Genomic DNA, 71247 nt, shown 5'->3' with positions numbered 1-71247 from the left:
TGAAAAACATAGCCTCAGGGTTTCAAAACCTAGCAAGTTAAACTTTAGCATTGTTGCTAAACTAGCTTAACCTGTATACAGACTTAAATACTTGCCTCAACATGGACACTTTCTAACGTTCCCACCCTAGTGCCTGTGGAGGCACTTTTCTCCCTTTTAGCATCCTGTCTCGTTTTTTTTTCACTTCTACCTTCCCATTTTTGTGTCCATTGAATATGAAATAGTCCCAGCATAAAATCTAATAAAGCTTTTTGCATATATAAATCAAGTGGAGCACTATGGCAAAAGCAGTAACGCTCCACTTGTGAAGGTAAAATCTGTTGGGACCTCTTTGGCATTAAGACAACAATTGTTGATGCTACACTGCCACACAGGATCGTTAAAAAAAAGGAAACTTTCTAAAGCACAAGTCCTACAATGGTCTTTAAATTTGGTATATTGGTATATCTGACTGATATATTATTTCATAATATAACCTATATAAACATATCAGCCTCACCGTTCTTTCTCCACCATAATGCTAATGTTTGACCATAGCCTTTCAGTTAAATTCGATTTAAGGTTTAGGTGGTTTAGCTACCCAAATGAAGAAGCAAGTGTTGTTAGAATCATGAGTGAACTTTACACTTACAAACAAATTATAGGTAATTAAAATTTAAATAGTCTTGATGACTAAAGCAGAAAACCCTCTAAAGTCTAAGTGAAAGTCTCCAAAGCGTTATAGTGTAGCAGACCTACTAAGAGGAAAAAGTTCTGTTTTTATATAGTTGTTTAAAGTGGTTGTTAAAAATGAAAGGACTTGAAAAGAACTTTTGTCTTTAAAGTACAATGTGACACTAATGACAGCCATTTCTCCCCTGCTGGGCCTAAAAATAACCTAATTGTAGAAACAGCCATGTTAGATCGAATGCCGGAACACTGTCATAAAATGCAAATAACATTACCGACTATCCAGCTGAGGTCCCGCCTTAGGCTGTTCACTAAGTGTCTGCAGTGACATTTAACTCTGTATGTATGGGTAAAAAGGAACCGTTTCATTCTACATACCTGTGTGCACAAGAAGTATGTCTTGAAAATGGGAGTTGGAATTAGCAGGAAACATTTATGGTGTTTGTTCCAATGAGTTAAATTGCTTTTTTTTTTCAAGACAAGAGGTGGAAAACAAGTTTGAAGATGAAAAACATGCTTACCATCTGACTTGTTTTTAATGTCTTTAAAATGGTTCATAATTATAGTCCCCCTTTTTGTTTATTTGTTATGTGTACTCCTTTCTTTAAGCAACAAACAAGACCTGTTTAAAAGAAATACGTTTTTTTCAAGTCCCCGCTGCAGGAATGGTTCTGAAACTTAATTTTAAATCAAGCGTTATGGTGCTTTTGTGCCAACAGTTATGATCACTTGTAGAACAATTATCCCCTTCCACGGAGAGATATGCACTTTATGGCTCAGTATAATCTAATTTTCTACTTCATTATTAATCTGTTCCTTGGCAGCTGTTATCAGGAGGGGAAATATATTCAAAACGAACAGCTTTGTCCTGTTTGTTGCATTCCCCGTTCCCATATTCATGTGTCCTCATAAGTACCTAACACAGTAAAGATTTATGAAACTTGAAATCCGTGCTAAGCGGGAACACTAAAATACTGACAGCTGAAATATGACTACTTATCTTTAAAAAGTAGTACCCGTCAACAGGATATATCAGGTAGCAGGGAAACAATTTGTTCTTTGTGGAAACTCTGGCTTACGGGTCACATAAAGATGTGAACATAGACTCCCCAGCATCTCAAAAACAAAATAAATATCTAAATATGTGATGGTGTCAGATATTTAGAATTAATATTTCACAGTGTGACAGCTGATAAGACCTACGTCTAATAATCAGAGCCCTTATGATATGGGAGGCTCCGTTCTCAACGGTACTGTCCTGCAAATGAAGGTGAAAAAAAAAAGGAAATTTTGGGTTTCTGAATAATAATCAGTAAATTTGGGCCTGAAGAGTAGAGCATGTGGCTGAACAGCTGATCTATGTTAAATACAGCTGGTGCTGTAGATGGAGGGCATACTCTGATGTTGCGCACGCTTATGGAGTTGCTTATTGTCGTATGTCGTAAGCAATTTAGAGGTAAACGGTGATCATACAATGTGCACACATCAAACTTGATGTTATTAAAGATTAATACGTCCACATCGGACAGTGGGTCATGGAATTGTCTTCTAACATTGCACAGTGTAAGAAGGCCATAAGGCAGATGCCAGGTTTTTCTTACATGCTTTAACGTTCCTTTGCTTTCTTTGTGCGTTCTCCTTCCAGGAAGAAGCTGTTCTCCAGTCCACACTTCCCCCTCTGGTCTCCCTTTTGTCTCCTCGCTCCCTGAAGCTTCTGGTGAACTTACCTCTGGATACCTTCTGAAGAATCTCCTTGGACCTCTCTATATCATCCATTATTCACCTGGCTGTCCACACTCCATCGGCTCACCGCTCCTCCATAATTTTCTGATTCCTCCTGTAACAAGAAAACAAACATTTAAACTGGCTCCACGCACCCAAAACCTGTCAAGCCCCCGTGGATACATTCACCGCTCGCCCTGGATCCTCACCATCTCTGACAACGGTGAGCCCCCCATCTTCTTTTAATCCACATCACAATATACCAAACTTGCTATGACCACCTACCTCTCGTCCTCAGTGCCGTCCTGGAACCCACTCCTGAGCTTAAAAGAAACATTGAATTTATTGTGTCAATAAATCATTTAAAAGCTACCAGGGTTTTGAGGTATTAAAGACCCAAAGACAACCCAACTGTGATGACAAACTTGTGTTTAAAACTAGAGGATTTGACAAGAAGAATGAATGCAAATGTTGTATCGAACTTTTCAAGAAGAGGTTTGACTGTAACTTTATCTAAACCAATGTTTCAGCCTGACTTCGGCTAAGCGACTGAAGTCTGGGCCTGTAACATGACCAATTGCTGAAAAGTTTAAGGCGTGTGGATACTTTTACAAGGGACTGTATAGATGGAGCACACAGGGTTGGGCAGAACGCACCTCTCAGGAATGCTCCTGTCAAAATTTAAACTAGGAATAAATATCTGTGAGGCAACAGTATTTTATATGCTGCCTGCAGATTACCTAACCAATTCTTAACCACGAGACATGAAAACATTTGAGCTTCAGCATACACACCATGTTTCAGGTATCACACAGACACACAAAGAAAAACAAAGATGATTTTTTACAACAGAAAAAACAACAGGAAAACCTCACTGGAGGAGGTGTAATGGGGGAGAGCTTTGCAGCGATCTCATCTGCTGGGCCTTAATGTTGAAATGCTTACTCCAGCAACAGCGTCCTCAAGAGAACCCAATCAGGGGGTGATCTCTTCATTTCGCCGACAGAATGTTTAATATCCTGGGCGTTTCTGTGGGTTAGTGGCTCCAGCAGGTCGGTGTCTCCAGCTACTCCCAGTGATGCTGGCAGACACCGGAGACAGTTCTAATCCTGTTCTGGGTATCCTGAAGCCCCAATTAGCCTGAAGTATAGATATGAAATGCAGCATACACGTCCAAGTGATGCATTACACTATACTTTCAAGTCTGCCAAAACTATGGCCATAATTTTAATGAGTAGACTACAAGAACCGATCAGCATGAAGCACTGCAGTAATAAACAAGATACTGTGTGTAGAAATTTACATCAGGATACTATCTTAGCTGTACTGCTACACATTATATTATGATGAGCTCGGGAAAACATTGAGCTCAACAGCAACTGGCAAGTTGCTCGCATCTCTGTGAGGTACCCTGTGCATCTGCCTAAACATCATTTATGTAAATACACTGTTGCGTTGCAAGAACCTTACAAGAAGTAGTCTGCCAGTAGTTGTCGATACTTAAATTTTCTATATATTACCCAGTAACCTTGGATGGGCTTAGGGTAATGGTTTTGTTTGTCCTCAATGTGTGATGCTATGACACAGAAAAGATGAGACACACATGTTGTGCTTCCGTTAGAGATCAGCAAGCTTATTTTTTTGTGAACACTCTCCATATTCAATACTTCAATCATTACTTCAGGTATCACTGAATAACTACAACAGATAGCCCTTAGACTCAATACATCACAAATGGCTTTAAGACCCCTTTAAACTGAACAAGAACTCTTTTAACATGCTCCATTTAACAAGATGAGTTTTTATCAAATAAAATCTGTTTACAGATGGCTTTTAATTCTCATCATTTTACAGTCTAGTTGGTGCTTTAACTCAAACCCATCGTCCCTTTTTCTTAGACCTTTTGTAGTTTTAACTATCAAAATAAAATACATGAATCTGCTGTAAACTGTTTGTATTCAAATACTTAAGTATTCAAGCATTTTAGCTTTTAACTGTTTCCATTATTCAAACAGAAAACTGTATTTTCTCTTAACACAAAAAAACTTTACTTAACCTGAAAAAGGTGTAATACTCCTTTAAAGCTGTGTCTCTTTACTGAACTTCACACATAAACAGCCATTGCTTCCTTACTGAATGACAATATAGTTTCTCTGTTCTTTTCCATAACCCATAAAGAAACATCCCATTTTACAAGTAAAGACTAAAACAATGTCCTGGGGGTGATAACTGCTTCGAAAAGTGCAAAATGCAACAAGTTCTAAGTGAATTCAGCAGTCCTTCAGCTGTTTCTCAGCTCAACATGTGCACAAAGCCTGCTAGCATTAGCATTTATTAGCATCCAGAAAAATGTACCTTTTTCCATACAATACTAACCAGAAACTACATAACAAGACTCACTAACTGACTCCTTGGATCGAATGGCTGGTAGAAAAATTATTGGACTTTTTTACAGTCGCTGCCTCCAAGACTTGCCTAGAGTCAATATCAGCGACATACACCAATTTACCAATATGAAGTAAAACAAAGACTAGTATGTACCCTGAAGGTAAAGCTAAAGCTAATGTAAACATTGCACTGTTTCCCGTACTTCAGTCCCAGTTTTCTGTGCATTAATCCTCAACAACACACCTTGTAACTACATTTCAAAAATGCACTTTATAGTTTTATATTTGACTGACAGTGATTAGTGAAATCTTTACTACTGAACAGAAAGACACCAAACGCTAGACCTTCTTACTGCAAGTGCTACCGACTGCCCCAGCAAGCAGCCCCCAACCACTAGTGCCCTGGCTAATTGCAAAAACTCTTTTCATCAAATACATTTTTTGAGCAGATTTTTTAATCGTTTTACTGTACAAATCGTAGATGGATCAGATACTAGAAGACTCAATCAATTAAAGACGCTGTAACTGGGCATAGTCAAATTAATTAAACCAACTGTGTTTAAACTAGCCCCTTTGCCTGGATTGTATAGCGTTTTAGTGTCATCAAGAGAAATCTATTTTGTAATAGGTAGGTTATGTTCTCTGATAAAATATCATTAAAATAGAATATTAACACACTTTAAGCTGTATTTCATTGAACTGGATGGCCAACGTGTTCCTAATGTTTATGACAGAATCCCACGGCAGTAAATCTTCCAGAATATTATGAACATTAAAAAAGTATTCTAATTTAAAATGATTTAAATATCTAACTTTGGAACATTCTGTCAAAGGACAATGTAAAAAATATATATATATATGTTGATAAATACCGCTAGAAGAGAAGCAGTATGGAATCTGCTGAAGCATTAGCTGCAGATTTTATTTATCTAAATTTATATTTGTATTAAAGCAAGTTTCTAACCCATCTCCAGACCAGCACACAAACAGGAAAAGGGTCATTGCTCTGTTTTCCTCTGTGTTCTTAACTCTGGGATGCAGAGCTTTGCCAAACTATTTACAGCCCTTTAACCTACGACCACAAACGTCAATGTGTTTTTGGATTTTACCCGATAGAACAAGAGGGTCGTGTAACTATGAAGTAAAATGAAATAAACCAAAAACAAAACATAATTTCCAAATTTATTTTGGGGTGTATCTCTAGCAGTTTTTCACAGCTACAGTAAAGGTTGAAGCATTTGTCCAAAATGTCTTTCCTAAATGTCTCAAGCTCAGTCAGATTGAATGGAGTGTGTCTGAACATCAATTTTCAGGTCTTGCCATGATTTCTCGATTGGATTTGGACATGGTGGACTTTAACTTGGGCATTCTAACACATGACATTGTTTGATATGTACCATTTCATTGCAGCTCTGGTTGTATGTTTTAGGTTCACTAGCTTGCTGACTGAGCGTAAACCTCCATCCTAGTCTCTAGTATTTTTGCAGCATCCAACAGTTTTTCTTTCTGAATTGATCTGTAGGGAGCGGCATCCCTCCTTACACCGTCTTCTGACCAGATACAATTTCTCAGCTCCAGAATAGCATCCTCCTCCACCTGTGTTATGTTGCGGATGGTGCGTTCAGGGAGATATGAAGCATCGTGTCTTGTTCCTCCGTGGTTGCACCGTCCTGTTTTTACTTGTTTTTGAGCTCTGGTTTTGTACCCTGTTTTGGTTCTTTTTTTGTGTAGTCAGAGATTTGGCTCCATTAAAATATTATTATTAGCAGTATGCGCCTGCCGTCATCTGGTTGCCACTTTGGTCCTTCTTCGCAAAACATGACACATCAGTTTTACTCCACAAGCATATTTCTTGTGGGACAAATAGTTGGTGGCAGATAATTTTACACAAACAGTCAAAACAAGCAGCCCTTCTTGAGCAGACGTCTCCCACCTGAACTGTGGAGCTGTGCGGCTCCTCCAAAAGTTTTCCATGAACCTCTAATTGCTTTTGTGATTAATACTTTCCCCGCCTGGCCTGTTAGTTTAGACACACAGTTGTGTTTTAATAGCCTTACCAAATATATAAAGCTTGCAATGTGGCTTTATAATCTAAGCCCAGTTTAAAGTTCTCCACAAGCTTTCCCTGACGTCTTCTGTGTTTTTTGATCTTCATGGTCCTCTTTATTCCCTAATGTTCTTTAATGATCCCCTGAGGCCTTCACAGAACATCTGCATTCATACTGAGATTAAATTGCACACATCTGTTTATTTTATTTGGGGGCATCAGAGCAAAGGGGGCTGAATTCAAATTTATGTCAACCATTTTCAGGTTTTTAATAGTAAAAGGATTTTGAAAACATAATGGTGTAAAAAAAATTAAAAAATATCAAAGGTTTTCCAGTTAATGTGACATGCATAATGAAAAGCAAAGCATCGGCTTAGAAAACAAAGACAATGAGCAAGACTAGCTGCAGTCAGAGACCCTCAAACTTTATTAGTTGAACTTTCTTCTTCAGACTCTCCTTTCAGTGCAAGAATGGAATTCATCTGTAGTAAAGTGATAGTTGACTCTGCATGCCTATTGTTGGCTATTTAAGCCTCCAGCTTCACTCCTCAGTTATGTTCTTGGTGGAGAGGAAGGATATACCCCACTTCCTTAAGCTCCACCCCAGACCAAGCGCTGAAGAGGAAAAAGTTGAGCATAAAATAAAGGACTAAGGAACTGTTAGACCAAGGGGTGGGAACAAAACATGGTCGGCAAACAATAAATCAAAGCTGTTTATATGGAATGTGTGATATTTAGTGTAGAAAAATTAAATTCTCAGATGAATTTTACACTTTTTATCAAGTGAATTTGATTGGAGACCAATTAAAATTTTTTTGAAATATATAATTTATTTGTATGCCAAAAAGGATCAGAAATGCAACCGAAGGAACCAGCTCAATTGACTTTATTAGAGTTGAAATAAAGAATAAGAAGAATTTGTTCCCTTGAACTGATGGGTATTGACACATTATAGGAAACAGGCAATGCTACTTTTTGGAGTCAAATTTTATGTTTCTTTTGTGTATGCAGCAACGTTGCAATCATTCTGAGCTGCTTAGTTTTAAAACACCTTATCGTTTCACCACCAACCCCCTTCCTGAGAGTGATGATATGTCAGAAGTACTCAGGAAGACATGCACAGACAGGGGCAAACAGGAAAAATACCCACTGTTACAACCTTATGCTCAGTTTACTGTAAGGGGAATGACAAGGGGGTCTCAATTCCAGAAACAGGAAATGCCATCAACCCTAGTCTCTACGTCTTTCATAAAATAAAAGTTTAGAGGAAATTTGATTAATTTGTTTGTATGGTCAGCTGTGGTGGTATTTAGCTTTTTAAGCTCATAGGTGTGGCTATAGCTGGCAATTCAAGACCTTAGAAGATTAGTGACGTAGAACTAGCAGGATAAATATGTGAGAAAACAGGAAATGGCAAGAATAAGCAGGAATAAACATGTCTGAAATAGAAAGACCACAGAGACAAGAATCATAGAGATATAAAAAGGATGTGATTGATTAAGAATAATACACATCTACATATTTCAGTACAATGAGGAAATCTCTCTCATTGCTTTTCTTGTGACAGTCAATGACATTGGAATTTTGAAATGAAATGTGGATGAATCGGATCATGACCATGTGGAGAAAACTGAAGGTCAAGTGGTGACAAGCAAAGCCTCTAAAAGTGGAGATGTCCAATAGCAAGGAATACCTTTAGCTGTAATCATGTTCCCTATAACTGTTTTGGCCAATCCGCGTTGTGGCTTGAATCTGATTCAGTCCGCTGTGCAATCAAGTAAATTCAGCCAACTTTCCACAAGAGGGATATCTCACTTTTCTCCTTTTGTAGGACAAAGCTAACCTGCAGTTAAGGCAAGGGCAAAAAGACTCACCATTCTTTGACTGAGCTCTCAGGCAAAAAAGACCAAAGAAACAAATACAAGAAGAGCAATAGAGTGAGTAAAATGCCATGCTATGAAGTACTGCAGTCAAGCTTTAAAGTGCAATCCTTTTGGTACCAATAGTGAGCAATGTACCTCTAACCAATGATCAGCTGGTCAAAATTTGAAAAATCTGATTAAATATGTGTCGACATGGTCTATAAATGGATCAACAAATAGTACATTCTTTGATGTCATATCCTCAGTGCTTTTTGCAGGTTGTGTGTGTGTGCCATACCTTTCTGAATGCTGGGTGTGACTGGGCATGTGCATTATTCCCACAGCTCAAGCTCGTCATGGTCCAGCCAGGAGGAGTTAAGAGAGAAGTGAGATCCCTGTGGCAGATGCCAGGATGTTCTTGTTGGTCAAGTGCTAATAAGGCCTCTTTGTGAGCTTATGGATTCTATTTTATTAATAATTCTCTGTAAATTACCTTTTCCTTGTCCTCCTTCCAGAAAATGTCCTTGCTCAGTTCTTGCCTCGTCAGGGACTCCCATCCTTTGCCCCCTAGTTTTCAAAGTCCTTGAGGGCATTTATCCCAGGATCCTCACCACTCCTCTAGACGCTCCTCTGGATCAGCAGTTTGAACACTTCTAAGCCACAACCCATCACTCAGTGCCGCCTCCATCTACTTTCTGGAAGTAGAGACAGGAACCATTACCATCCAGATCACACACCACAACCTGTCACCCTCAGCCTCTGAAGATTGACTCACATCTTTCCTGGAAACTTCAGCTCTACGACAATCGTAAGACTCCTATTTTTCCTGAATATTTACCAACAAGTTTCAGAGATGATTTCTTGCAATAACTTACCTGTCCTCCTCAGCATCGTCCAGGAATCTTCCCCTGCTTCTGGAAGAATTGATTTTTCTTGTTAGTCAATAAACCTGTTAAACCTCTTCCTGTCATCCAGAGGTGTTGCCTGACAAGGGCCTCAAAAACAAACATTATTAAATCGGATCCATATGGTTTTGAGTTTTATCAAGCTTGGAATTGGCAGTCCAGACATTGAAGAACAACAGAAACTGGTATTTGCTGCGTGTGCATGTCTGAGTATAAAATACATCCATAACTGTTGATCACAACTAAAAAATGGAGTCAAATCTAAAACATACACGCCCACAACTTTAGAGTAGAAAGTGATAAATGCTCATCTTTAAGTCATGTGAAGTTAGCAAAAAATAAATAAATACTAAATTCACCATAAACAAAACCTGACTTGAAAAGTTGGAGGTCATCAAGCAGCCCACTGCTCGGTGTCCGACATACCTCCCCCCCCCAACTTTTTTCTGATCAGAAAATCTAAAAAAAAAAATCCAACAATGAGAACAAATAGAACACACACTTAAGCTCTCAACTGCGGTAAATGTCTACGACTGACAGATGATATAGCAAGATACTAAAACAACAGACTGCTGAAAACATGATGATGATAGACGAGGAACACATCCCGATATTCACCAACAACATCACAGTGCACAGCCCTATCAACAATCAAAACACTGCTAATACCTTCTCAGTGCAAACATGATTATTTGGAAAAGGGCTCGGAAAAACTAATCGGAATTCCCCCAAAGCCATTTCAACAGGAAACACACAAATCACATCTCTAATAATCTTTAATGAGCTGCACACGATTATCAGGTGCAATTCCCACTCTAGCACCAAGGAATTAGCTGGGGGAATAATTTAGATTATTTATATTACCCTCAGCCCAATACATGTAAGAACCGTGTAAAGATGAAAAATAAGTCACATGTGACAAATAGCAGGCCAACATTGTTTTCTTAAGAGTATATATAGAGAGTTTAATTATGTTGTGAGCAGCCCGGTGATAAATCACTGGAGTCTTAATCAAAGCACCACCACAGTGAGTCATCAATCACTTAGTACAGCACAACACAACATGGGCCCATTGCTTCTCCCTGTCTTCTGGTCGTCAGTGCTTGGTCTGCGCCAAACTCGAGCTGCATCGCTGTGACACATTATCATTAGTCCAATCAGCGCCACTTTAAAGTCCTGACAGAAAGCCATCAAAAGGCAAATGGATAGCGAGACATATGACGCTGACAAACCCCTGATTCTGCATTTCAATGAATGAAAAGACTTTGCTTTATGTCTGTTTTCTTTAAAATAAAATAGAGCAACAGCAGCTTATGACCTCTGATGTCATTGCTCCACTTTACAACAAGACTTTCTTTTGATAGCTTGCTATGATCCTGTAATGGTCACTTCAAGTTAGGACTCTTCAATCTTTGCGTTCAGGTTAACAGGAATTGGCGGTGATGGATGGCAGGGAGGTGGGTCACCACAAAGGCACTGTGGTGACATTCAGAATGTCTGGGTTTAGCATTGGGAATGTCATATGGAGGATTGGGGAATGACATATGGTATTTAAACTGAATCTATAAAAACGTTGTCAGTGCAGAGAAAACGACATCTTGTGCCCTTCTTTGCCCTATTTTGCAAACAGCATGTCTTCAAAGGCAGCTATGAGTCTGAAAATATGTTTTAAGGAAAAACATATTCAGATGCGTTTTTAATTGACACATTTTGTATATCTTTATCCTATCCATCCATTGGCTACACCCACTTAGGTTGCCAGGGTGATGACCGTTTCCAGCACTGAGCTATATAATACACTGGAGTGCTAATCACCGTCTGTTTGAATGAGTCGCTTTAAAGCCACCGGCCGCCATATTGGTACTCCCTATTTCAGCTCAGTAACTAGGGAATATGTGCGCTACAGCATCGAATAACGAGGACATGTTCAGGGGGGGGCTTAAAACTTTTAAAATGTCAAATGCCTTATACTTTTATGTCATGTTCTAAAAATATCAAGTACTGAGAAAGTCATGTGCTGAAATATTTTGCATTTTATTCATTTATAACATTTATAACTTTATAAATAACAATATACAAAAACATATATTTACATATGTGTATACATATATATACATATATACATATACACATACTTATATATACATATATATATATTTAATATGAATAACATGTAAAATATTTCAGCACCTAATTTCCTAGTAGTTGATAGTGTTAGTACATCCACTGACTGTAGAATTACCTGTGAAACGTTTTCACTCAGCCAGAAAACTGCTTGTTGTTGCAACCAAATCCTATGGGATTCTGTGAGAGTAGGGGGTAGCAAGATGGCGGCCAGTGACTTCAGTTTTTCGGCAAAATCAGCACTCCAGTGTATAATATAGCTCAGTGGTTTCCAGTCAGTGGGCAGGCGGCAGGGTACATCCTGGACTAGTCACCAGTCCATCACGGGACAACAAAGAGACACAGGAATAACAACAGTATAGCAATTACTATATAACTTTTAGCTATATGAAGTTATATTTAAAACTGGTGATGGTGGCAAACGAGACAGGCAGACAGGACTGGGCAGGAGACCAGATGATGGAGGTGGAGACTGACTTGACCACGTAATGCAGGCAGATGTTGCAGGCTGAAACAGAATTGATAAGGACTTGCAGGTGTTGCAGACAGAACCAGACTGGACAAGAAGCCGCTGACGTGTTCTCAGAGTCAGCAGAGCGAGACACAGAAATCCCAGGAGAAACCTTTTCCAGGAGGTGTACACAAGCATTAGCTAAACAAACAGGTCAAGAACAGGGTGAGAACTGGTCCAAGGGATGGAGAGGCAGAGGGAGACAAGACGAGACATTCTGGTAGGGAGTAGTTCAATGAGGCAGGTATATATAGAGAGAGGATCAGGTGGACTGACTTGGGGTAATTAGTGGCAGCAGCAGGTGGAGCTGATTATAGTGCTGAGTGGTGGCTGGAAGATGACTGAGAACAGTGGATGGTGACGGGGAAGGGTAGGAGCATGGAGTAAATGGAGAAAATCGGTCCCAAAACAGGTCCAAAACAAAAACCTAAATCATGACACATCATCGTGTAGACCTTCCTTTGACTTCCATTCATTTTCTATTGCTTTCTATGCCCTAACCCTACACCCAACCCTAAAACAGGTACCTTACCTAACCTTAACCCACCCTAAACTCACTTCACACCTTAGCCCTAAACCTAAGCATTACCCCAATTGGCATTGTGTGGACTTTTGAAAATGTCCTCACAATGCCAATTGTCCACACAACGTTGGTCTACTGTCAATTTTGGTCCTCACGATAGACGCACACATACACACACACACATGTGCACAAACACACACCTGAGGGTGACTTAGAGAGACAAATTAACATATTTCTGGACTGTGGGAGGAAGGTAGAGTACCTGGAGAGAACCCACGCATGTACAGGGAGATCTGCACGCTCCATGCAGACCTCAGGTGAAGACTCAAATTCGCTACCTTCTTACTGCACCTACTTCCTTATAATAGCAATAATAATAAAAAATAAATATAATAATACTAATTATAATAATAACTATTATTATAATTGTTATTTATTAAATTCGATCACTTTGATGTGTTTTGCCAGACAGTGCAGCTGGGGTAAAAGGAAGAGGACCGAGGCCCATTCAGAGGGCTGATACAGCAGGCAGTCATCTATGAAGGACGTGGACACAGCAGTTATTTTTAGTGATCAGTTTTCAGACGCTGTCACTTGGAACATCTCATTAATAATCAGAAGGAGGGAAAAAAATCAAATCATAGTAACCATGAAGAAGAAAAAAGCCCCTCTTGATTCTGCTGCGGTACTCCAGTGTCAAATAATCTATCAGCTATCAGTGCATACATTAGCACATTTCCAGTGACCTCTGCTGAAAGGTACCAGCTCCACATTTCCTTTAATAATAGAGGGGGTGTGGTAAGACAGATTAATTATGTCCGTGTGCCCAGAAGCACCTCCTTTAAATGCACTGAGGCCTTTTTCTGGGCTTTTATTAATCATGCTATAATGAAAGATTAAACACACAGATTCATTAACAAAATGTGGACGCATTAAACCAGATAGCTACTTAAGGGAGGCATCCTCACCGTTAAATCTGTAAACATAGAAACAAGTTCCCAGTAAGTGACCCGAGACTTAACTCAGAGGGAAGACTGGAACAACAAGAATTTGGTAATAGCTGGATAATCAATCTAACAGAGCATCCGCTCAAGGTAAACGGCAATATAAACTAAGATAATTCTTCACGGTTTATAAAACATATGTTTTATTGCACAATGCACAGTTCAACCCTGTTTGATCATGTTTTGACTACAATGATATTGTGTGATATATTTTTTTTAGTATGTGTAACAAAAACAATTGTGAACTGATGTTTATGTGCACCTACATCTTGATAGGTAGCAATTAATGTTTTATTTTATTTTAAAACAAATAAATATAAACTGTGAGTTATGACATGTTTGCTATTAATTCAATTAGAAACATGGAGGTGGCAGCATTATGCTGTGGGGAAGTTGGTCTACAGATGGGGGAAAAAAATGAAGGTCTTGGTTACTTGGTAGACTGATACAGAGAAATCCTGGAAGAAAACATGTTAGATGCTGCAAAAGACTTGGGACAGTGAGGATGAGGTTAAAAAACATCCATGTTAAAAAACATGATTTTCCTTTGTGTTGGTCCATTTCACAAAGTCTTAATAAAGTACACAGTTTTTTTTGTGGTTGTGAAGTGACAAAAATAAAGAGAGGGAATCAACACTTTTGTGCTCTATTTTTTTAACCATTTTTCTAACTACCAATCCTAATTGCTTCTACACATGTGCAGTTGAATAAAAACGCACAAGAGGCTGCTTGGAAACAGTTTGGGATTACATTTTTTGTGATGTCCTTGGCTAAATGTTTTTAGTTACAGCACCTTGTAAAAGTATTCACCCCCTTGGCGTTTTGCCCATTTTTACCTTCCTGCATTCCAACCTATAATTAATAGGCTTTTTATTCTTATTTTATGTGATGGATCTGCACTAAGTTGGTAAAGTGAAATAAGAAATATATATAAATAAAATAAAAATAATAAAAAATAGCTATGAAGCCCCTAAAAAGTTCTGGTGCAACAATTACATTCAAAAATCACACAATTGGTGATATAAACTCCACCTGTGCGTGATCTAAGTGTCACATGATCTGGCAGTATAAGCACACCTTCTCTGAAAGACACCAGAGACTGCAGCACCACTAAGCAAGAGGCATCACACCATGAAGACCAATGAGCTCTCCAAACAAGTCAGGGACAAAGTTGTTGAGAAGTACAAGTCAGGGCGGGGTTATAACAAAGAATAAAAAAAATGTATATTCCCCCCAAGCACCAGCAAATTTTCCCATCTTTAAAGGGAAAGCACACAGTACTATGACAAACCTGCCGAGAGAGGCCACCAACCAAAACTCACACTCCAGGGCAAGGAGGGCATTAATCAGAGAGGCAGCACAGAGACCAAAGATAACCCTGAAGGAGCTGGAGAGCTCACAGCAGAGACTGGAGAACCTGTCCATAGGACCACAATAAGCTCTACGCTCCATATATATATATATATATATATATATATATATATATATATATATATATATATATATATATATATATATATATATATATATAGCTGGCTTTATAGGAGAGTAGCCAGACAAAAAGCCTTTACTTTATGTTAAATAAGACTCCCTAAATGAATGGAGAAAGGTGCTCTGGTCATCTGAGACTAAAATCAAACCTTTCAGCCACAAAGTGAAATGCTAAGTCTGGCACAAACCCAACACATCCCATTGCCCCAAGAACACCATCACCACAGTGAAACCTGGTGGTGGCGGCACCATGCTGTGGGATGTTTTTCACCTGCAAGGACTGAGTACCTGGTTGGAGTTTAGGGAAAGATGGATGGTGTTAAATGAAGGGATATCCTTGAGCAAAATCTATCAGTCTGACTGTGATTTGAGACCGGGACGGAGGTTCACCCTCCAGCGGGACAATGATACTACGAAAGATACTGTTAAAGCGACACTCAAGGGGTTCAAGGGGAAACATTTAAATGTGTTGGAATGGCCTAGTCAAAGTCCAGACCTCAATGCAATTAAGAATCATTGGTTAGACGTGAAAATGGCTGTTCACCAGTGAAAACCGTCCAACATGAAGGAGCTAGTGCCGTTTACCCTGAGGAATGAGCAAAAATCCCAGAGGCGAGATGTGGCGAGCTCATAGGGACTGATTGCACCTGTAAATGCTGCAAAATATGGCTCTACAAACTGACTTTAGGGGTCTGGGTTGGGTGAACAGTTATGCGCGGTGAAGTTTTCTGTCATTTTGTCCTATTTGTTGTTTGCTGCACAATAAGACAAATAATACATCCTCACTGTTGTAAGCCTATTATGTAAATAAAATGATGCAAACTGTCAGACAATTAAATTTAATTCCAGGTGGTGAGGCAACAAAACATTAAAAAGTACGAAGAGAGTGAATACTTTTGCAGGTGTTCTCCAGAATACTTTGATGTTTTGGATTTCTTTCCATGTCACCATGGAGCTACATGTCAAGCCTCTGATGGCTGTTAACAAGCACTTGGAGCCCTGACAGGCACTGAAGCTTACATATAGGCTCCAACAGACGCATGATTACAGTAAACAAAAACATTAGAAAGCGCATGAGAGTCCACTGATGACGTGAGAACCACACTCAGCAGTACTGAAAATGACTAGTGCTGACTTGACTGTCTACCTCTCTCAGGATTATGTTGCAGGCAGCAGATGTTCAGAAAACTGAACATACCCTGCAGTGTTTTTGATCACCGTTTTTTCTGTAGATGTAAACATTATTCGTTTTTAATCATTTAAACTTACCATTAGTATGTTATAATGGGGGAAATATCTATGAAGATTATAAAGGGTATAAAGATTATAAAGTTGACAATGCTTGATTACCGTGTTTTCCCATTGTCTCTGCATCAAACCTATTTTGTCTTTACTAGGGGCTTGTGAAGCCCCACCGGTGGCGGGTTTCCGCAGTTGTTTCAAAATCCAATGCTAAATTTGAATTTGTTAGTATTTTAAGGCACAGCGTCTCAAGAAAAGATCCTGATTTTAATGATGATTACAATTTTGAGCTACAGAAAGAAAGAAAAGTCGGTCCTTTTACGACTTGACGCTTCCCGCACCTTGCAATAAATCTTCACTTCTCAACTGCACAAAAATAAATAAATTAGGGCTGGGCAACGATTAAAATATTTAATCGCGATTAATCGCACTGATTAATCGCGATTAATCGCGATTAATCGCATTGTATTTACAAACTCCAAGAATGAATTCAAAAGTAGTGTAAAGAGCACTTTTATTTTAATGTTCTGCTGCCATATGAACAAAAGTGTTGTAACATTTGTAGCACTTATCAGTAACACATATTTAGTGTAAAGCTCAACTTAAACATGTAAAACAAAAAGTAACAATAATAATAAATTAAAGCTTATTGCCACTGACAGGGAATTCTCTTTATGGGGAAAAAATCTACCAAAAACAGGCAATTTCTGAGGTAACAGCAGGGAGCAGCATTACCATTTTATGTTCAATACCAAAGTTTAACTTGGCAGTGGTTCCAACTAACTTGTTTCTGTCATATTCCATGCTGGAAGAACTTTAAACTGAAATGCTTGCTAACTCGATATGCTTGCGTTTATTTGACGTTGACACGCGGTTTTTTGTTGTTGCTTTCTTACGTGCATATAGTGAATGGCAGGGAAAAACAGGCAAAAACACATGGATGCTTTGAAACGAGAAGCGACTTCACCGACGGCGTCTAAGCAGACCCCCCCACTCCGCTCCGCACAAAACTTGTTCCGGCCGCCAACTCACCGCCTCGCCTCGCCTAAGCTCGCTCGCGGTACCTGCGGGAAACACCGCCTTCCGCATGTCGGCTTTGTTTTTTTCCGGCCAGCACCTTTCTTCCTCTTTGAATCTGAGGCTTGGCTGACAGCGAGGTTATTGGCGCATTATCGCCACCTACTGTTCTGATTCAAACCCCTACACCGCAGCAACAGACCTTCACAAAATAAAAGCATGTGAGCAACATGCGTTAACGCGCGTTAAAGAAAATATCGCCGTTAATAGTCTAATGAGTTAACGCGAAATTAACGCGTTAACTTGCCCAGCCCTAAAATAAATACATAAAAAACCCGCAAAAATGCAACTTTCAGCTTTTTGTATGTTTGGGTATTTTACTGCTACTGTATTTTTTGGAAATATCGACCAGGACAACTGAGAAAAGCGCTTTTATTTTCAGGTAAATACAAGATTAACAGAGTTCGGCTCTAAAAGGGTGACGTTTTAGGCTTCTTTTGACCAAATTTCTTTTTGGTCCACAGCTGCTGCCAAAAAGTTCATATTGCCATCTGTTGGACATTATTTGTAATTACAGGATTGGGGTGGCCTTATGATGCGTTCAAGACAACTGGAATTCTTATATTCACTCGTTGAATACAGAGACGGCTGACTGGTCTTTTAAATACCTACACGCATTTTTAGCCTAAAGCTATAGCCTAGCATACAAACAGTTTAAACACTATACAAAAACATACGTTAATTCCGATATATATCTGTATTTACCAGTTTGGAGGCGCGTTCGCCGCTACCTGTTTTGACACCTGAAGTCACCAAAACATGGCGGAGACGGACGAGCCGTAAGTAGCCGCCGAGGAACCGAGACAGAAACCCCGAAAAGATGCTGTCTCTGAACACATTAACCTATGAAAGAACAGCGTGAATCAACCTTCTTTCATTCCCTCTTTTTAGGGAGAAGAAAAGAAGGAGAGTAGTGGAGCTGACTGAGAAGTTAGTGGAGGTTTCCAGGGCTCCGGGTTTAGACAGGAAGAAGGCGAACGTTGAGAGAGAGAGAGAGAGAGAGAGAGCGAGAGAGAGTGGCTGTAAACAAAGTAGCCACTACAGGGACATTTACCGTGGCTCGTTGGAAATAACTAGCTTGTCTGAACAGTGAATTCTTTTCGACTCTGGGGCTTATCTGGAGGAATAATGTATGTTCGCTGTTGACGTATGGGCTGTTTATTCTGGAAGATCGATCAGCGATTTTATCCACCCTGGAGCTGTTTACGGAGGAGAGAGAGGGTCAGAAACGGCCGCCTGGAAATGTTTACACCTCAGTGAAAGCTTCAGTCAGTCAGAGTTGAGCACAGCAACATCAGGGGAGTGCGAAGGTGTCCATGCCGGTTGAACTTTTCCCCACATCTGTCCCATTACAGCGACGCATTTCAAACACCCTCCTGTCCTTTAATGCTGTGACAGGCCGACACAAAGGCGCCCGTCACTGTGAAGTGAAGTGAAAGGAAAGAGAAAACATAAAGGATTAATTTTTTTAGCTAAAATCTGTACGGGAGTGAGGAAAAAGCCTTCCCTTAGCATGAAGCTGCAGGGATAGTGTTTTCAGAGTATAGTCTTGATTTTTCCCCCCCCCCTAAAGTTATTTTGATCTAGGCCAAAAAAGTTTGTGTGTTCTTGTGTGACCAAAGCACCTTCTTCCACGAGTTCCACGTGCCTGCGGGGCTCTCTAAAGCTTACTTTAAGCTTAAATGGCAGGTTCACAGTTAATAGTGGTCCCATCAGGGTATACCACCTGATCTGGTTTTATTACCTAGCTCTGCTTAAAGTATTCCACCGTGTTATCCCCGACGCCTGTGGTGTTTCCTTCAGGCTTCATGGCGCACCACGCTTTTCGTTCAAGATGTTCTCTGACAAACGTCTGAGACCGTCACAGAACGGCCGTTTGTCTACAGAGAACGAATTACACACACCACTGGACCTGACCTACTAGTTAGGTGACTTCTGACAACGTGTGGTGGAACGTGATCTTGTCATTGGATCCCGAGGTGCCTCACGTTACAGATGTAGTTCATTATAAAATTTGAACGTTCATGTCCGCCTTTCCTGTTCGCATTCACGCACTGCTTTACGTCGACCTTTCGCGTTAGAATACTTGGAGGCGTGTGTTTGTAATCTGGCAGAATGTGAAAAGGTTCTCTTCTCTAATCTCTAAATGTGCGCATGCTCTCCAGGATGGTGGTGGACGGAGTCTGTGGAGGCAGCTGTGAGTGGGAAGGCCGATGGAACCACATCAAAAAGTTCCTGGAGAGATCGGGGCCATTCACACATCCCGACTTTGAGCCCAGCACGGAGGTAGCCGTCTCGGCGAGGCGTTTGTGTCTCTCCCTCCGTGTCCCGTTCTGTCTTTCTTCAGAGACGTTATCCGCCTGTAATCTTTCACCACAGTGCTTGCAGTTCTTGCTGGAAACCTGTAAAGTCCTGGTCATCGGTGCTGGTGGACTGGGATGTGAGCTGCTGAAAGACCTGGTAAACCCACCGCTATGTGACAATGGATCCAACGTTACCTGACGTCTCCATATAATCGATTACTAAATTACGGATTGCTTGTCTCCGCCGTGTCATTCAGGCTTTATCGGGCTTCCGAAACATTAACGTAGTTGACATGGACACAATTGATGTTTCCAACCTGAATCGCCAGTTCCTTTTCAGGTAAGCATAATTATTTCATTGTTAATCTATTAATGCTCGTTAAAAAAAAAGCCGAGGCAATCCGTTGGTATTGTCCACCAGATCAAAGGACATCGGTCGACCCAAGGCGGACGTCGCGGCAGATTTTATCAACAGCCGGATACCGGGGTGCCACGTAGTACCGTATCCTTTTTATTGACCTGCTTGTAGGCAAGATTTTGGATCGCTGACCACATTATTTCGAACGATTCTTTGTAACGATGAAGATAACGTCACAGGCAAACCGATCCAATTTCAGAAAGTACGCTCTAAGCGGCAGACCACCACCATTATTTTAAGGATGCGAAAGCCAATTGGAATAATCTCCTCAATGTTTTCTTCAGACATTTTAAGAAAATTCAAGACTTAGATGAAACATTCTACAGACGTGAGTATCCTTCGTGCACTCTCCCATTATCTGCTCACCGCCACTCAGCTGATGGTTTGCATTTTTCTGACAAGACATAAGGTTTATGAATAATACAATATAATTTAGTACATTTTAGTTAATTGTACTGTAATAATTAGGGATGCGCCAATATGAAAATTTAAGCCACTATCGATATCCAATATTCATATTGCTGCTATGTCTGATAACTAATACTCACTGATGTGTGTGTGTTTCTATTATCAGAATTAACCCTGATTTATTTACGCTCGTCTTCATATAGAATTCCACATTATTGTCTGTGGGCTTGACTCTATAGTTGCCAGGAGGTGGATGAACGGTATGCTGGTAAGTCATTTCTTTCTGCTATTGTCTTTCACATTTTTTTTTTGCCTTTAAAAAGGGGACATATGCTTTTTAATGCCTTTTCCCATTTAAATCCTTCAGCAGTGGTCTATATAAAGTGGAATCGCAGTGCTTTGGTTTGAATTCCTCGTTCTTGTTGCCCCACAGCCTCTCTTTTGCTCCTGTTCTGAGGCGCGTCTGAAAGCAACTCGTGTTGGTGCTGTCTCTTTAAATCTAAAGGAGGCACTTCACCCCCCCCCCCTCCCCAACACCCCACTCCAAGTAACAGAGCGCTCCAATCCACCTCGTTCTGCCATTTCTCTAGTATGCTGGGGGACGGTGTAATGAGTTGTGTGGGTTAATACACTCAACAACCGAACATTTTCCCTTATCCACTTCTGGATAAGGGAAAAGTTTCTGCATCCTTCAGCTTGGAGTACAAAACCTAAGCAAAAAATAAAGAAAAATGGCGGATCCGCCAAATAGCTAAGCCGGAGGTCCATGACTTTGTTTGGCAGCTGCACAACAAATACTGTGACGTAATTGTTCAAAAAACACAATAGAGAAAACCGAACAGCTTGAAAAACGTGACCCAAACAGAACCATAAAGATATCTACGCAGCTCCTGGACGGCCACATTCAACTTTGTCCGCGTTTCTCGAAACTCGACAAGTACATGACAAAATGTATGTAAGAGCTAAAAAAGTTGATTTCGCACGACATGTCCCTCTAAATATCAAAGCGGAGACTTTTGAGTGACAAGAGCCATTTTTTCCTGCATTGGTGCGTGACCGTCTCTTTTTTATGTGCAGCTATCTTTGCTTGTGTATGAAGATGGCCAGTTGGATCAAACGTCCCTTATTCCACTTGTTGACGGTGGCACAGAAGGCTTTAAAGGCAACGCCAGGGTCATTCTCCCAGGCATGACAGCCTGCATCGACTGTACACTTGAACTTTACCCTCCCCAGGTAATATAGCACACCTTTTTGTAAGCCTTATGCTGACCAGACAAAACTACTGGGTTTTTTTTTTTCATGTCCACCTGTTTTTGTAGATCAACTTCCCCATGTGCACAATAGCGACAATGCCTCGTTTGCCAGAGCATTGCATTGAATATGTACGGATACTGCAGTGGCCAAAGGAGATGCCTTTTGGAGGTAAATGATGCAGTCTGATTATTACCTTGGTTATAGCTTTCTTATATTGTCTTTGTAAAGGTTATTTTGATTGTAAAGTGCAACTTTGTTCTCTTTCTTCTCTGTTTTGTAAATGTGGATAAGATGGTATGGCCTTGGACGGAGATGACCCGGAGCACATCCAGTGGGTGTTCCAGAGATCCCTGGAGAGGGCTGCGGAGTTCAACATAACAGGAGTCACTTACAGACTTACACAGGGTGAGCATAAAACAGCACATCTGCTGCCAGCTGAGCGCCATCTTGTTTTCTTGCTGCTTCCCTGGGAAATGAGACAAACTTTATAAAAAGGAACGGTTGCTAATGTACTTTTATTGAACTTTTACTGCAGCCTGTGGCAGTTAAAGTTTTATTTAAAGACAGAGATGTAACAGTGACATCTTTTCTTGATGTTCTCTCTTTTCGCAGACGGGCATTATTATTATTTTGTTAAGATTCTCTGCTTTTTATTTCTTCTGATTTGAGTAGTGAAGGGTAAGCAAAAGCAGATTTTCCCTTTTGAACTTTGCAGGTGTTGTGAAACGGATAATACCAGCTGTAGCGTCTACAAACGCTGTCATCGCTGGTAAGTAGTTTACATTAAAGATGCACCCATCAGAATCCTGGGGCTGATTTCAGATCTGTGTTTTTGCAAAGCTCTGACTGGCATGTAATGCTTTTAGCAGATTCTGATTTCTTTTGATCTGTGACAAGATGTAAGAACAGCGTAGAAATAAATAAATAATATATATATGTATATTTATTTTTTCGCCTTTCTGTCAGGACTTGTCCTTGAATTATTTATATAGGAGTAGAGGACACATCAGGGTTTTGGGGTTTCTTATAAAGGTGTTTAGCGCAGGTATTTAGGCTAGCATTACTTAAACAGCAGTATATGTGTGTATTTCCTATACAAGGTAGATTCCTAGCTTAATTTTGAAATTTCCAAAGGGTTTCTTACGTTTGGAAATCTCACAGGTTCTATGACCGACAGTGATTGAAAGCTCAAAAGAATAAAACAGTGACTCTGCTGTACTCTGGTCAGCTTTCGTTTTACCTGATCTGAGTCCTTCTCTCAGTCTGGAAGAAACAACCACATTATTTTGTCATGTCTAAGGAAATATTTTTCTTCTAAATAGCCTCTTACATCTCTGTTCTGTCTGAATCGATCCTTGAAATTGTTCAACTTTCAGTCTGCTTCACTTGGTTACAACTTCCGCACTGAAGATTGTTCTTGTTGGGATAACCTGTAGTAGGTTGTGCTCCCTGATCAGAAAAAGGTCCTGTTTTTTAGTTTTTGGCCTGCTGGTACCTGGTGAGGGCCATTAAGTTGAAAATTGCCAATTTCCTGTCACAGGCCAATCACACAGCACGTTCATACTTAAGACTTGACTGTTATCCAGTAGGGACCTTATGGATCTGGTATTTTACTGAAAATAACTCAACATTTCTGCCTGTCCTTCATTGTTATTCTCTGCTTTTTGTGACACAGCTGCGTGTGCAACTGAGGTTTTCAAGTTAGCAACAAGGTAACGTGTGTATCATTCTGCAGATATATCTACACATCTGTTTACAAATTATACCTCTTATCTTTTCTGATGATCCATTTCCACAGCGCTTATGTGCCTCTTACCAATTACATGGTGTTCAACGACGTGGACGGCTTATACACCTACACCTTTGAGGCAGAACGGAAGGTTTGTGCCTGGATTTCTCACATTAGTTCTTATTTGGTACTAGGATTGAAAGGTTCGGTTTGGTTGAGGTAAATTTGTGACTCTCCCTGGTGTAGGAAAACTGCTCAGCCTGCAGCCAGATACCTCAGGACCTGCACTTTTCTCCGTCTTCCACTCTCCAGGAGGTTCTAGACTACATGACTGAGAGTGCCTACCTGTACGTTTGCTTGACTCCTAATCTTTATTTATTAACTGTCTTCTTAAAATGGAAGCGCATTGCATTCACCAAAGAAAAAAATTAGACACCATACGTCATTATCAGGATCTCATAATTATGAGAAAAGATTTCATAATTATGACATCAGGATTTAGTAATTATGAGGTGCCTAATCTTTTTTCTTTGAGGAACACTTTAAGAGATTATCATGTTTGTAACACTTGATTAATATGAACTTATCCGTACATTTATTTCAGGCAAATGAAATCACCTGCTATAACAGCCACAGTAGATGGAAAGAGCAAAACGTTATATCTACAGGTATTTGAATTCACTTTGTCATTTGTCGAAAATCTTTTAAGTTTAAGCTTCATCCGACGTATTTTCTTTCGCAGTCAGTTGCCTCAATCGAACAACGGACACGGCCAAATCTTTCCAAAACATTGAGAGGTGAGGAGCTTTATTGAATGTTTTTTTTTTTTTTTTTTTTGTGGCACAGCATTGACTCATAACAGGCCAAGGGAACACATATGGAAATTCTTTACTTCACTTACGCCATCGATATGTTTTTCCAGAACTGGGCCTGACGGACGGACAAGAACTGGCTGTAGCCGACGTCACCACCCCCCGAACCATGTTGTTCCGCCTCGGCTTTACCTCATAAAACCACTTCAAGCACTTTCACTACCAGAGCAGTTTACTGCATGTTTAATCAAGCTTTCGTTAGCTGTAACCAGTCCTACTGGTAAAATGTACGTATGGACAGAAGTGGACGTTTTGCACTGAAAAGCCAAATGGGTAGTTCACATCTTGTCATGCTTTAGGGATTATTTACAAATGTAAAGGTTTTTGTGTCGATGTCTTGATATCTTATGTTCAGTACGTTGTAGTTTGGTTTGGGCAAACTACACAAACTGTACTCTTTCTAAGAATGTTTGGTTGTTTGGATTTTACTTATTTATTTCAGAGTTTTTTTTTAGTCCCCTTGGCCGCCGATGCTGTATTGCGGATGTTTGAACTGGAATAAAAAAAATGTTTTTCTGATTTACCGTGTTGCTTTATGTACCTTCATATGCAGATTGACATTTGTTTGTTTCCACAGTAAACATGGTAGTGGATGACAAGACAAGTAGACGTCAAATTATTAAGAAAAAAATCTAGTAGAATGCTTCAAATACCACGTGTCATACAGATCGTGCAGAAGCATTCATACCTCTGGAACTTTTTTCATATTTTGTCAGGTCACTAATTCTTGGAGTCTTATTTGATGGACGGACACAAAGTAGTACGTAATTGTGAAGAGGAAGGCAAAGATTAATTGCATCCACCCCTGTCTCAAGTCTTTTGCAACCTCTTAACATTGTTTTCGTCTAGTGCTGCCTTGTGTTTAGCTCCTATTTACCAATCGACTGAACCCTGCTGAGGAAAAGGATCTCCATGGCGTGATGCTGTCACCTCCATGTTTTACTCAGGACGTGTTGTGTTCATGGTCATGTACACGCACAGTGCAATCCATAGAGACCAACAAGTTTTTATGTTCTCTGGTCAGAGAATCGCATACAGGCTTTTGGTAAACTAAACTCAAATCCCAACTTAAAAGTTTATTTGCAGAGCACCATTAGAAGACAACAGAAAATTGCTGAAGAACTGAACGGAAATCATTTAATAATTATAAACAAACCTGTGACTAAAACTAACCAAACCTGAGTTTTTTTTATGGCTTTTTTCTTGTCTCTCACAAAAGCTTGCTTTGTGGTCTCCACAACTAATAGTAGTCTTGACAGATTCTCCTAACTGAGCTGTTGGTGTTTCTCCAGAGTTACCATGGCTGCTTCTCTGATTAACGCTCTCCTTGCTTCACTGTCATTTTAGGTGGACAACCATGTCATGGTAGTTTCCATTCTGGAGCAATCTATAAAATTTTCAAATCTGGGGATCATTTTGGAAGGTTAAACTTCTTCCCAAGGTTATCCCTGAATTACCTGACGTGCTCCTTGGTCTTAATGATGCTGGTTGCTCAGTCTCTAAAAAATCTCGGAGCCCTTCACAGAACAGCTGGACTAGTTTACTTCAAGCGCAATTTGGGTCTAATTACTAATTAAGGGACTTCTGAATAGAGTTGGCTTTACTCAATTCCATATATCACAGTAAGAGCTGAAAAGAAATGCACGCGAGATTTCAGGGGTTTTTTTTGTAAAAAAAAAATCGTGTTGAATTTGTTTCCTTTTCAGCAATTATGCTCCATTATATGTTGTTTATTGCCTAAACTCGTCTAAAATACATTACAATTTGTGGTTTATTATGAAACCATTCGAGGGATTTTAATTGCTATTGCAAGGGAAGCCCTGTCATTTTGATAAACTACCAATGTGGATTCGTTCTTTGACCGAGAGTTGGCGTAAGCGGCTGTCATGCTGCCTTCGTGTACCTCGGATATTACACAATGACGCAAAAAGATCCACTATTGGAAGAATTAACCTACAGTTTTCATGCACGCTCTAAAATAAAGAAGATGGGAATTTACAACAGTTCATACGCAAAACCTCAAAGAGGTGACAGCACTTTTAAAAATATTCCTGCCTTGACACTTTCACCCCCGTTACAATTCGGAAATCTTGAGCGGAGCGCGAACGCAACATCAGACCCAAACCGGATCGTGACGTCATTATGCTACGTGGAAAGGAAGTAGCGAGCATGCTAACGTTAGCTGCGCTGCAGGACAACTGCGACCAAAACAAACGATGACGGCCGTTAAAAAGAGCCGAAAAAGGCGTAAATTAACCACGGGAGTTGACTTTGTTTGACGGCTGGCGTCCAGGTTTGGGATATTGATTACCTTTAGGTCTTTACTGCCGACTGACTCGAAGGAAACACCTTATTTTAGGAGCGAGTTTAGCAGTTCTTCCCCAGCTGAAACTATCTGAGCATGATAGGCAGTAACGTTATGTGTTTTTCCTTTCGTAACGCCGACTGATTTTAACAACTGCTAAGCTTTATAGAACGGGGGTAAACCGGACTCCTGGAAGCAGGTTAACCTAAAAGGGAGGACAAAAAAAATGCTGAGACTTTTTGCCAGTGTTTGGTGACGTCGAAGCCGTTTCGGAAAGTCAACAAAAACCGTGTCGCTAACTAGCCAGCCTCATCTTCGGAAATGAGTTGGTTTAACGCGTCTCACCTGTCCAGCTTCGCCAAGCAAGCTTTGACCACCGCTCAGAAGTCGATAGACCGAGTTCTGGACATCAAAGAGGAGGACCAATGGGGTGACACGGTGGTCATGCCTTATGACGGTAAGCAGCTGCAACAACAGTGATGGCAGCAAACATAGCCAGATGTGAAACGGATCTGCGAGTACGTTTAAAAACTGATCAAAGATCTGCTGTCTGTTCCAGACACGTCCCCTGGGAAGGTTTCGGTGAGCGGAGGATGGAGTATGACGGAGTGGGAAGCGCCCCCTGAAGAAAAGGCCTCCACTCCTCCCCTCACCTCCGAGGCCATCACCACCCCCGTCACTCGTACGGTCGTGGACGAGTCCGAGAACTTTTTCAGTGCCTTTCTGTCGCCGGGAGATGCGCCGGTGGCCAAAACGAAAGTCGTGTCCGTGGCCCCCGCAAAGTCTCAGAGGCGAACCCAAGAGAGGGAGACGGAAGACGACGACGACGGCGATGTGCTGCAGATCCAGAACGAGGAGACGAGTCCAGAACCGGCAGAACCTCCTGCTCTACAGAGTGCCGAGAGCGAGGAGGCGGCGGGCAGCCAGCCCGACGACACCGAGTCCTCACCGGTGCCACCGTATGCGGATGCCATCCTCCTTCAGCCGGTTTCCCCCGTTTCTTCCTCCGGTGACCATCCCTTCAGCCCCGACTGTACGGCCGGCAGTGTGAAAGCAGACGCTGAGTCGGTCTCTGTAGGAGCCACAGCAGAATCAGAAGCTCCATCTGAACAACGGGCGGAGAAGGATTCCACAAACTCCTCGGAGACTCCTGCTGCTGACGCCAAAGGCTCTACCCCGGCCGATCCCCCGACCCCCACGTCGTCCAAAGAAGCTCTCCCGGGTCAAAAGGAGCCAAAAGCCGAGGATCGTCAAAGCGACACGCCCTCTCCTCCGGTCAGCGCGTTCTCCTCGGGGACCTCCACCACCAGTGACATCGAAGTGCTCGACCACGAGAGCGTGTTGAGCGAGAGCTCGGCCAGCTCCAGGCAAGAAACCGGCGAGAGCAAAGCCGGGCTCCACCTCATGCAAGGCTCCTTCCAGCTCCTCACCGCCTCCACCTGCGCAGATTTTGCCCGGCTGGAGGACTACCAAAAACTCACCGAGAGCTGCGGCTCCTCCTCGGACGCCTTCGAGCGAATCGATTCGTTTAGCGTGCAGTCGCTGGACAGCAGGAGCGTCAGCGAGGTCAACTCGGACGACGAGGTCCCCGGCAGTCGGACCCTGGCCTCCGTCACCGCCGGCGCCACGCCGCCGACGGAGGCGTGCCAGAAGCAGGAGGACGGCGCGGAGGGGGAGGCGGGCGAGGAGGACGCCGGCCGAGGAGAGGGGTGCGCCGAGACGGGAAGGGAGCAGCCGGTGGACGATATGGAGGAAAGCGGACGGAGCGCAACTCCGGTGAACAGTGAGCAGCCCGACGAATTGTACGCCAGCGTCGGCGATGACGCCGCGTTTGTCTCGGCGTGCAGTGCGGGCGAAAAAAGCGCTCCGCCAATCACAGAAGAGATGAAAAGCGTCTCAACCGTGCAGATACTGGAGCTGCAAAAGGTACATCTGCATTCTTCTCTTGGGTTCTACAGATTTCTAGCATGCACAATAACAACTGTCATGCAGATTGCATTCATCTGCAGCATCCATCAGTCCTCAAGCGTTATCGCTGCAGAAAGGTTTGCGATAATTCAATCGCAAAGAAGTGCTTAGATGCAGCATTTAGGTGGCTAATAAACATCAAAGGTGAATGCACACATCCTCGGCACAACACTAAGGTACAATCACCACCGGCCACTTTATTAGGTTCACCTGTCCAACTGCTTGTTTACGCAAACTTCTTATCAGCCAATCGCATGGCAGCAACGCAATGCAATCAGGCATGTAGACATGGTCAAGACGATCTGCTGCAGTTCAAACTGAGCATCAGAGCAGGGAAGAAAGGTGATTTAAGTGACTTTGAACGTCTGGTCTGAAATACTCAGACCAGACGGGCTGGTCTGAGTATTTCAGAAACTGCTGATCTACTGGCATTTTCACACACAACCATCTCTAGGGTTTACAGAGAATGATCTGACAAAGAGAGAATATCCAGTGAGCGGCAGTTCTGTGGGCGCAAATGCCTTGTCGATGCCAGAGGTCTGAGGAGAATGGCCAGACTGGTTCGAGCTGATAGAAGGGCAACAGTGACTCAACTAACCACCCGTTACAACCAAGGTATGCAGAAGAGCATCTCTGAGCACGCAACACGATAAACATTGAGGTGCTACAGCAGCAGAAGACCACACAGGGTGCCACTGCCAGCTAAGAACAGGAAAATGAGGCTACAATTCACACAGGCTCACCAAAAATGGACAATAGTAGGTTGGAGATACGTCGCCTGGTCTGATGAGTCTCGATTTCTGCTGCAACATTTGGATGGTAGGCTCAGAATTTGGTGTCAACAGCATGAAAACATGGGTCCCTCCTGCCTCGTATCAACAGTTCAGGCTGGTGGTGTAATAGTGTGGGGGATATTTTCTTGGCACACTTTGGGCCCCTTAGTACCCATTGAGCATCGTTGCAACGCCACAGCCTACCTGAGTATTGTTGCTGACCATGTCCATCCCTTTATGACCACAGTGTACCCAACTTCTGATGGCTGCTTCCAGCAGGATTGTGCACTATGCCATAAAGCATGAATCATCTCAGACTGTTTTATTGAACATGACTCAAATGGCCTCCACAGTCACCAGATCTCATTTCAATAGAGCGCCTTTGGGATGTGGTGGAACGGGAGATTTGCATCATGGATGTGCAGCCGACAAATCTGCAGCATCTGCTTGATGCTATCATGTCAATATGGACCAAACTCTGAGGAATGTTTCCAGTACCTTGTTGAATCTATGCCACAAAGAATGAAGGCAGTTCTGAAGGCCAAGGGGGGTCCAACCCAGTACTAGCTAGGTGTACCTAATAAAGTGGCCGGTGAGTGTATGTAGCCAGTGTGGTGAACTTGCTGCCCAAACCTGATATAGATTTACATTTAATAATATAGTAAATAAATGTTTTCCTTATATTGTGGTACTTCAGGTGCATGTTGAAATGGGGGTGCTCCTTTGGCTGAGAGTTGATTAAAACGGTGGTTTAGTGTTCTGGAAAATACGTTGTCTTAGTTTTCAGGATCCAGGTGAACGCACTAGAAGTAACCGTTAAACATCTGGACATTTATGGGTTGACAAACAATTAAATGAACGTAAAGAAGTGGTGTGTGCAGCTTATAGAGGCCTCAAATCAGCGATCCTCTAAACACGAGTAAAAAATGACCAAAGTAAGTATATATGACATTAATAAACTAATAACTAGAAACAAGAGACTTTGAAAAAATCTTTGCTTTTTGCAAAATGAACATTTTAACTTTATGGTTGCATTTGACCGGCTGGCGTTAGGAAAACATGCAATAATGTTGCCGAGCTGAACGAGGTTAATGTCCTTTTGCTTTGGGTTCGTAGACCACAGATGTTAAGATAAGATAAGATAAGCTTTATTGATCTCACAGTGGAGAAATTCACTTGTTGGAAAAAACGCTAATCTATATTTCTATCTGAACTCTGCCAAAAGGGAACTAAAAGTAAGTATATTTTTCTTGAAATGGGTATTTATACTTGATTTAAGCAGGCCAGCTTAAATGATCTAGCAGTGGAATCAGATTTTTGCACTTAAAATAGGAGCAACTCATCTCCATCTTCTTTCAAGTGCAGTATAGCTAATTATCTCATTTTAGGGGTCAAATCTTATTTACCTGCTCAAATCAAGGACAAATGCATTCATTTCAAGAAAATGTTATAAACTTTAATTTCCGTTTTTGCAGTGATGGTTTTGCTGCAGATGCATCTGGTTACATCTGCTGTTCTGGCAAAGAAACAACTTAGTTTTAGTAATATATTTTAATACATTTTACCAGAACATTTTGTTGCCCTCCTAAAACATTCTCTGCTGCATTAAACTTCAAACATCACCAAATATGGAGAGCCCGAACTTATAGCACTTAAATAATCCTCTAATATTTATTAGTCTAGCCGTTCTTTGCAATAGCTGTATTGCGCACAGCGATTATTGCAACAGTTGTAATTGCAGCCCTAACTAAAATGATTCATACCCCTGGCTCAATAAAATATATGAAATTATTTTCATTCAACCAAACAAGTTGGTGTGTGATGCAAAATGATTTACATTTCATGAAAAACTGGTCTGTCTGAAATAGCTTAAACCTTTCCCTAGCGGTGGGAATTTATTGCATGTTTATCCTCAATAGTCTTTTTTTTTTTTTTTATAAGGATTTGGATTTATTGCGACTATGAATTCCAGTTATAATGTTTAAAAAAAAAAAAAAAAAACAGCATGCATTGTTAGTTCTGAGAAAGCATAAATATGAATACCAGAACATTTGATGCAGTTACTCTATGCAGTTTAGTGATAAAACAAATTTTTAAATGCGTTTCTATGGCTTACGTTACCTAAAGAAATAAAATAAAAAGTTGCAAATTGTTTAAATGACTTTGATTATTGGCACAATAAATACCAGAAAACATTGTGATAACATTCTAAATCCATATCGTCCGCCCTACCCTTCACTTTAAAGCAATAAAACCGTTCCTATAATTGCCGACCAGCTTTCTGCGTGTTCTCAGTACTTAATTTTCTTTAAATCTGGATGCTCTCTTTCTAATAACTGCATGGTATTTTTTTTGTTTGTTTATCTTGTAATCTTGTTCTTACTGTACATTCTCTTATTCCTTAGTATTTAGCTGTTTTTCACTGCGTGTATCTACAAGCTTGTATTTGCCCGTCACTTTGCTCCTGCTACACCTACATTCCCACCACCGAGGGACGATTACGGACCTTTCTCCTCCAGATCGACGTCGGGTTATCTCTGTTGATGAGCTGCAGGTCTTTGACGTTGGAAGGCCTCTTTGCTGCCACCCTAAGCCTAAAATGCCTCCATGGACTCTCTGTCAGAAAAACGTCAGAAAAAAAACAAAAAAATTATCGCTTTTACACTGCAAAAACATAACTAAAACAAGTAATATTCTCTTAAAATAAGTGTATCTGTCTTTGATCTGAGCAGGTAAATAAGATGATCTGCCAATGGAATAAGATTTTTTGCAATTAAAATAGGAACAACTCATCTCCATCATCTTTATTCAAGTGCAGGATGTCTAATTATCTTATTTTAGGGGTCAAAATACTCATCCCATTGGCAGATAATATTATTTACCTGCTCAAATCAAGGACAAAAACACACATTTTAAGAACATTCTACTTATTTTAGATCCGTTTTTGCAGTGTAGTCAGGACAAACATGTTGGTAAAATTAAAAGGCATTAAAGATATTTTGGGCTGAACTGTACCCTTGTCTTTTGCAAAGTGGGTCATTCTCCGTTGAGTTTCTGTGTTTTTTGGCGCACCAGTTTTGGGATTTTCACGCACATTTTCCTCTGGGTGTGTTTTTAGGTTATTGACGATCTGTCCAGCCGCCTTGAGAAGAGAGAGTCTCAGCTGCTGGCTGTCAGCAAAGACAAGGCCAGGCTGGAGGAGGAGTGTGACAATTTAAAAGAGTGAGTTTGTTTAGTTTCCCTTTACGTTTAATCTCGCTGCAAAGTGACTTAAAACGTGTGTTTCAAAATTAACCTCTGCCTTGGAAGTGACGTCGACGTTAAAGTAAGCCTTTGTGCGTATCCGTCAGTGAAGTGATCGGCCTGAAGGAGGAGAGCTCCACGGTGCAGTCCCTAAAGGAGGAGTTCACTCAGCGCATAGCAGACGCAGAAAGGAAGGCTCAGCTGGCCTGCAAGGAGAGGGACATAGCCAAAAAGGTCATTTCAGTGCTGGGGCTTTTACCGTGTTTTCCCTGTAGGGGCTAACATCAAAGCAAACCTTTCAAACTTGCTCGTGCGTTTTTTGCAGGAGATAAAAGGTTTGCGAGAAGATCTTTCTACAAGACTAAACTCCAGTGATACGTTGGAGCTCATCAGGGAGAAGGAGGAGCAGATCAGAGGTCTGCTGGAAGAGGGTGAGAACCATTGTTTATTTTCCTTTCAAACGCACTGGTCCCAGTTTAGATATTTAATCATCTTGATCGTGAAAGAGTTGGTTTAATCCGACATGATAGCGGGAGATATACGGTTCCCTCTCATGCAAACACACTTAAAATGCAATAATGCTGTTTAATTTTAGTTTACTTTAAGGGCGTGGCTCGCTTTCATTTCCACCTTCTATCAGGTCCAATGTATTTCTGGCAGAAAGTCGAAATGAAACGGTTCGTCTTTTCCCTCTAAAGCGGAGTTAGGCAGAGAAACCAGCTGCCTGAAATTTTACTTCCAATCCGGCTTTTGGGATTTCTTTCTCTTTATTAGGTGAAAAGCTGTCGAAGCAGCAGCTGCAGCAGAGTAACATCATCAAGAAACTGCGTGTGAAGGAAAAAGAGAGCGACAGCAGGATAACCAAGCAGCAGAAGAAAATCAAGGAGCAAGAGGAGCAGCTCAGGCATCTGCAACAGGTGGATATAAAGTATACATCAAACCAATTTACTAATTTACTCCCATGAGATTATGATGAGTGATCGCTTATTTTTAAAGAAAACGGACCGTTCTTACGATGGTAACTTTTTTTTTTCCATATTGATATAAAGCTGCTTATGATTCTGTTTAAACTGCTGTTCTTTAAAATCTGTTCTGCAGCATATTATGGCTTTGTAAAGTGTTTTAACAGATTCACGGTTTTCCATCAATTTGTCTTGACTTTTTCCTTCGAAACACTTGATTTTCAGTATTTTGTTCTTTACCGGAACTACTTTGACAGTAATCATATGGTTCTATGTTGTGTAGGTTCTAGATGGGAAGGAGGAGGTGGAGAAACAGCACCGGGAGAACATCAAGAAGCTGAATGCTGTGGTAGAGCAGCAGGAGAAGGAGCTGAGCACGCTCCACACGGATGTCGAGGAGCTGCAGGAGAAAAACAGGAGCGTCCAGGCGGCCCTAGATAATTCTTATAAGTAAATATTTCACTTTTTGTTATTGACACTGAATGCTTAGCGCAGTAGCTCATAGGATGTAGACTAATGTGGACTTTGGCCATCAATAACATGTATTCAGATTGATATACTCAAGGAACAGTGTTTTTTTTTTTTTTTTTTGGTTTTCCATGTAGTTTGGTTAGCACCAAATAATGATCATTTCGTTACTCAAATAATGGCTTTCATTAGCTCCAAGCAAAGCTGGGCTTTGATTTGTACAGTTTTAAAATAATTTTTCGGTTCATTGATCTTTTTATATCCTTGATTCATTATTAAGAGAATCAATGGTCAAGTAGTCCATAATGTTGAAACTAGGAATGCTAAGGAAATAAAATGAATGCCTGCCAAAGTCAGAAAATCCTGGAAAAATCTGGATAAGAAACGTTATTCATTTGAAATGATCTAATTGTTTAAAGGTATACTATGCAGACGGGGTTGATTTTCCAGCGAGGCTCCCCCCAGAGGGCGAAAGTAAAAGTGCACTGTTGTAAAGATGCTCAGCTGTTCTGGTTTCTCCGTCAATCCAGGCGCGGTTGTTTTGAGCTTAGCAGACAGGCGAACGCAACGAAAAGTGGAAAAAACGGCAGTACAAACAATGACTAACACAGTGAAGGTATGAACATCAAGCTTCCCGCAGCGCTATCTTGGCGAGGCGGCCCCTGCCGCCGCCGCCTCGCCAAGCCGCGGCCCCTGCCGCCGCCGCCTCGTCCGTTTTTATTATTATTATTATTATTATTATTATATTTTTTTTTTATGTTGGCGAGACGCTACCGCCACCGCCTCGCCAAGCCGCGGCCGCCGCGGTAGCGTCTCGCCAACATAAAAAAAATAAAATAAATAATAATAATAAAACTCGATATGCTTGCATGTTTATGTTGTTGCTTTCACGCGTGCATATAGTGAATGGCAGGGCAAAAACACATGGAGTTCTCCCCGTAAAGCAAGACTTCTGTGTGTGCGGGCCGTGAGCTCTTGCAATTGCAAGTGCGGTATTTCCCCCACAGACCCCCAGGGCGGCCGAGAAAACCTTTGTTCAACCTGAAATGACTCATTTAATCATCCAAAATGGTATGGAACACATTAACTGAAAAATGTTGCATAGTATGCCTTTAAATCAAATTATGAAAGGCTACCTTCACTAGTGGTGAAGGTTTACTGAAGCCTGTAAGTCTTGGGATCAAATCAGGAAATATCTAGCATAAACAAAATAAACTACTGTTTGTAATGGCAGCAATACTAAATATCACCACTAGCTGGTGTAGTAGTTAGAGTGGAATGTGAGAAGTTTCACAAATTATAACCTACATTGTCTTAATGATTTTTTTAAACACACAGCTCAGAAGTAGTTAGACGTTAGTAGTATAGAAACTCTGTTTCTGGTATGATTGCATATAAAAAAGACGTGATGTGTTAGTATCAAATATTCAGTGTTTCAGTCGGCAGATCAGCAGTTACTGCTTTATACCTTCAAGGGATTTATTCCTCATTTTCTTTGTGATTACCAAAATTTAACCCACATTTTGGGTGGAGACAACAAGCTAGCTCATTTGGCACACTTTAGTTCACCTTCGTATTTATTCCCTGTTTACTGAATGTTCATAGTTTATTTAAACATTTTTTTTTATCTTTGGTGTAACATGGAGAACAAAAGGGTTTTTGGACAAACAAGCATGGTGAATGGAGTTGGTGTATTAGAAATAAATTAACAGAAATATAGCATAAGCTTTACAAATGCTTCATGTTGACAATGTTTTTGGAGGTGCACAAGAAAGAAATACTGAAGGATGGTAATGTTTACCATATTTTTCGAACTATAAGTCTGTCAAAAAATTTCATAAAGAGGGAAAAAGACATGTATGTTGCACTGGACTTTACGCATTTTAGACATTTACTTCACACAATCCAAGACTAAAAACTGACATTTAATCTGGTAAGCCAATTTATTAAACTACACAGTTGTATCTACAAGCAGCTGAATAACATGAATAGCAACGCTCCGCTGCTTGAATGCACACTGAAATAGTGAAACGGCATACAAATGTGTTCAATCTTTGTTGTCTAAGTTAATGTTTCAATTCATTTTTAAGTGGTACAGGAGCAGGATAGTTTTCACAAGCCTACAGTGCCCTCTTGTGGCTATAGATGGTAATGTTCGCTCCTTGGTTCATGCTGGTCAATATGAATTACCATTTCAATTTGATATATAAGTCGCACCTGAATATAAGTCACAGCATTGGCCAAACTACGGGGAAAAAAACTGCGACTTGTAGTCTGAAAAATACGGTACATAATAAACAACATGGTGATGATATGATGATATCCTCCCTCTTCATCTCCGTTTTCAGGGAGCTGGCAGAGCTTCACAAGGCTCACGCCAGCAAAGCGAGCGAGGTCGAGGAGGCGGCTCTAAGCAGGGAAATCCAGGCCAAAGAGCAGCTGAGTTTAGCTCTGGAGAAGGCTCAGGAGGAGGCCAGGATTCAGCAGGAGGCACTTGCCAACCAGGTACCACAAACCAGTGGAAAGAGTGCACCGCTTATCTGTTTCAGCCAATCATGAAGCTATGCTGTGCTGCAATTTATGTTTTCTCACATTATGCAACTGGGAAAGTGTTATTATTTAGCATAAAAATACGTCTTGAAACTATTTTTTGCTCTTTCTGGCGCTTTTTTTAAAATGTTCTACATTTGACAGAAATCCACGAAAGTTTTCTTGATGAATTTCAAACGGCAAAGTTATTTACCCCTTTCCTGGTGAACTCTTGAGTGTTGCAAACCTCAGATTGCAGCTTCTGTTTAATCTACAGACCCGTGTATTTATACTACTTAAACTGTTTTACTTTTTTTGTTTTTATAGGCCAACACAAAGTAACAAATAATTGTGTTGTGGAAGAAAAATTGTATGCGGTTTTGAAAACTAAAGTCTGAGGTGTGGCATAGATTTTTATTCAGCCCTTTACTCTGAGTTACTAGTTACTAACCAGGAAAAGTTTCCTGATTAGTAACTATATAAATCCATCTGTTGTGTGAGGTTGGCTTAGGTTTATTGATGAACAAACAGCAGACAGGTCAGGGATAAACATGAGGAGTTTAAAACGGGGGTTAAAATGGTTGCAGCGCGGTGGTGGCAGCATCCTGCTACATGCTGTAGGGAAGCTTTTTGTCAGAGGTGATCAGAACCTGGATTTAATTTACTTTTGCTATATATATATATATATATATATATATATATATATATATATATATATATATATATATATATATATATATATATATATATATATATATATATATATATATATATATATATATACCACTCATTCATTTCACGGCAAGTTATGTTGACTCAAACATTCAGTCTTTGTTTAAAACGCGTGTATTGATTTTTGCCGTAACATTTGTTCTCACGCAGCAGCAATAATAGGTTCTCTGTCTCCGTCAATGGCTGCTTTTGTAAACAGTCCAAACAGGGAAATTCAGAGTTACCTATGCAAATAGTGAAGAACCTGGTCAACTACTTCAGGCCCGCGCTTTGTCAATAGACCTTCCCCGTTGTTTACAGGTGGCTGACCTGAGGCTCGCTCTGCAAAGGGCTGAACAGCAGCAAGCTAGAAAAGAAGATTATCTGAGGGAGGAGATCAGCGAGCTTCAGAAGGTAAGAAAATGTTTTTTCTATGGAGGGAAGAAAAAAATGTGATAATTCTGAGTGGAACAGGTTTTGTCTAACACAGTCCACATGTTCTTAACGTCTTTCAGAGACTGCAGGAGGCAGAGACTAGGAACCAGGAGCTCAGCCAGAGCGTCACCTCAGCCACACGGCCTCTGCTGCGACAAATCGAGAACCTACAAGCCTCGCTGGGTGGACAAACCGCATCCTGGGAAAAACTAGAGAAGAACATCTCGGACAGGCTAGGTGAGACTCGAGTGTATGCATTTGTCAAAGAACACACAGATGCCCATGAAGCTGGTGACGTCTCGGCTGTCTGTCCCAACAGCGGACGCCCAGACCCAGCTGGCTGTCGCTGTGGAGAAGGAGCGATCGGCAGCAGAGGAACTGTTAACCATCAAGTCTCAGCTGGCCTCCCTGGAATCCCAGAATTCCTTGCTCCGGCAGGAAAAAGCTAGAGTCTTGGCTCAACTGGAGGCTGAGAAAAACAAGAGGGAGAAGCTGGAGGATGAGAGCAGCAGGTAATCCTAAAAATATAGTCTCCGAGGCTTCCAGCCGTAAGCTGCTCATCATAAAATGAAAGCTTTTGTATTTATCTGCTTGTCTTTCCTAGAGTGATATTTATGGAGGGTAATGAAATGTTTCACCAAAACAGTGTGTCATCCCCCATTTTCTTTCAGTTTAGCAGAGCCTAGAAATTGTTCTTGCCCTGTTTTGCTTTTTTTTGGTCACATTTTTATTGATGAAAGAAAATGGATGATAAATATTTCTGCAAAATGATGAAGTCTGGAGGCTAGCTGAGCATTGCCCTGCTGCCAGTATCAGGGAAGATAAAGTTTTAAACAGTTGTAGTTTAAAAACCACATACATTTTCCACCAAACAATTCATGTAATCTGGAGATTTTTTTGATGAGATATTAGAGATCGTTCTAGATTTACCAGAGCTGTCTCTGGCTGTATGGAGCAAAAAGTAACACAGCACCCCCCCCCCCCCCCCCCCCCCCCCCTACCCCATGTGTTGCTGGCTGAAAAAAGGCTCTCTATCTATCCTAAATACTGATAAGGCAGGTTATTTCCAGTCTCAAGAACTACTGAGTCCTGGTGTGAAAACCAAACGAGTGCCACCAATCAAACCCGCTAAACTTAGTCAGCGGCGTTTAATATTAATGCCCTCCTCTTTTTGTCAAAATCATAGTAATCAACATATTATTTTAGCAAAAAAAACCTGCTGCTTTTCCGCTCTAAATTAAAGCCTGTAGATCACGTTGTAAGGTTTAGTTTTATATTATGCTGTAAATGCCGTAAATCCATGGCGTTTTTACACAATGGTCAGTATAACAACATGCCTACTTTTAAATTAATCACAATTTCCTTTGCAAAAGCTGCTTGTTGCAGTGTTACAACTCAAAAATAGGCTCTTTATCCTCAACATTATGAAACAAAAACTTACTGTTACTGCAACAAGTACAGAAACGGGTGAAATGACGGGAACATGGAGACTACGAGTTAAAAAACACAGAGCCTCATGAAGTTCCCATGCATGAATGAAGTAGTGGAGGGTTTCAGGAAACCGCGGGTCCTTTGCTCTGCGTGATGTGAGTCAGGCTGCCTGACGGCCCCTCCCCCTCCACGGAGAGGCGCATGTGCTCAGCCACGTGGCCTTTGTCTTCTCTGTGGAGGTGGGGCTGCATAACCGGGCCAGTGGCGCAATGGATAACGCGTCTGACTACGGATCAGAAGATTCTAGGTTCGACTCCTGGCTGGCTCGACTTTTTGGTTTTTGGTTTTGTTACTATGTATGGATTTTTTTCCCCCCCATAAAAGAATAAAGAGAACGTTCCAAAAAGCCACGCTACAGACTTCCTCAATCAAACATCTAATGCATGTCCTGTTCAGAGTGAAAGGACTGCTGTGTTCTGGTGTAGTGACTACACTCTTGTGCTGGTGTAGTTTGGTCCTGAAGGAGTTCTTAGTTCATTTGAAATGGTTTATGGACCTTCTAGGTTGACTGTTTTTGATTTATCTTAATCCAGGGAGCACGCTGAACTGACAAATCTGAAAGGAGAGCACAGCCGCATGCTAGAAGAAGCCAAGAAAGAAAAGGTGAGACAGGAAGTTCTGCTGCTTGTGTCATGGGGTTATAAAACAACTTCTCACGTGTGTCTTTTTCCTTCTTTTTTTTTTTTTTTTAAACCAGCTGTTGCTTACCAACCAGCTGGAGATGGAGAGGATGAAGGTGGAGCAAGAGAAGAAGAAATGCTATCTGGCACAAGAAGCACTAAAGGAAAAGGTTGATTAGAAATTATCTTAACTGGATCAGCAGCATTTGATTTTATTTGGACTTTAAAATAGTCCGAATATGTTTAATTCCTCCCCAACCAGGAGCGGAAAGCATTGACACACTCTGTGGGAGAACCCCCTGGGGCTTCCACGCCGTCCCTGTCCCGCTCCAGCTCCATCAGTGGGGGAGAAAACGCCGGGCTGCACGCTTCTGTTCTGTCTCAGGTGAACCCTGTTTTCCTAGCTGTGTTAAAGTGTTACGCCGTTATTAATGTTTAAAAAATCCAGACTTTTTATTTTTTATTTGAGAATGAATGGACATGTTTTTCCGTCTCGTTTCCATCCCCCTCAGGACGACTCCTTGGACCACTCTTTAGGAGCGATGACCATGTCCCTGTCAATGAGTGGAACCAACCTGTATGAGGCGGCCCGGTTGTCCGGCGGCTCCAGCATCATAGAGAACCTCCAGTCCCAGCTTAAACTGAGAGAAGGAGAAATAGCTCAGTTGCAGGTAATGCAGAAAGCCAAGGCAAGCCTAGCATTAGTCCTCACCGAGCAGATGCCTTCAAAACGGCATCAGTTCCTATTTGTGCACCTGGAGAAAGTCTGGAACTCGCAGAGATGTTGTCAGGTTTATGATCCAGCAGTTATACCAAACATGTGCTAATGCTGATCAGTTTCACATGTGGGTAGAAACACGGTCCTTAACTGAAACAGAAACGGTTGTGGAGGAGGCTGAAAACTGGGAGGGGAGCCCTGTGACAAGACATAAGGTGGGGCTACTTATACACCAGCAAGGTCTATCCTAGACAAATATTTCAAAACAGACTGCTGGTTCAAGATTTGCTCTTCTGAAGAGAGCCCGCCGAACAATTTAGTCCGGCCCGGTGGCTAAATGCATTATCATTATTCAAAAAAATATATACATATATATTTTTTTCCAGTGTCCTGTCCGACAATGTGGCAATAAGAATTGTTGTCTTAATGCCAAAAAGAGCTCATCAGCTGTGACTTTCACAAGTGGAGCAGTACTGCTTTTGCCATAGTGCTCCGCTTGATTTATGAATGTGAATAGTTTTATTATGATTCATGCGGGGATTATCTCAAATGATATGGACACTACAACGGGAAAGTAGGAGAGGAAAGGAAGAACAAGAAGAAAAAAAGAAAAGGTGAAAGAAAGAGGAGATAAAAGGAAGAGAATGATAAAACAATTATTGAAATAAACATGTACTTCGTTTAATTGAAAATCTGCAGTTCCTATATTGTCCACGAGGGGTGCTGTGTTTTAATCAGCAGATGGTAGCACTGAGCTTCAGATGTGGGAAATTGATTTTAAATCATTTCTTAATTTGTATCTGTTTGTTTCAACATTGTATAATCACTGTGATGAGTTCTTATGCATAATGCACAAGTAAATGTTTAACTGAGTAAAAGTATTGTTGAAATTGCACATACTTTTCTTAAAAACGCTGAGGTTATTCATAATATATTGTGTAAATGTGAAATTCATTTAATACAAAAATCAATAGCAAGTCCAATTTTATTAGTTCTATTTAATCTTGCAATGGGTTTACTCATGTGGCCCTCTTGAGATCAGATTAAGCTGTATGGGGCCCCTAAACCAAAATGAGTTTGACACCCCTGCCGTAGAGGCAGCAGTGAGCTAAGGAAAAACACATCAGGCTAATTCCCCTTCGAGGTCCTCCATGCTGAGGAAAAACAGGCAGATACTTATCCATCATGCAGCACCAACAGGGCCCCAAATGTGTTCTGCCGCAGGGCACTGGCCCCCAACATACAGCCTTACTCATTAGGAACCATCTTCAGTGTAAAGAAGGAACGAGAAGCGATGGCACGGACCCCACATCCTACCATCCGAGTTCCTTCAGAAGCTGCAGGTGTACCACGAAGAATCGATGCTGTCTTGAAGGCAAACACTGATTTGATTTAGATCTCTATTCTGTTAGAATATCTTCCTACTCTGCTTTTTGTTATTTGATGAAAAACCCCACTTTTAATACTGTTGCAACATGTGCATGCTTGACTCTGTGCTGCAGCTGGAGATCACCAGTTTGGAGAGAAGTCGCTCGGTGATGGCAGAAGAGCTGGTTCGGCTCACGAATCAAAACGACGAGATGCAGGAGAAAGTGAAGGACATCCCAAAGTTGAAGATTCTGCTGAAGGTACGAACATTAAAAATGCAATGCGATCATTGAATAAAGCGTTAAACAGCAACTTTGTGCACTCTAAGTACTAGTCTACGCTTTAATGGACCAAAACTTGATTTGTGTCTCTGGGGATTCTAGGATCTGGAGCAGAGGCACAACACCATCCTGCAGATGTATGGAGAAAAGGCTGAGGAAGCAGAGGAACTGAGACTGGATCTTGAAGATGTCAAAAATATGTATAAAACCCAGATTGATGAATTATTGAAGAATCAGAAATAAAGTAGTTTCACTTTTTTCCCCCCATTTTTGGGCATAAATCAGTTCATGTTTGCCACAAATGCATTCATATGTCAACAAAGAGGAAATATTTTAAGTTAACTGTGAATTTTAAGAAATCTCAACCAACATTTTACTTCAGTTGTTATAAACGTAATTAAAGCGAGGAGGGATTCATGAATGAATTTTACTGAATAACCATGAAGGATAGTCACAGTTGTTGATTAATGCATCGCTCACGATCAGACCTTTGACTTGTTGTTGTAGAGTTTTTCACTGTATGATGGGGCACAGATTTATTTACACTGTACACATTGTCATATTTTGTCCATGCATATGCAGAAAGGTTGTAGAGGTATATATATTAAAATTAAGCTATTGTATAGAGAAATGTTGGTACTCCTAACGTTGTAAAAAATCACAACACGTGGTGTAGGCCTGAGGGAAACCACAGGTGCTGATGGTTTGATTTTGAGCTGTATACTTATGTAAATTAATAAACATGTATTTGGGTGGTGGAGAGAATCTTACTCCTAATTCTAGCGTTATCAACTTTTATATGGAATCTTTACATTTTTATTACTGCATTCACTCAAAAATACATGATCATAGAGAAATCATGTCAATCCCAAGATGGGTAAAATGTCTTAAAATGAATGCATCCATAGCAGTGGAGTATTCTCAGATTATTTAAAAAAAATAAAACCTTTAGATTAATTTATGAAAGAAAATGTTAATTTAACAACACCTGTTTGCACATTTAATGGCAACTCGGTTGATCAATTTAACCATTAAAAGGCGCATATAAAACATTTGAAAGTTACTCCATTGCTATTTTCTGATGTATCCAGGCTCAGATTACATTCGTGTTTTTTAGATGGCACCTTTTTTATTTCAATTTACAATTCAGATCCCCCCCAGCAAATGTTACCTGTTTCAGGATTTAAAAAAAAAAACCTTTTTTGTAATTTAAGATAACTTAACATTATAAACTAGGAGTTATCGATTATATTTTCTGTTCTGTATTTTTTTTAAAAAGGGGGCACAAAGTCATCAAGGTAGATGCTGGGGGAAAGACGGTTGATGTTGAACACAACATGCTTGGACCGCTATCATTGAACACAAGATAACGTCAAAAAGACAAATGTTCATTCTGGTTGAGGATCATCAGCTACTAGCATCTCCCCTGGAGAGAGGCTTTACCGCCGGTATTCTAGCAGCAGGGGAAGCTGGGGAAACGTTTGCGAGCATTTTGCCCAGTAACAATGCAAAGCCTCACTCTGCATATATGCCCCATGACTGAGGTCTGTCCAGTGTGGCACACCCTGCCTCAGCCCTTTACTGGCAGGACAGCGAAGTGGCTGATCTCTTCCTGCCACATATCATCCTGGGTGACTGGTGACTTTAAGGTGTTTGGTGGCTCTTGGTGAATTTTAGTTCCTATGGAGGGGCATCTTCTTTTCTGTGTTTCAAGATGGTTGAGTTCTCTCTGGCAACATCTAAAGTCCTTCAGACACTGGTGTTTCTGACCCAGAGCTGCTGCGTCAACCATACATTTCCCATTTGTTTAATTTCATACAAACAGGACCACATATATCCGGTGACTTTTACTCGAAAGCAGAGGGGAAATCCAATTTGTTTGTGTCCGTTTTATTTTTCTATTTATGTTTTTTTTTTATTTCATTCATTGTGTCCAAACAAAACAAACATAAAAACAAGCATTCTAAAGTCCTGAATGACAGGGAGCAGAAAGATGAATACTCGCGTTATCTGCCCCACAGGGCCGGCCTGTAGGTTAGGCAAATGCTAGGGGCGCAAACCACCAGGGGGCGCTGGCCTGTACCTATACCTTAATTAGAAAAAAAAATAATAAGTCTGACTTTTTTTTACCTGCAACTCGGTTTTTGGTCTTTGTTGCATCTAAAATCTTATAATGTCAACGCGTCCTAAACTGTCTGGTGCCCAGGGGAAGAAAAAAAGAAAGAAAAGAAGAGGAGGAAAAACGTGACAAAGACAGAGGTAATGTTACAGTAAAGATGATGATAATGATATTATGATCGATAATAGCATTAGCCGTTAGCATGACATAGTTGGCTAATCAATAAATAGCGAGCGCTATCTCTTACTTTAACATCAGTCAATGTTATGGAAGGGCCCATTTGTTGGAAAATAGTGATTTAAATTCCCCCCCCCCCCCATTGCCATCCTCAGGCAAATGTGTATATATTTTACCTTTTCCCAGGTGATAATAGTCATTCAAAATACTATTAATTTCCCATAGTTATAAGCTTACCAGTGTTACAGCTCATATTATCTAAAGTGTGTTCATCATGTTAAACTATGTTAGTGTTAAAGTTTACATCATTAATGTTACAGCAAAGTTAGCATTCCCACATGTTATAGTACATTATACTGCAGTTTACTGATCCGTTGCATTCTTCTAATTAGCCTTTCACTGTAATAACAATAAATTACAGTAATAAATATTACTAAACCAAAAATTATATTGTATATTTCAAACGATAGCGTACATCATGCATGCATCTCTTTTTTGTTTATATTATTTTATTTAATTTTACTTTATTCCTGAAATCATGTGTTTACTATTAGACTGGGGTCACATATTCCTCTTATGTTTTCAGATGCGCTGCTGAGGTTTCTCAGTCAAACCCCTGCAAACCCTCCTGCCCCTTCCACCTCAGCAGCACAACCCAGCACTGAAGAAGCAGCATCAGGCGGTCCTCCTGTTGCTCCAGGAGACCCGGCTGACTGGCCACATCCTTTAACTGGTAAGGTACGAACAGAGTTGGTTCACAGAGGTCCATTTCAAATAGAAAACAGTTTCACATTCCCTAAAAAAAAATACTGACGAAGGTGTCAGCATGACTATTTTAACAGACTCTTAATCAATGGAGAAAAAGTCAGAAGAAGCTGGCTTATATACTCTAAAAAAGATGATGGCTTGCACTGCTTCTGTTGCAAACTTCTTTCTAAAAGAGAGTACAAACTTAACGGGGAAGGACTAAAGGACTGGAAAAAAGCAAGTCACTTGCTCAAGGCCCATTAATTACTGCCAGGAGCATAATGCTCACATGGCAACATGGAAGGACTTGGAGGTCCGGTTTGCAAAGGGGATTACGATAGATAAACAAGAGATGGCACTTGTTGAGGCTGAGAGAAAAAGGTGGCGTAACGTTCCACACCGATTGGTGGCAATAATTCAGTCCTTAGCTAAAAGAAACGTGGGTTTTAGGGGTTCCACAGACACATTAAATAAACCCGACAATGGACATTTTTTGTAAAGAGGTGAAGCTCATGGCCAGATTTGATCCAGTGATGAAGCAGCATGTCAGTAGGGTGGAAAGTGGAGCTGGCCATCATTTACAATATCTTGGCAAAACGATTCAAAATGAACTGATCGACTCCATCAGTTCTAAAATAATACAACACATTGTGACAGAGATCAAAATTTCCAAATATCTCTCCATCATTTTAGACTGCACCCCTGATCTGAGTCATAAGGAACAGCTCTCTGTCGTAGTCAGGATAGTGTCACAAGAAGAGCATTTCTTAGGCTTTCTGGTGGCAGAGCAGTCAACTGGAGAACATTTATCATCTCTAATCCGAAAATCCCATTTGAGGACTGCAGAGGCCAGTCTTGTGACAACGGCGCCAACATGAAGGGAAAAAATTAAAGGTGTTCAGGCAAAGTTGCCTGAAGAAAGCGATTGAGAACCACAAAAACTCACTTTGCCTATGAGTCTCCAGATGAGCCCATTCCAGATGCACTACAAAAAATGGAAACCACATTTTTTAACGTAGTGATGGATACTGCCATTTCTTCACTTGATGAGAGATTTCTGAATTTTGGAGAAGTGAACAACATGTTTGGCGTGCTCCTCGATTTCCCCAACTTAGAAGACAAAGAGCTGCTACAGAAGTGTCAAATCCTAAGTACTGCTCTGACCCAGGACAGCCAGCAGGACATTGATGGAGCAGAACTTACAAGGGAAATGCAACATTTCCCACCATTGCCATAAGAAAAATATGACAAAGTTGGAACTTTTAGCCTTCCTGCATGAGAAGAAGCTAGCAGAAATTTAGCCCAACATGTGGGTCGCTTTATGAATCTCTGCCACTCTTACTGTTTCGGTTCCTGCTGCTGAAAGAAGCTTCTCCAAGCTTAAACTGATTAAAACTTACCTGAGATCCACTATGATGCAAGAACGTCTCAGTGGACTTTCCATCATAAGCATTAATCATGTGGTCTCAAATCAGTTGTCACATGATGATGTTGTAGATGACTTTGCTTCAAGAAAATTCAGGAGAGTAAAGCTGTAGTCAGGTGAGAGTAAGGATGTGAGAAAAAGGGTGCCATATAGTTTTTGAAGTAATTCAAGTTAAGGCAGACTAAAATCACCACAAGAGCTATTTGTAAGATCATATTTTCATGTTATTTTTTTTCTTTTATTTAAATCCTTGTATTTTTTGTGCTTTCTCATTTCTTTGATTTCTTACTTTGCACAGTGCCATATTTATATTGTATTTAAGTTAATGTCACTTGTTTACACTTTTTTGGGAGTATTTAAATTTAATACTTTCTATAGGTTATTTATATTGTATTTAAGGTAATGTCACTTATTTACACTTTTTTTGGGAGTATTTAAATTTAACACTTTATATAAGCTGTTTTAATTGTATTTCATATGTTGAGTTCATTTGTTTTGTTTCTTTAATTATTTTAAAGTTTTTTTGAATGTGAATATTGTTTTACGTAAATAAAAAATGTCCACGACAAAGCTTTTTAGTTTCTTGTGAGTATATGTACACTAGCAGACATGCAAGTACTGTACAGTGATGCAAGGGGGCGCCACCTAAAATCTTGCCTAGGGCACCAAATTGTTTAGGGCTGGGCCTGCTGTCCCCTTTACCTAAAGCAATATTTTTTACAAAAAACTTAAATTATAAAATCATCAGCAACAACAAAACAATAAGCGTCAAAAATATACATTAAAAAAAATAAAAAAAATAAAAAAAATATCTGTCCCCCAAACTGAAATATACATTTTACTTTAAGTTGATTTTCTGTATATTCATAAAACATAAAATTTCACATGATTATTAATAATAAGGCATAATTGACACATTCACTCAGCATAACAGCTTTTATTGACTTACTAAATGTGAATATTGATTGTGATTCTTTGTTCAGATTGTTCCATAAGCTGATTCCTTTCACAGAAACACAACAAACACAATCATTTTTTTTTCTTTAAGGTCTCTGTTCCTTTTAAATCATGATTGCTTTCTCTTTTTTCTAAATATATTTCTTAATTCTATTTTATTGAACCATCAGAACTTTTGTCTTGTCGATTTTGGCCAAACAGGCTGGGAAGGACTTCCAAGCGCGTGGTCGTGGCGCCATCTGGTGGCCACGGGCTCGTACTACAACCTGTTAACGTGTAAGGTTTCCGGTGTTATGGCGACCACCGGCATCATCGCTGCTTCAGCCAGGGACAGCAGGCGGCGTGTTTAGGTAAAGCGATTCTCAGCCAAAGCCGTGCCAGATCCCTTTAGATAACCGCTGATAATAACGAGTTGCGCTTTCAGAAATGACTGCGCCACGGAGATGGACTAAATCTGCTCTGCTCTGCTCCTGCGTTGCGTTCACGGCACGGCAGAACTTCACGTTAAACTCGCTTTGTTTATGAACCCGAGCTAGACGTTAGCCGGTTCAGCGTTATGGCTTGAGCTTTGCACCATTTTTAATGCTTCCTCACGAAGAAATCTCTCAGGTAAAATCATCGTGTTATTTAAATGTCTATTTAACAACGCCTAGCCGAATGTGCCATGTTGTTCGCAAAGTTTTAAGTTATTTGTTTTTATTATTTAATGGCACGAGTTGACGTAAAAGCTTGCTAAAAGTAAAATAAACGGCGACCAGGTGTTGATAAGAAAGTCTTGTTTTCTGAGATTCAGCGCAGAAGAAATAACAGTAAAGGGATGCATCGGACACTTATCTGCAGCTGATTTGCACCAGATAGTATTAATAACACTTCAATTTAGAATATGTTGTCATGTTATTACCAGAAACTTCAATGTAGTTTTTAGTTTATTTATTTATTTTACTTTAATGTGATAGACTGCAAAGAAAATAAATATGGCGTGGGTTTTAAAAAAAAAAAGAACAAAAAAAAAGGAAAAAAAAAGATAAATCTGAAAAGTGTTTATTGTATCCAGCCCCCTGAATTAGTTGTGTTAGAATTACCCTTTTGCTCTATTTACAGCAGCAAGGGGATAATGCCACTACCGTCTTTTGTTTATGGCAAAATCCCCAAATGCTCACTGTTTAGTGAAAATAAGGCACATGTTATCTCGGCTTGTAAAGGTGGCCCTGCTCAACAACATCCGAGCAGTAATAAATCATAAAACCTGAGGCGACGTCCTCAGTTATCCGCCCCCACTGGCTTCCTTACTGTTCTTGAAACATGTGAGCTTTTCCCACCCATTGTTTTAACAAGCTGCAGTGTAAACAGTTTCCTACTTTTTCCCCTTCCTTCAGATAGGAAAGCGTTTAAGAGCCATTGTGGGGAAACACAATAAGCACGCTGCTTTACCAAAGGTTACACTATAATTTTCAGCCGTCGGTCATTGACTTTGGAAGGGTAACGTTTCATCGGCTCGAGGCTGTAAAAGCACACGCAAAAAGGCTGGACTTTTAACTAATTAGATTGGGTCATAGAGCAACTGGCTTTTGCGTTTCTGATTTAGCCGTCTGTGTGTTTTTTTTTGTTTTTTTTACACACCGTATTACCAGCTCCTTTGTTTAGACCCTTATGTCTTTGTTAGGATTGCTCCGTTTCAAGAGTCGGAAAAGGGTCAGCGTAATTTCCTGCATCAACAAGGCCTGTCCTTGCGCGGAGATCAGATCCGCCTGGAGCCACGTTCCCACAAGCCGACCTGTGCCCACATGCTCTTGTTCTGTGACGCGTTGCTCTCCTAGCCAGGATCGCAAGGTGCGAGGCTGAGTTTCTCTCCTCTACTCCTACAGAGTGCTGTGAAGACAAGCGCCTGTCTCTTATGTCTCTGTCACCCTAACTATGCTGCTCCTGGTGGCGCTGGGCGCAGTGATTTCCTCTGTCGCGGTCAGCATTGTGAAGGCGGAGATCGGCAACCACAAACCAGCTTCTCCCCTGCTCAACTACAGCAGGATCTCCTTGCCGCCGGAACACATACCCTATTTACTCAGCAACAACAAGAAGGTTGCCAAGTTATGTCGCCAGGACCCACTCTGCCCTTTTAAAGTAAGATATGGACTCTGTCTCTGAATTAGTCTTCCACTTTTCCAGCAGGAACTAGCACATTAAGAATCGTTTTATGCACGTTAAATGCCACTCTAACTATGGTGTTAAAATGTTCTCAGTCCTTCTTCAGGAGTATTTTAATGAACTTTGTGGATTTTGTGACAACAAAAGATACAGTGCTGTGAAAAGGATTCATTTCTTTGTTTTTGCTTCTTTGTCACACTTAAATGTTTCAGGTCATCAATTTTTAACAGGAAACAGATGACCTGTTTTTAAATGATGATTTCATTTAATGAGAGAAGACAAGAGAGAAAAAAGCGATTGGCGGCAGCAACTTCCATCAATCCTTTGTGTTGATCATCATTGAGTCTTTTGCATTATGCTGAAGGAAGGTTTCCCACTGTTCTTCATAGTATTTTAATTAGCCAACATTATAGGATTTTTGAGTATGGATGTCCTGTTTAAAGTCATGCCACTGTATATCAATTAAATCAAAATCCGGACTTTGCCTAGGCCTCTCAGTTTTATATGTTGCTCTGAGTTGTTGCGGATTCACTTGCCGCTGAGAAGGGACTATATATATAATGTAAACAGACTGCTGGTTAGCCATGGGCATGGTCAGTCATATCAGGACACATCCAGCAATTTAACAGAATAGTTGCCAGTCAATTCCTGCTAGCTTAAGATGGCTCAATATGGCTAAAAAGCTAGCTCGCTTAGCAGTGATTGAGCTTTACTGCACATTCCTGAGTTATTTGTGCACTGTATTCAACTTGTCCGCGTGTTCTGCCTTAGCTAATGCTTTGTAGACTCACATCAAACCATTCAACGGTAACGTTTGATACTGGTCAAGCTTAATATGTGTAAATATGGCTAAAGAGCTAGCTCGCTTATCATCGATTTTGCTCTGCTGCCCGGTCAGTTTGCTGCCAACATGCGCTTTGGTCACACCGTTATGAAGCACAACACATGGCGTAGAACGTCTGGAGGTGAGGCTAAAAGTATGAAGTATGTTCCAAAACGATATGTGCATTGTAAGCATGAATTTGAAGTTGTAAAGTTACATTTGTGACTCACAGCAGCAGATTTGTGCAGTTGTACTCGTTGATTTGTATTTGTGTTAAAGAAAAAAATATATAAACATTTTTTTTGAAGATTTTAACATGTGTTTGAATTTGTTTTGCACCATTTGTTTTAGATCAACTGTAGCAGAACTGAATTACAGACATTTATGATGTGCAACTCACAGAACACAATTTGTGTACTTGTACTCAAGAATTTGAAGAGGTGTAACTTTATTTTGTACTTGTGACAGATTTAAAAAAAATCTACAATTACAAAACACCAAAGTTACAATGCACAAATAGTTTTGCAACAATAGTTCTGGACCATTTGGAGCAAAACTGAGAATGTAAGAGGTTTTTGATGTGCAACTCACAAAACACAATTTGTGTGCTTGTACTTTGAACAGGTGTAAAACATTTTTGTACATGTGATTATTTTTTTTTATTCTACAAATACAAACCTTAGAATTTAACTCCCTCTACAACTTCAAATTCATGCTTACAATGCACAAATCGTTTTGGAACAAAATAACCTTCATATAAAAGCCCCAAGCGGTACCGGGGCGATGGAAAAACAATAAGTGTCGAGTAGAGTAGAGCCGCGTGGAGCTGGAGCCGTCTATGGAAAAGGGGCATTGGAGTAATCTCAGTAGTGAACGTTATCCACTGATGTTTTAACCTTTTGTGTGGAACAGTTCTCACTGGGTTTTCCTGTAACCCTTTCCAGATTGAAATATGCCTGACTTCATTTTTCATCTGTTCTTTTCTATCACTAGATTGGGGTATTGTGTATTGTTTTCTTGAGATTTTTAAGTTTACTTCATGCTGTCATTCAGGTTCGGTTTAAATATCTGTCAGTAATTACACCTGGGTGTGGCTTTTGAAATCAGAACAAAAATAAAATGCAACCCATCACAGTTTATTAATTTTATTTCAACGAGGGAGGAAAATACAGCTCCCCTTAAGGCCAAGGTGGGTTTAGATAGATTTATTTCCACCTCAATAAATGAAATCATCATTTGAAAACTGCTTTTTTACTCAGTAAATCTCTGTCTGATATGAAATTTTGTTTGATGATCTAAAACGTGTGACAAACACGAGAAGAAATCAGTAAGAGGGCTTATACCTTTTCATGCTTAAAAGCGATATGTACTGTGTGCTTTGTCTCAGGTATGCCTTTACTGCACCACTTTTTTTAGCTAACCACTTTACCAGATGGTGTTCACTTATGAGTTTACCAGCAATTGTATTTGCTGTAAAAGATATATTCCAATGTAAGGATCTCTTTTGTACAATTCATTATTTTTTTTCCCAAAGCGTTTTAAATGCAGCCTAAATAATATAATTTATTTAAAAGAATTGTGTATTGATAACAATGCTCATATACACCTTGTACACATTATTGATTGTTCTTATTCATAACATGTTTAGTTTAATGTCTGCTGCTCCTGGAAATACATTTTCTTTTCTTTTTGTTTATACTTTGACAGAGTCCTTCTGCTGTGGTACAGATTAGCTAAAAGTCAACCTTCATGCTTTCAGCTCATATGTTTTATGTTACTACACGCTCCCCAGCTTTAAATGAATGAACCAAATGATCTAATGCAGCAGTAAACGCCTGTAATTTCTCTACTTTCTATCTCTCTTGGCAGATTGATGCCAGCGTGGAGTAACACTGTTTCCTTTCTAACAGGATGCTTTGCAGAATCTGCCAGTCTGCTGGGGCTACGAGAGAAACTGCGAGGCAGAGAAACGCTTCAGTTATCCTGTCTGTACCAAGGCTAACTCCGGATGGTACCGTTCCTAGAATATCATTCATGCACCATGCGTTTGACCAAATCACACATGATCTTGAGCCCTAACCTTATTGCATATACATTCTGCATTGTTATTTCAATCTAAATAAACATGTTCCTCTTGCACATGCCTGCATCATTGCCACCTTTTATGGCTGCGGTTTTCCTGATCTGCCGGAATCTCAAATGTGTTAGGGCCCATTCGCTGGATGCAGCCCAGGAGCTTTTTTGGAAGCAGGCGGATTTTGGCTACGTCAAAGAGCGGCGCTCTGAACTCAAAACACTCTGCAAGGCCAGCGAGCTGGTAAGTCTGCTCATTTCCTTAGTTCTCATGGGCTTTCTAAATAAACAGGAAAAAAAAAAACAACAGGTGCAAAAAAAACAGACTCACAGTTCAACAAAAATATAAAAACAACTGGCCCAAAAGCATAATAGAGAAGGTTAACTTGAGAGACGATCCTCTCAGACTTTCATGGCTGCTTCATGCAAGCCAGTCAACATGATTTATAAAAGTTTTTTATCCTGTGTTTTTTCACTAGGGGGACTCATCATTAAGATGCAGCAGCCATGCAAGATTCTGCAGGGCAACTAATCTTTACCTGGATTTGCGAAACCCACGTAGAAGTCATGAGAGGTCTGCGGAGTTGCATGATGTACATTATAAAAAAAAAAATCTATTTTTCTTCCCCCAATAAAAGTGACTTGAAACTCAACCATCCTCCTGCTCCAGGTACGACGAGGACTTTATTCATACGGGGGAGATTGGTGGACGCTGCCAGCTAAATAAGCGCGCTCTGGCTGCTGAAGGAGATCACAAGAGTCCTTTGCAGTCTTGGTGAGCAAGTCCATATCCACACTCAAACACTTAGTGAACTTTAGACATGACCCGGTCTTCATGGTCTGTACAACGCTGATTGGACGTTCGTTTTGTGAACGGCTCCAAATTTTCTTTAACGGAAAGTAGCCAGACTGATCTGCGAGTGAAACCTTGAAAGCTCGCGAGATCAGGATGGTCTCACGAGGCTACGGTATCTGTGTTTTTCTTTGAAATATTAAATAAATAAACTTTACTGAACACTTCTAGAAACAATTACATTCACCATATCTTCCATAAACAGCATGCTGCTGTGTGACGTCTCCTTCTGTTCTCTGTGCATGCGGGTCGCTTTGTGGCCTTGAACTTTTCAGACAGAAGTATGATGGCAGCCGCATTTTAGTAGTATGAACGGCCACCTAAAAAATAAAAATAAAAAATCAGATTTCAGCAAAAAATCGGAATTTGAGCATCAAGACCTGCAGTGTGAACGTAGCCTAAGATAGATTTTTGAAAGCTGTTTGCCTCTTAAGCTGCCAAACACAAAATACGGTCCTATGGGCTCAGTACTATTCCTATGTCGGCATAACCAGGCTTCTGGGACATTACAGATGAGCATACAATTATAATTTTACTGTTTCTTTGTTCAGCTGCACTGCAAAGCATCACAGCAAACTCCCTCTCGAGCTCCTTGCATATTGCTTCGCTCGTGATTCGACCAGCTGTCTTTTATTGAATGTTGTGTGTCAGGTCACAGCTGTTGAAAGTTGGAGATTTACAATCACAAACCCATTGCAATGATTTTAGCCCTGTCGGAAATGGTTTAGCATTTGCCTCCTTCTGTACATCAGTAAAGCCTAGTGTTTGACAACCTGGGATTAACTTTTGTTTCTGACCTCACTTTGTGACCTCAGTCAATCGCACACATTCGTGCATTCATGCGTTTATTTCTTCTCCATTAGACTAATGTAATGGCTTGTTCTCCAGAGTAGTCAAAACTTCCCCTTAGACACTTACAGGTCATGCAGAATGCTGTTATTAGTGTGTTTGAACAAGGATGATCGTATCAATCCTGTTTTATATTTGTTACACTGGCTCTCCTGTTGGGTTCAGAACTCACTTCAAAATATTCGTCCTGACATATAAAGCTGTAAATATTAAGGCGTTGGTTTGGCTGTCTAATCTTCTCACTAAGTGTTTGGTTTCTCGTGCCAACGGTTTACAAGAGCCTCAGAAGTTGTTATTTATTTCCCTCGCAGACGGATGGGCTGCAGTGACTCTGTCAGTACTACCCACCCGTCTGCATGATTTGATTGAAGAGACTTCTTTTTTTTTTGTTGAGTGTCTTGATTTGTTGTGAATTGCTCTAATAAATGTGAGTAAATAAAATGACGGCAAACCTCCTCTGCAATTTTCACTCTGAATAATTATCTTACTTAGTTACATTAGTTTTATAGCTTGCAATGATAAAACTCTTCATGCAGTCATAAAAGTAAAAGACAAGAGGAAGTCTGCGCAAAAAAAAAAGAGACTTGAGCCAGCCGGGAGTCGAACCTAGAATCTTCTGATACCTAATCAGACGTGTTATACAAAAGAAAAAAGAAAAAAATTAGAGCCAGCCGGGAGTCGAACCTAGACTATTCTAATCTATGGGGGAATTATTCTGCCAAAATCCAAGAGCACAAAATTTCTATTTGAGAAAAGAATTTCATCTTCTTGCACTCAAAACTTGTAACAATCACACTCAAAACATATGCTCACACTCAAATATATTCTCTTCTCCTTCAAAACTTTGTTTTCTGCTCTCAGATTTAATGCTTCTTCACAGATATTTTCTCCTCTCTCTTGCCTCTTTCTCTTCGCACACGAACCGATACGCACTTGCGTTTTTTTTTTTTTTTGCTCTCTCTGAGATTGCATTCGGATCGTCGCCTAGCAACCTTTCCAGCCAATGATACTGATAACGTGATAATTTTTATAGGTTCAATGCAACAACAGAGGAGGAGAAAAAACAATAAAATAATGTGACAAGTCATAATCAAAAATCAATTTAAATCAATTGCGTGCAATGATGAACTTATATACACAAAACTGAATAGATTTATGAACCATTTTAGCCTCGAGAAAAGTAGGCTACTTACTTGAGAGTCTTGGAGTTGATCCATCAGGCATGACGTCAACAGAAAACTCTTGCTTCAGAGTTTGCTAGTCCGAAGTTTGCTAGTCAGGGGAGGTGTTAATTCTGCCTCCAACAGAAATTTGGTCACTTTTCATTGGTGATTTTGGAATCACCCCTTATAATTTCTTTGTTTTTTTTTAGATTGTTGTTTTTCAGCTTCTTATTTTAGTAGTTTTTATATTGAAAAGCTATTTTATAGTCGGTAAGCAGTACCACAGGCACACTCAGTAAGGTAAACAAGTGCACCCTTTCTGGGGCTGCCTTTCTATTGGCTGGAAAGGTTGCTAGGCGACGATCCGACTGCAATCTGAGAGAGAGCAAAAAAAATCCGCAAGTGCATATCGGTTCGTGTGCAAAGAGAAAGAAGCAAGAGAGAGGAAAAAATATCTGTGAAGAAGCATTAAATCTGAGAGTAGAAACAAAGTTTTGAGGTAGAAGAGAATATATTTGAGTGTGAGCATATGTTTTGAGTGTAAGCGTTCCAAGTTTTGAGTGCAAGAAGATAAAATTCTTTTCTCATATAGAAATGTTGTGCTCTTGGATTATGGCAGAATAATTCCCCCATACTAATCCGTAGTCAGACACATTACACACAATGAAAAAAAAAAAAAAGTTGAGCCAGCCAGGAGTCGAACCTGGAATCTTCTGATCCGCATTCAGACACATTATCCACAACAAAAAAAAAAAGGTTGAATCAGCCAGGAGTTGAACCTAGACTCTTCTGATCCGTAGTCAGACACATTACACACAATGGGGAAAAAAAAAAAAATTCAAGCCAGCCAGGAGTCGAACCTAGACTCTTCTGATCCGTAGTCAGACACATTACACACAATGGGGAAAAAAAAAAAATTCGAGCCAGCCAGGAGTCGAACCTAGAATCTTCTGATCCGTAGTCAGACGCGTTATCCATTGCGCCACTGGCCCGGTCACAGAGTCTCATTTCCATAGAGACTATAGCCAGCACGTGGCTTTTCAAAGGAGGGGGAGGGGCCTTCAGCACAATGACTCAGCGCTCATAACAGAGAACTGGCAGTTTCCTGAAACCTTGAGCGGCTTCTGGTTTTAACAAGACATCCGCGCTGCTGTCTTTTGCTCACAAAGCGCTGTGTAAATGTCAAGTTCTTCCCCTCAGTTTATGCTTTTGCCTTTTTCTTGGCTTCAAGCCAGCGAGCCTTTCCTCTTTTCTCAAGTGTTTAGAAAATATGTCTTATGCCTTTGCACAATGCAGGTTTTTAGCTTTACCTTAAAATTACATGTGAAGAATTTTTGGTGATAGACCAGTATAAGGACTGCATATTTGTGAAGTGGAGGGAATTTAATTTTCTTACATAAAAAAAGGAGTGGCATGAATAATTATTTGACTCCCCCTCCCCAATGAATGATTCAGCTTTCATCCCAACCACAGTTGTTAGTGTCAGAGGGGATGTCTCTACCAGCTTTGCACATCTAGGAACTGCATTTTTATACTTTTTCCTTCGCACAGCCAGTGGGGGTTCTAGACCAAATTTAGCAGGGGGGCCAGGGTGGGGCCAGTGTTTTTTCACAGGGGCACAGAACAAAAGATTGGGGTGGAAAAAAACTTAACAGGTCAATATTTCATTATTTAATATATTAAGTAAGCCAAAGAGCCAATTGTGGCTCTGGAACTGCAGGTTGCAGACCCCTGATCTTTTCTCAATACAACGGGAGCTTAACGTGAAACAGCTTAATATTTAATTATTGTTATTTTTTTTATATTTGTTTTTTAATTATTTTGTTATTTTATTATTGGGTAAAAACATAAACGAAAAAAATACAACTGATCCAAATGACCAGTCAGTCACGGTATCTTTGTCAGCATTTATCATCCTAAGAAATTTAATATCATGTTTTTAGTACAGGGGCCATAACAGGGGCCAGGAACAGTTCTACAGGGGCATAGGCCCCTGTTGGCCCCTGTCTAGAACTGCCCCTGCGCATAGCATCTCAGGTTGGGCCGTTCTAGCACAAGCATGCTTTGTAGCTTTGGCTCTACAATGGATCGGTAACCTCTGGCCAGTCTCACATCTTTTGTGGCTTCTAACAGGTGTCCTATCAGGGTCACTCTATGTTTAGCTCCATCCATCTTTCCATTAATGGTGACCAGTATCTCTACAGCATGATACTGCTACATTTTCGGTCATTTCCCTTCTATTTCACAAATCCAGTATGTTGCCCTTTTGCATGTAATCCTGACTTTTCATCTTTAAATTTCTATTCTGTTTACAAAGTTTCTAATGTTTTTTTTTTGTAGGTACGCCGAACTACAAACATACTCAGAACTGAACTTCCATCCCATAGAGGATGGACACTGTGACGTCATTATTGAAAAACCAACAGTTTTCATGAAACTTGATGCTGGTAAGTCTCTAACCGATTGAATAAATTCAGCTCTAGTTATCTAAACATGCAACTTAATTATAATTAATAAGGTATCTATACTAAGATGTGAGCTTTTGCACCAGTGTGCGCTTAGTGTGCTTAAAGTGGACACTGAATTAAGATGTTTACAGGTACAATCAAAGTGGTGTTTTGTCAGTGCTTGTGGAACGTTGCTTTGCCTTGAGAGTCCAGAGTGTCGTTTATTTTTAGTTTTCTTGGCAAACTGAAATCTTTTCTCTCATTATTAAAACCATAAAACCATTTTGCACCATAATAGTTTGTCTTTTTTTCTTGTTTTAACAGGGGTGAACATGTACCACCATTTCTGTGACTTTGTCAACCTCTACATCTCTCAGCACATCAACAACTCCTTTAGCTCAGATATCAACATTGTCATGTGGGACACGGTGAGTACCAGTGGCTTCTCATCACCGTTTCATCTGGAGGGAGGGTTTAACCTTTTCTTTTTCTAATGTACCCCATTCTTTTTAATGTGGAGAAGCACTTATTGGTGTTGGCTGGCACACATGACAACAATTAAGTCCAGGAATATTGAATTGGCATTTTAGTCCTGTAAAAATGTAAATGGTTTTGATGCACTACAATACATGCTAAAGAGTGTTTGTCAGTTTAATGTGTGTCTTTTTTAGGGAAAGAATAAAAAAATGAATATTAGTTTTAAAAATAGGTATACATGACTCTAACCTGGCAAGATAGATTTATAATGTGTAGCACTCTAGTTCTGCACATTATTAATCTGGGTCTGCTCTCATCCAATCCATTAAGGGAAAGGAGGGACATTCAGCTGAACTTTCCGAGCTGATTGGGTAAAGCCACACCTAGTGCCCGCCTATCAGAGGTTGTTTTTAGCCAATCATGGTATGAAATAATGTGAGCAGCAGCTACCATGAGAATCCACAATAAGTTGAGCTAGTCAAGGCACTTCTTGTTGTTCTTCTTTCAAAGAAGAAATCGTTGATTCTGACAAAACGGATGTGATAGCAGCAGCTATACGTGCATCCGCCACAGTTGGTATGCCCCGCATTAAATCATAATGCTGTAATGTGATTGGCCCAAACCGTTTTTTGGTTCTGGCCCGAACGGTTGAGGCGGGACCTGGAAAAAAAATGCAAAAACCGTACTTAAAATTAGTGTGTTTGTCCTTGATTTGAGCATGTAAATCTGATAATCTGCCAATGGAATAAGTAATAACTCATCTCCAGCTTCTTATTTCAAGTGTAGTATATCTAATTTACCCCTATATTAGGGGTAAGGATACTCACTCCATTGGCCGATCATCTTATTTGCCTACTCAAATCAAAATACACTCGTTTCAAGAAAATTTTACTTATTTTTAGTTCCGTTTTTGCAGTATAGATGTATTTTGGTGTGTTTGTGAATACTCAAATACATCAAGAATTCGTCATTATGAATGAAGGAATCTGAAAAGTCTAATTTCAACATTACATTAAAAAGAATTGAGTTTGTTAAAATCTTTGTAATTCAACAATTGAGAACTCTGGAAAACGGAGTTTGTTAGAGCATAAATTTGGACATGAACATTATGAGGGAATCCTGAATAAAGTTTAGATTTTATTTTTATTGTTTCTGTTTCTTTGATTATGACTGTTTTTGCTTCTCCTTTTGTATGTGTTTTATTTATTCAAGAGTTATTATGGCTATGGTGATCTGTTCAGTGAAACATGGAGGGCCTTCACAGAGTATGACATCATCCACCTGAAGACCTATGACTCAAAAAGAGTGAGTATTGCCTAATATTTTGGGGCTCCATTTGTGCTTTTATTTTAAATTTTTTTTCAAGAAGTACATTTAACATGTTTACTGATTGTGACTGAAGATGATCTGTTAGTGTTGCAAAAAATTACAGTTAAAAATAATCTTTTTATATAGAAATGCGATACCACGCCTTAAAGTGTGTTATTATGACTCAAATAAATATGTAATTACACATTTAGCAAGAAAAAAAACTACTCTACATGAATTTAAATTGAGTAGAATTGATAATATTTCTTAGCAAATCAGTTATCTCTGAAAGTGTGGACAGTGACAAACAAGTTTATATTTAAATGAATCCCCCAAAGCATTTTAGCAGCTTTAAAAGCATTTAAACTGCTAAATAGTGTAAGCATTAAAGCACAGTGCATGCATTTAGTGCTCTGTAAGACTGATTTATGGATGTTCATACCCCTATAGGTGTGTTTTAAAGACTCCTTCTTCTCCCTTCTTCCGAGAATGCGATATGGTCTCTTCTACAACACGCCTCTCGTAAGTTAACTTACCCTTCATGTTTGAACACAGCTGAAACCAAATATTCACATACACAAAGACATAACCTGGAGTTTCCTCTCAAGTTTACATACATTTCTTCTGTATGCTACCATTGTCTTTTAAACTGCATCACTTGGGTCAAACTATTTGGGCATCCTTGCTTTTCAGCTCTGCGCACAAATCTTTGGGACTGAGATCGGGGCTCTGTGATGGGCCGCTCCAGAACATTAACTTAGTTGTAGTTGAGGTTCTTTTTCTTATAGCGTTGTGTTGTGCAATTATACGCTGTTTAAAGTTATTTAATGTTTATTAAATAACTCTCTGTCTGTTAAGTATTGTCTGGTGATGATCAGCTCTTAAGCTGATATCAAGACAATGGTTGAAAGAGATGAATTCGAACACTAGCGATCTTTGAACAGCAAGCCCTGCACATATATAGAATAAAGAAGTGACAACTTCATTTCAAGTCCAAGAATTTAATAACAGAAATAAAATGAACTTCCAGAGAACATCACTATGTAATGCTGTTTATCTGAATTAACACAATATTTCGATTAACAAATCCTCTCTACTTGGCTAGTGAAACTTAACTAAACTGTTAAGCAAAATGAAGATAAAAAGAAGCTAAGCTAAGGAACTATTTACATGCAAAAAAACAAACAAAAGACAAAGCAAAAGTGGTTGGTCATAATCAGAATAATTTGGTGAATCCTTGTTCACTGCAGATCTGATTAAAAGAAACAAAAACATGGAATGGAGTTAAAAACATTTGGCATGTGTTTCAATCCAATCACAATGCAAAGCCCAAGTTAAAACATTATTTAGAGTAAATAAACTTCTGAAGACTGATTTGCCCAGTAAAATCATTTAAACCCTTATGACCGAGTTTGTTAATGCGATTCTCCCTCCGGGCGTCTGGGGTCGCTGTAGCAAATCGGTGGCTAAAGGTTACAGCATAAAGTTATTAAAATTGCCTTTACACCAACATTAATATTCAATATTAATGCGGGGATAAGGCTCATAGCACCTTCGAAGGATGGCTGATCAGAATGGTTAGGCTTTTATGCTTCAAAACCGGATGTTAGCAAGGCTAATAGCAGTTTGACTAGCGGGCATTCAGCGCTAACAGATAAAGGCTTCAGCTTTATTTTTAGTCAAAATGAGTGGGCTGGATAACGTAAACATTAATGTCCCATCAATGTATGAAACCCTTGTGGAGGTAACCCTGTCATAACTAAAGAAAAACACACTCAAATGATATTAGCAATACCATGAAACGAAGGCTAGCGTGAGCTATGTCCGTTAGCCCTTGGTTCTAAAGCACCATGTGTATAACGGTTTACAAGACATTTCCCAATAAACCTTTTAACTTCTCTCTCAGCTCCCTGTCCAAACCCGTCTCTTGCCTCGTGTCAGTTCTGTCCACTTTGGCCATTCCAGGAAGGACGTAAAAGCAGGGAGAATCGTTGGTTTGTTGTTGGCAGGCTAGCGCTTAGCTCTCCAGCTATGAGCTAACCAACAGCGTGTGGAGGGAACGGAGGCCTGTAGGTCCTCCAGACAGCCTCTGACCCCGTTGCAGTCTCGATCGAGCAGGTTATCCTCACATTCGAAATGGGTTCTGCTGGTGGCTTTCCAGCAGCATCTGGGGTTCGCTTCCTCGTACAGTTTTATAGCAGCAGGGGGACCCCTGGTGAGAGAAGAGCCGTCCTTTCTGCCTGTGTATCCTTTGCAGCAGGACAGAATTATTTTTGTCACCTCTTCCCTACTGTTCAGTCCAATCTGAGATCAAATATTCTTCATGGCGGTAATATAGCATAACAGTTGCTTTCACGGCGGAACTGAGGCCTATTTATATTTATTTTATTTAAAATTTCTTGCAATTACACATTTAATTTTGCAGCATCCAGTGATACAAAACATTTTTCATATAGTCAAATCTCGACAAATACAATTAAATTATGTTTTTTTTTGTGTGTAAGATTAAAAAAATTACTGGGTAATAAAAACAATTCATTGTTAGTCCTAATAGACTTTTTTCTGAACCTGCAGACACCCAGGTAATAAGGTTGATGCCTGTGGGCAGTCATGTCAGGTCAGTGGCTGGTCAGGATCGATTGCATTCAGGCTGCTAAACTAATCCACATCCTCTAAATGTTTTGACCGTGCCCACACATGTATTAAGCAACGTTTGGATGCGATCAGATTGGTCAGGATGGATGTGGCGGTGCCAGGTCGGTGCATCAAATTGTTAAGAGAAGGCTGTTTTTTTTTTTGTTTGTTTTGTTTTGTTTAGATCAGAAGCTTAGGAAATGTTCAAAGGACCTAGAAGATTTGTAATTATTCCACAGATTACAATCGGTTGTGCAATGAAGCACTTGTACTAATTGTTGCTACTGGCCACTGGCGTCAGTTGATCTCACACAAGCTTTAAATGTACCTAACACATACAGTTTGAGTTCATGTATAATATTTACCAAAATCTGTGCACTGGCTGGGATTTATTCCTATTTTTTTTCTCTCCGCTTTAATGATGATCATTATTATTATTATTATTCATTGGTTTGTCTCCTGCACAAGCACAATATTATTAGGTTCAGTCAAAAACATGCACTTTGTGTCAAATATTTCTGCGGTACATTCACAACATCAGCAGGTGCCGTGTGTTTGGGTTATTTAAATGATAATTTCAAGGAGATCACTATAAAGATGATAGCATACATAAATATGTGTTGTCATGTAGTTCCAGCCTTGAGGTGTGAAATATTGCTGGGTCAGCCTCATGCTGGAGCTGATTGCCCCTGCAGCAGATGTCATGTTTTTATTCATGTGTTCACATTTAGAAATACTCTGCAGGAGAATGTGCATGAAATTCTAAGACTCGGGTCCAATGGACGGCCTCATGTGAAATTCATTGCACACAAACAGGAATATATGTTGCTAAATACATTTGCATGGTTAGATGTAACGAGTCTTCGGTTTACTTTTAAAAGCAGCCTCCGTAAGAATATCTTTTATAAGGACTATGCGTACATTGATTAAAATATTTGATGTTGAGGATAGCGAAGGTGGATTTTAGGCGAGTCAAGAGATCTGTGTTTTGCTGATTGCAGGTGACCGACTGCCACTCTGAAGGGATGTTTAGGGCGTTCTCTCAGCACGTCCTGCATCGCCTTAACATCCCGCAGATGGGACCAAAGGTAGGACGGATGTGTATGGAGTTCTTTGTGAAAAATGTACCTTGTTTTAAATGCCCAGTCTTTTTCGTTAGGGCACACAGTTAAAACCCATGTGGCACGGATCGATTTATTTACCACGATCACATGGATTTCACTTTGAAGCAGCCTTGAGTTTAGGGTTAGTCTTCACCGCCTCCTGCTGTCTTACAGCTGTGTCAAAGTCACACCCAGATTATAAATCAGACATAAATCAAGGACTATTTCCAAACATAAAAAAAACAATTTTCTGAACGTCTTGAGTCTTGGTTTTCTGGTGCACTGATGATTACCCTTTGTCCAAGGCCATGCAAGGTCATGTGTGTACAGACATGAATATCTAGGTTTGTGTATTCAGATCTGTTAGGGTTACTTTGTTTTAAGGAATGATTTTGTGAGGCTTTCTACTAAAAAATAACTTTGCAGCTGAAACCTTGAATGTCTTTTAATGATATGGAGTGCTGGATTCTGTTGACCTTGTCATTACTGTGATTAATACCAGGAAAAGACTTCAGTTCTGCAGTGTTGAAAGAGCACAGACTACACAGCTATATGCATGGTTCCACAGTTGAGACACAATCCTCTATTCATCCTGTGATCTATAACCCAGCAGAACTCAAATATTTTTTTTGCATGGTGTCCAATTTAAAGTGATCATATCTTTATGACCAGCAAATCCGGTTAACTTTCTAGATCCTTTGTAGCAGCTCATAAGTTATTCATAGCTGTCGCACAAAATAAGGCAAATGTCTATGAAGGGAGACGTCGGTCTATTGCTGATACCAGACCAGGAACTGAAAGGACAGACCTCTCTGGTCATAGCCCTGTCTGGACCTTCTTCTTTCATCACTAGATTAACGGCATCAAGAAGTTAGTCAAACTGCTGGTCCTCTCTTTTGTTCTGTCTTCATTCTCTGTAACCACCCTCTCTTCTTATCTCCTCTATTCATAATTGCTTTACTCTGTTTTCATTTGGATGACATATTTTTCAAAGTTTTTCCCAATTATAGTGAAAGGCAGAAAATAAGGTCTGCCCTGAAAGCTGTTATGATTTGGTTATTTCTGTCAAAATATCTCAGATTTACTGATTGAATTATTGAAGAAATTATCTATACTGGTTGATTTCAGTGTCTCAATTAAGTCTACACACCTCTGTTAAAATACCAGGTTTCTCTGATGTACAAAAGAGAGATTGGGATAAAGTACTTCAGGTTTTTCCACAAATAATGTGACATACATTCTGTAAAATTCAAGTCAAAGTTTGTTAGAAGGAACCAAACAAAACCGGCAATAACCCGCCTGCGTACTGGTAATGAGAGCATCCTTATACTAATACTTTGTTCAAGCACCTTTTGATTCATGTTCTGCATTCAGCCTGTCTTTGTGGCCATTTTTGTGGCAATAGTGGTCTTTTATAAAATTAAAGCAAGCTGACGGAAAGAGTGAAGACATGCAGCAAAGATCAACGGACCGGAGACGAACCTCCAGCCGGAGCGCTTGCTCGTCCGCCGTGTTTTTCCCGCGCGGGATTGTCCACATAGATAGAAATTCTCCTAGGTGTGTGGAAGCCAAAATGTCATAATGTGGTCACGCGGACCTTGTGGATGCCTCAAACATAAACCAGGCTTAAGGCCTCTACATGGGGCACGCCCCTGCATTCAGTCTTCTTGAGTTTACACTTGACATCAGTAATTGTGAATCAGATTATCATAGAACCACATTTAGCTGTTAAAGTAGAATTTTGCAGATATTTACCTTGTTCATCCTTCAGATAAAATTATAGTTTGCGAACTGGTTACAGAGAATCAAGAGGTTCTCGTACAAACGTATCAGTTGGGAGAAGTATATAAAACTATTCACCATATATATATATATATATATATATATATATATATATATATATATATGTACATCCGAAAATGCTGGAAAGAAGTTTGCTAAATACAAACTTCCAAAATTCCTCCTTGAAATTTGCTTCTGTCGTTTTTCCAGTTGTGGAAAAGTGTCAAAAATAGAAAGTTATGTTTAGAAACTGCTTAATTTTTTTTCTCCTTCCGTTTTCTAAATAAAAGATGTACGATAAACATATATACAAAAACATGCACTTTATTCATTTGGCTTGCTTCATCTTTAATTTGCTAAATCACACTTGGATTTAAAAATTTTGCAATCATTGTTTGTTTTCGGACGAACTCAGCAAAAACTCATTCAAAAGCAAAAAGGCCATATCACTGCCTGCTTTTTGTTAAATCGAGGTTGAACTACCTTTGGTTTCTAAACTGGGTCCAAAAAACAAAGAACTAAAGTTTCCATTTTAAGTAGTCTTAAAGGCACCAACGTTTAAACTGTGCTTTGAGGAATCTGCATTTAGTCCATTTAACTGCTATCTACAGTAGCAGTTAAATGGCTTTATACCAGCCTCAAAATATTGCAACAATGCCAGCATTACACTGTTTCATTGTTGTTGGACCAGCAGATAAGACTCCACTACTATTTAAGGTCCACAGCGATATTTTATGCTCAAATGATGACAAAATGCAAGAAGCCTATCTTGAAATTTGAGTCTAGAAAAGTATTGCATTTTCAAATAAAAGTGTGTTGGAAGAATAAGAGGTATTTGACTTTTCAGTATCATTGAGTTCAAGCACATCTGTCTACAATGTATACATCTAAATCAGCAAAAATAATGACCAGAAGAGAGGAAAATTAATCTGTGAATGATCATTTGTGAATGATCTCATCCTGAACTCAATTCAACGGGGAATCTGTGGCATCTGTGGACAGGAGACTTCCTATCAATCCAAATTTGAAGAACTTACTCAAGGTTGAGCAGGGAAATATTGTGAAGACAAGACATGGACTGATGGCAGACTCTGAAGAAAGCTGAATACTGAAATTGAATCAAAATATTCTTTTTACAAAGTAATAGTTTAAAGGTGCACATTTAAACAACCATTGTTTTCTGGTCTTTTTAAAAATAATCCTGAACAGATTTGTAATGTTTAATTTTTAGCATTACGGAATCAATGTCACATATGTGGAAACGGTTATGAAACGATTTATCATGGTGTCTCTTTTCTAAAACCTGGAATTTTAACACTTTTGGGATCCAGTTATTTGAGGTACGTTGTAGTGAAAGGTATAAATATCCATTACGAACACAAGATGGCAGTATAGACTGCGCTCACTCTGTTGCTCATTAAGAAAACTGCTTTTAGCTTTAGAAATGCCTCCTGACGCCTCGGCTGATGGATTATTGAGTTCATCTCTGTGTTCAGGAGGGGCGTGTCCGTGTCACCCTGCTGGCGCGCAGCACAGAATACAGACGCATCCGAAACCAAGTGGAAGTGAGTTCCCCGCCGCCCTCTGCCCCCTTTCTTTTCTAGCTCCTTTTTTTATTCCTTCGTTGCCTCTCTGCTTCCTTCTCTTCCCTTTACTTATGCAGCTCTCCTGCTCCCCCTACTCCCAGCAATCCCCCCCCCTGCCATTGATTTGCTGCCCACCTACATTAAGGGCCTGTTTAAAATCTTAGTCGCTATAAAACAGTACGAGTCCAAAAAAAAAAGGCTTGTGATTTATGAAGTGGCCGTTTGCTCTCTGGTTGCTCACACAACACGTCCCTCTGTTGTTCCTACAGCTGGTAAATGCCCTCAAGACTGTGCCTCTGCTGGAGGTCAGCGTGGTGGACTACAAATACAAGTGAGTTACTGAGCGCTGCTAGGCATTGCTCGCCGATAAACGAAAGTGTTTCGCCGCAGACAGTGAGGGAGACAGATGTGGAGATCCTCGTGTCTCTTTTTAGGGACGTTCCCTTCCTGGAGCAGCTGAGAATCACCCACAACTCGGACATCTTTATTGGCATGCATGGCGCCGGGCTCACGCACCTCCTCTTCCTCCCCGACTGGGCCACCGTCTTTGAGCTGTGGGTGACGTTTCGCTTTGTTTTTACAGTCTGTAGGACTGAACGTCTGGAGAGGCTTCGGGACAGGGAGAGGAGTAGCTAGTCTGGCAGCGTCCTCTTTTTAAAGTAGCTTTCAATCACATGGAGTATGACTGTGAAATATCGCCTAATTAATCAGGCGCTCATCACACCTGGCAACTCTTGGCAAAAAAAAAAAGAGCCCATAGGCTGTTTGTTTGTGTGTGTGTGTGTGTGTGGATATTTATGATATTTATGCATGGCAGGAGAGAGTAGAGCATGATGGGAGATGTGCGATGAAGATTGGAAGATCGAGTGAAGGGGCGAGGCATGGTGGGAAGAACACGAGTCGAGTGTCTGCATCTGTCCCTGTTTAGGTACAACTGTCAGGACGAGAGCTGCTATCGAGATTTGGCTCGCCTGCGGGGTATTCGATACGTGACTTGGCAGAAATCGGACAAAGTGCTCCCCCAGGACAAGGTAGGGGAACTCCCTCATGAGCGGTTATCCGGGTGAGAGCGTTCCCCGGGACTTTATTTGGCTTTCATCACACGTCCATCTACAGTGCCTTGAGAAGGTTTGCCTCTTGAGCCGTTTCACATTTAGTCATTGTAAAATTGAAAGTAGAACGACACATTGGTTTTAAAATGTTTATCGAATAATCTGAAAGTGTTAGAGTCGGCTCCTGAGTCAAAACTTTGCTGGACCACCTTTAGCGGTGCATCTCTCTAGCTTTACACACCTAGACTGTTTTATGCAGGCTCTAGCAGGTTTTCATCCTGGATTAGGATGTGTTTAGCTCCCTCCATCATCCCATCAGCATTCCTGTTCCTGTGTAAAAAATGATCTTCACAGCATGATGCTGCCACCACCATGTTTTGGCAGGGGGGTGATTTGTTTAGAGTAATGCGCAGCACACGCTTAAATAGTTTATGGCTTTTTTTTTTCCAACAATTCTTCTATGTTTTTCCACTGAGGCCAGATTGCATGACCACTGTTAAGCCCAACACTATCCATACCTCTGGCAGATTTAAATCTAAGATTCTTTTTGTTCAACCAGGATGTTTGTTTCTAATAGGAAATGAGACAGGCGTCCCTAAAAATATCCTAAAAGAATGTAAAAAAAAAAAAACATCAGTTTGTGGTTTTATTTACATTTTAATTAGAAATAGTTTATTGAAAACTATATATACCTCAAAAAGTGAGAGAACAAAATCTTTGTTGTCCTTACAGCAATCAGACCCTTCTTGAGCTCCACGTCTTTGAGGTTGGAAGGCCTGCTTGCCATAACCCTAATGTTACGCTCCCTCCAAACACTCAAATGGGGTCTTTAGCTGGGTCCAAGGTGTTAATATCACTGCTATACAAAAAAAAAAAAAAAAAACATGTTTGGAAAATTTAAAGTTCACTTTAAAACTTAATCTTGCAATATATACAAAAATGCATGACAGACTTCCCCAAATTTTGTTTGTAAATGATCTTGAAACCCTAACCCTTTGTCCTGCTTAATAATTTTGCACTACTTTTTGTCGGTCTATTAGATAATATCTCAGGAAAATCAATTGAATTGTGTGGTGCTAAATCAGAAATTGTGGAAAAGCTCAAGAGGTATGAAAACTTTAGGAGTGAAATGCCTTTCCCAGGTGCAGTACTAAAAACAATCCGATTTGCCTTTTTTTTTTTGGCAGTTCGAGAAAGCAAATACAACCTGTTATACTTTCATATTAAGTTTTCTTTCACTGCAGATGTCTTCTCCTATACTTTTTATTTTCCAGGGCCATCATCCTACACTCGGGGACCACCCTAAGTTTACCAACTACTCCTTTGATGTGGGGGAGTTTATGCGTATTGTGCTGGAGGCAGCTGATTATGTCACGCAGCATCCCAAATGGCGGCGCAGTATCCGTCACGATGAACTCTGAAGTGTCTCCGAGCTTTGGGGGAGGCGGCGGCACAGACACCTGCAACTGGAATGGTAAAGAGAGCAAGGGAGATTAAAAGTTACCTCACTGACCGGTAAATCTCCGTCACCTCTGCTCGGCCGCTCTGGTTGATCCTGACGAAAGAAAGCTGACGTCTGAGAAGCTTTTACTAGTCTTATTAGTGTCAGATCAGTTAAAGGGTGCGTGCCGGCGAAGCAGCTGGAGAGCAATAAGACGTCTCCCATGTTTCTTCATTACCTCCGCAGCAGCCACTTCATTCCATGTCGTCGAAGTTGGTAAATGAGCAGCTGTTTCGGCACACCTTCACATGCGACATCCCGTCCCATTCGATCAGCGTCACGCTGACGGGAGCCTCCCGAGAGCTGCTGACAATCACGGTACAGTTTGTGAGCGCAGCCAGCGTAAACCAGCCGAGTGTCAAGGGTAGGTTCGTCAGAGCTGCATCTGTACGCGTAGAGTGAACCGCTTCCCCCCCGCAGTAACTTTAAGTTTTTAACCACACAGTTATAGTGCAAAAACACCCCACGAAAAAAAAAAACACATAACACTTCAGGTATGTTTTCACATGCAGGGCCTTGTGAAAGTGTTCACACCCCTTGAAGATTTCCACATTTTGTCACGTCACAACTACGAATGGGTATCGTTAAGGATTTATCAACACTACTGCTCTAAACGATACTCCTTATCCATCCGCTATTTTATCAGTACCATTGTCGATACTTATTTTTTTCAATCAAACAAAAGGGTGAAGAAACAAATAATGACTGGTTTATTCTTGGAATTTGGAACAAAAGCAAACAAAATAAAAGTACAAAGTAAATATTTTATAGAAACAGAGCAATAAAAAACATCATATAACGAGCTTTATATATAGACAAAAGGCTAAAACACTATATCTTGAATACAAATTATGTTGTAGGAGAGAGCAAAAGCAACACTGACAAGACAGAAAATGATTAAAAACACTAAATATGCTCAAAACAAACAAACAAACAAAAAGAACTAGTATTAAAGTATTAAACAACATTTTACATGAATCCAAACTACATTTATACATACTTTATTTTATCACTTTTAACCAAAATATAGCAGAGGCACCCACAGTGGATGAGGTGAATAAATGAGTTACAGGGAGGGATCTGTTTAAGTGCAGCAGTCTCCAGAGTCTCATTGCCCATTAAAGATTATGTTTATAATATATTTACATCCCGCTTTGTAATCTAGTGGAAGCTTTGCTCATGCGTGACTCATTTTCAATGAGGAAACAGACGAGTCGGTCTCGTCTCTCTGACTTCAGCACGGTGATGCTGACTGACTGACTGACCGGCTGTCAGATGGGGAGGGGCTCACAGCTGCACACGTTTGCTGAAGAGACGGTAAACTCAGAGCGATCAGTGCTCTTACTTGTTGCCAAAGTTTTAAACAACACAGAATTGCTAGGTCCATTGCTTGTCGCGTTTCAATAAATTCACTAGAGCAGTCTGAAAAGTTGCAAAATACTTGGCAACAGTGCTGATGAAAGTAAGTGAGGCGAACATGATCAGAACGTTAGTCCCTCCCACCAGTCCCCTCAGTGTGCTTCTTAAGGTGCAGAAGAACGGACAAACACTGTTGTTTGGGTTGGAGTCCCCCTGAAAACATTAGTGTGACCTTACGAGGTTAAGAGG

The 71247-nt window shown here is 40.3% G+C and overlaps 3 protein-coding genes and 2 non-coding genes across 7 annotated transcripts; 4 read left to right on the top strand and 1 right to left on the bottom strand.

Annotated features, from left to right (window-relative positions):
• Positions 1–18257: 18257 nt before the first annotated feature.
• Positions 18258–25068, top strand: uba3 (ubiquitin-like modifier activating enzyme 3). Of its 2 annotated transcripts, XM_012862214.3 has the most exons (18): positions 18309–18343; positions 18456–18494; positions 19730–19850; positions 19944–20024; positions 20125–20207; positions 20289–20369; positions 20570–20613; positions 20897–20961; positions 21771–21926; positions 22013–22115; positions 22239–22352; positions 22663–22716; positions 23623–23659; positions 23746–23827; positions 23923–24023; positions 24281–24344; positions 24419–24473; positions 24599–25068. In XM_012862214.3, exons 1-18 carry the CDS (start codon positions 18324–18326, stop codon positions 24685–24687), a joined length of 1389 nt encoding a protein of 462 aa, XP_012717668.2. In that variant the 5' UTR covers positions 18309–18323; the 3' UTR covers positions 24688–25068. The 2 variants fall into 2 exon arrangements, with proteins under 2 accessions (XP_012717669.2, XP_012717668.2); XM_012862215.3 differs by lacking the exon at positions 18456–18494 and having other exon boundaries at positions 18258–18343.
• Positions 25069–26685: 1617 nt separating this feature from the next.
• Positions 26686–43197, top strand: tmf1 (TATA element modulatory factor 1). Its single transcript, XM_012862180.3, has 17 exons — positions 26686–27310; positions 27413–28779; positions 32713–32816; positions 32945–33071; positions 33163–33268; positions 33612–33754; positions 34083–34249; positions 36616–36772; positions 37829–37921; positions 38023–38179; positions 38262–38454; positions 39967–40036; positions 40131–40223; positions 40316–40438; positions 40566–40724; positions 42274–42399; positions 42523–43197. Exons 1-17 carry the CDS (start codon positions 27175–27177, stop codon positions 42661–42663), a joined length of 3462 nt encoding a protein of 1153 aa, XP_012717634.2. The 5' UTR covers positions 26686–27174; the 3' UTR covers positions 42664–43197.
• Positions 39629–39701, top strand: trnar-acg. The gene has a single exon. It is a non-coding gene; the product is annotated as a tRNA-Arg (tRNA).
• Positions 43198–48126: 4929 nt separating the features above from the next.
• eogt (EGF domain-specific O-linked N-acetylglucosamine (GlcNAc) transferase) lies at positions 48127–71013 on the top strand. Of its 2 annotated transcripts, none has more exons than XM_021316229.2 (16): positions 48127–48196; positions 49712–49964; positions 52722–52822; positions 53020–53128; positions 53364–53458; positions 53555–53659; positions 58090–58196; positions 58521–58624; positions 59886–59978; positions 60432–60503; positions 63617–63703; positions 66997–67065; positions 67356–67417; positions 67521–67640; positions 68015–68117; positions 69413–71013. In XM_021316229.2, the coding sequence occupies exons 2-16, from the start codon at positions 49761–49763 to the stop codon at positions 69557–69559; spliced, it is 1578 nt and encodes a 525-aa protein (XP_021171904.2). In that variant the 5' UTR covers positions 48127–48196; positions 49712–49760; the 3' UTR covers positions 69560–71013. The 2 variants fall into 2 exon arrangements, with proteins under 2 accessions (XP_021171904.2, XP_012717686.2); XM_012862232.3 differs by having other exon boundaries at positions 48148–48455.
• trnar-acg lies at positions 56669–56741 on the bottom strand. The gene has a single exon. It is a non-coding gene; the product is annotated as a tRNA-Arg (tRNA).
• Positions 71014–71247: the final 234 nt, after the last annotated feature.

This window comes from Fundulus heteroclitus, chromosome 20 (assembly GCF_011125445.2).
Source record: "Fundulus heteroclitus isolate FHET01 chromosome 20, MU-UCD_Fhet_4.1, whole genome shotgun sequence".
Lineage (NCBI taxonomy): Eukaryota > Metazoa > Chordata > Actinopteri > Cyprinodontiformes > Fundulidae > Fundulus > Fundulus heteroclitus.
Note: the sequence above shows the minus strand (reverse complement) of the source record. Positions and strands in the feature narration are given on the sequence as shown.

What these genes read in the sequence shown, in the direction of transcription:
- eogt (XM_021316229.2), top strand. Translation starts at nt 49,761, where the DNA reads ATGCTGCTCCTGGTGGCGCTGGGCGCAGTGATTTCCTCTGTCGCGGTC. An exon ending in ACCCACTCTGCCCTTTTAAA is followed by an intron (nt 49,965 to 52,721) that starts GTAAGATATGGA and finishes CCTTTCTAACAG; the next exon opens with GATGCTTTGCAGAATCTGCC. An exon ending in CCACGTAGAAGTCATGAGAG is followed by an intron (nt 53,459 to 53,554) that starts GTCTGCGGAGTT and finishes CTCCTGCTCCAG; the next exon opens with GTACGACGAGGACTTTATTC.
- tmf1 (XM_012862180.3), top strand. Translation starts at nt 27,175, where the DNA reads ATGAGTTGGTTTAACGCGTCTCACCTGTCCAGCTTCGCCAAGCAAGCT. An exon ending in ACGCTTCTGTTCTGTCTCAG is followed by an intron (nt 40,439 to 40,565) that starts GTGAACCCTGTT and finishes CATCCCCCTCAG; the next exon opens with GACGACTCCTTGGACCACTC. An exon ending in AGTTGAAGATTCTGCTGAAG is followed by an intron (nt 42,400 to 42,522) that starts GTACGAACATTA and finishes TGGGGATTCTAG; the next exon opens with GATCTGGAGCAGAGGCACAA.
- uba3 (XM_012862214.3), top strand. Translation starts at nt 18,324, where the DNA reads ATGGCGGAGACGGACGAGCC. An exon ending in GTAGTGGAGCTGACTGAGAA is followed by an intron (nt 18,495 to 19,729) that starts GTTAGTGGAGGT and finishes CATGCTCTCCAG; the next exon opens with GATGGTGGTGGACGGAGTCT. An exon ending in AAAGGAGATGCCTTTTGGAG is followed by an intron (nt 22,116 to 22,238) that starts GTAAATGATGCA and finishes AATGTGGATAAG; the next exon opens with ATGGTATGGCCTTGGACGGA.